Source organism: Felis catus, chromosome F1 (genome assembly GCF_018350175.1).
Source record: "Felis catus isolate Fca126 chromosome F1, F.catus_Fca126_mat1.0, whole genome shotgun sequence".
In the NCBI taxonomy this organism is placed as follows: Eukaryota; Metazoa; Chordata; class Mammalia; order Carnivora; family Felidae; genus Felis; species Felis catus.
This window is the reverse complement of record NC_058384.1, coordinates 11,078,431-11,150,361: the sequence shown is the minus strand read 5'-3', so window position 1 is coordinate 11,150,361 and position 71,931 is coordinate 11,078,431. Positions and strand designations below refer to the sequence as shown.

Below are 71,931 nucleotides of genomic sequence, written 5' to 3'. Positions count from 1 at the left end.
GAGAGACGGAGTGCGAGCAAGGAAGGAACAGGGAGTGAGAGGGAGATACAGAATCTGAAGCAGGCTCACATGCTCTGAGCGGTCAGCGCAGAGCCTGATGTGGGGTTGGAACCCACGGACCGCGAGATCATGACCTGAACCTACACCTGAAACTATGTTAATTAACTATATGTTAATCAACCATATGCTAATCAACCATATGCTAATTAGCTATATGTTAATTAACTATATGCTAATTGCCCTGGAATTTAAAATTAAAGTAGGGGCACCTGGGTGGCTCAGTCGGTTGAGCGTCAGACTTCCACTCAGGTCGTGATCTAACGGTTGGTGGGTTCAAGCCCCGCGTCCGGCTCTGTGCTGACAAGCTCAGATCCTGGAGCTTGCTTCGGATCCTGTGTCTCCCTCTCCCTCTGCCTCTCCCCTGCTCATGCTCTGTCTTTCTCTCTCAAAAATAAACATTAAAAATTTAAAAAAAAAAAGGTGACATTTATACAGTGGAAAAGACACCAAAAAGATAATATTAATAAACTCTTTGAGGGTGCCTGAGTGGCTCAGTCAGTTAAGCGTCCAACTTCGGCGCAGGTCATGCTCTCATGGTTCGTGAGTCCGAGCCCTGTGTCCGGCTCGTGCTGTCAGCACAGAGCCCGCTTCAGATCCTCTGTCCCCCTCTCTTTCTCTCTGCTTCCCCCCCACTCTCGCGTGCTCCCTCTATCTCTCTCTCAAAAATAAATACACATTTAAAAAAATATATTAATAAACTCTTTGGCTCTCAGACCTGCCTGAGAAAGCTCCAGACCACTCACTGTCTCAAAATAATATGCATGAAGAGAGAAAGCAGAGTCCCCCGAGAGGAGAGTCCAAACTCCCGAGACTGCACATTTGAAACGTACATGCTTTTTTTTCATCCACAGATTTCATCTAATTCTCAAAAGCCACTGACTTCGATGTTCCTAAACATCTTCCTTCTGACACCCCTTTGACTCGGGCATATTTTACAAACTTAACCTTTTATTGGTGACACCATAGCTTGAGTTTCAGTCCTAAGCAACGACACTCTTTCCTATCCTCTCCCCAAGCCCCTTAGTGCTCCCTCTTTTCTGCTTCCCTCCTTCCCCATCCATCTCTTTCCTTCTCCTTTTCTGGCTCCCTTTCCAGGTTCCCTGCTTCTCCTACCTTGAGTTTTGCCCACCAATGACTCCCATGTTCCTCATCTCTCAGAGCTAAAGAAGGTACTACTCCCCCATTTAAAATATCCCACCTAAATCTCAGTCCTTCTCCTCCTCTCTCCCTATCCTTGTCAGTTGATGTCCACCCCCAACCCCCTCTGGTAAGTGCCTGGAGAGTCACACAGTGTGAGTCACTGTGATATTAATGTCCTTGGTGTAGGAAGATGACATCACTAATCCTCCATCAGCGGGCCCCTGTGCCCTTGAGCAAGTTTCTCTATGGTAGGAAGGAGTGGGTACCAAGGTCTTCCCATACCCCAGCTCAGTGACCCTAAGAATCATTTCAAGAATTTTCTAAGCTGAGGGGCGCCTGGCTGCCTCGGTTGGAAGAGCATGTGACTCTTGATCTCAGGGTCATGAGTTTGAGCCCCATGTTGGATGGAGAGATTACTTAAATAAAAAACTTAAAAAAAAAAGAATTTTCTAGGGGAGCCTGGGTGGCTCAGTCGGTTGAGCAATCTGACTTCGGCTCAGGTCACGGTCTCACAGTTCACGAGTTCGAGCCCCACGTCGGGCTCTGTGCTGGTGGCTCAGAACCTGGAGCCTGCTTCCAATTCTGTATCTCCTTCTCTCCCTGCTCGTCCCTCACTTGTCCTCTGTCTCTGTCTCTCAAATATAAATAAATTTTAAAAAAAATTTTAAAACAATTTTCTAAGCTGGGATCTGGGGCACAAAAATGGACCCAGGGTGGAAAGAAGCCAATTTACTGTCTCTTGAAGTTTTGATCCAGGGCAAGAAGGGTCTTAGGAGGCCCATGGCCAAAACCAGAAGCGGTCAGAACATCTTAACTGCAATTAAGGTTGTTTATGGTTACTTACTTGATTATTCTTCTCAAACTGGAAAAAAAAATCAGAGCATGGGCATGTCACATCATCTCTAATGCCCCAACCCTCCTTGGGAAACAAAAATTCACTGTGATTAAGTAACCCGCAAAAACCGCAGAGCTAGTCAGAGATCAATCCAGGACTGAATCTCCTTTTCTTTCCATGACTCCGCACTGCCACGTGCCTTCCAGCTTCAGTTCCTCTCCTCCTGGATGTCGATAACTTGAGCCCCAGTCATGGCAGGAGAAGAGCCCAGGGGCAGCTTAGTGACCACGAAGTCCTCCTCTGGCCGACCCTGCCCTTAACAGTCTCTTTTCTGCACCAAATCTGAGACTCTCTCAGTCACTGGGGATCTGACGACTAACCCCTGTCCTCAGGGTTTTAGGTGTACGTCTTTATAACATGTCACCTTATCCCTGGCACGGAAGAGGGACCCATTTCTCGCCTCCTTTATCTGCCCTAATTACTTTGATCAGCTGGCGCAGGAAGCAGCTGGAGCTACCTGCAAATAGTTTTCTTCCTTTCCGTCATGCCTGGAAAGTGATCTTTTCTTGGCTGGAGCCAGCCCTGCCATCCTCGTGCTCCAAGATCCAGTGAAGGCTAGTAAATATCAGTCTGGTACCACGCTCCGGTTTCATGACTCATGTATCCTCTTGCCCTATCGAGATTATCAGGGGGAAAGGTATTGTGTGTTAGTGACGATGATCGTAGCTTCAATGGCAATAACCATGATAGATAGAAAGTGTAATCTTGGGTACTTTGACATGCCAGGCAATATGCTATACAATTGGTGACATGGGATTCCGGAAGACGTCTACGGACTTCGGAGACAATACAGTTAACCACGACCCCATAGTGTGCTCAAAATTCTGATAGGAAACATTGGGGAAGAGAGAGAAAGGAGTCCCTTCTAAATGCAGGTCTGTTTCCGGGCTTTGAAGATTAGAGAGAACTCCCAATTAATTCTATAAGCCTTTGTTGGATGCCTACTACATCCTGGCCTTTAGGCTAAATGGTGAGACAATTCAGAGAGGGATTAAAACAAGTATCTTAAAATCTATCTCAAGAAACAGACAGGAGAGAACGAAGACTTCCATGATGAATTGGTTGGGGGGGGGGGGGGGGGAGAGGAATGATGCGAAGTATAAGAGGATCCCGGAAGAAAAACAGATTAAATCTTCCCTGGAGACTGCAGAGAAGATTCTTGCAGAGGGCGGCATCAAGTTTATCCTGAAAGGTAAACTTCTCCCTACATGGAGAAGAAGAGGAAGGATTTTCCCACTCAGGAAATTACTAGTGATGACAGCTACCATTGTTGGATAGATACTACGTACCCAACACTATTCCCATGACATTGTATGTATTGATTTATTGAACCCTGATAACAATCTCAAGGCTAGGTGTTCTTTTCTTTAGTCCACACATCAGAAAAGTGAGGGTCTTACAGCCAGGTAGTTTGGCTAAGTACCTAAGTAGCTAAGTTTTCAGTCTCTGGCTGAACACCCCATGTCTTCCCACTACCCGACATGACTTCGTGGGAGGGACACATGACTTCGTGTCACATTTGTGATGTGCTTTACAGATGTGACTGCCATCTTTGTAAAAGGCCACATTAATCAGCCTATTAAACTTTGTTGTTTGTTTCAATAATATTTCCTCCACGGTCTGCAAAGAGACACAGAAACAAGAAGCAGTTTAGCCCTGGCCAAGGCGCAATGATAAAATGATAATAACTTATTGGCATTACTATTATGTCTTAGGCAGATACTGTCCTGAGTACTTTATGGATCTGAATGCTGAACTACTTGATGAAATAATTATTCGTAGCCTACAGAGATGAGGGCATCAACACAGATCTACACGTCTAGGTTACAGGCTAACCTCTTATGTCATTTACTTTGTGCAGTTTTTTTTTTTTTGAAGGGAGGGACATTTTCTCTGAAGTCTATTTTATTGAAAGCACACACAAACTTCACTCCTCCCCCAGCTGCCTCCTTTCCTGACCCCTCTCTTTTCTTTAAGAAAAACTCCAAAGTTGTCTATCTCTGAATCCAGTCTGTTAGTGTCCTTTGGGCAAACGGATTCCGTTGCGATGCAGACCAGGCTATGCTGACTGAGGTCCCCAGGGTCAAGGGGTCCCCTTGAGTCCAAGGGTCCCCTAATCCCTTCTAGCGTAAAGGTAAGTGGCATGGTCTGCATAGAAGGGCCGCCAGTCTGGCTGCGAACGCATTTGGATGCTTAAAATACCAGTGCAGTAGAAGGCTGGCCTGCCAGATGAATGTTGACCGGCAGGAAGAACAGACATTCCAAAGAAAGGGCCATTTCTCTTTCACCCCCAGCCGTCATCTCGGATTCACCTGGGAGTTTGAAGCAAATTGCCAAGAACTTCAGAGTCCTGTTTGCTGCAAGAAAAAAATGAGGACAGAAAGAGAGCTGGTGGCCCATCGTTTTCTCCCTAAACCTCAGCCTGGCTGGAGAAAACATCTAACCGTGCTTAACGAGTGTCACTTTCAATGGACAGCTACTAACCTCCCTGAGGTTCTCGGTGGTGGCCTGCCATCTTATTCCATATCTCTGGTTCATTCGGTCTCCTCTCCTGGACCAGAAATTCCCCTCTCCTCCCACCTTAAATCTCCAACGACTCTTCTCACTCTTGGCTGATGGCACTGCTTATTCCCTACAGAAATTAGAAACAATCAAAAAAGAACTTCCACCTGCTTCCACCTACCAATCTACCAGCAAGCTCCACCTATGTGAGCTGCCGTCTTCTGGCTCAGCGTATGAACTACCCATGGTCCCAGCTGAAGCCGACCCTATACTTGCGTCCTCGGTCTCACCCCTTGCGCTTTCTCAAAGATTTTGCTCCCTCCGGCGTCCGATCTCTTTCCTCCATGATGAGTTTTCCTACCTGCACACAAACATACCGTTGTTTGTCTCGTTTTAAACGCATCTCTCCACCCCACTGCTGCCTTCAGCTACTGTCCCATTTCTCTGCTCCCCATTGATAGCAACGGTCATCATTTGTCTTCAGGCAGCACCTTCCCTTTCATTCTTGGACTCAGTCCAGTAAGACTTTCCTTCTCCCGGATGCCTTAAAAACTGCTCTTGTCAAAATCTCCAGTCCCCAACCCCATCCACACCACACACGTAGCCAAATCCAGGGGTTCTCACACTTCATCTTGCCTGACCTAACAATAGCACTTGACCACGAGGATCATGATTTCCTTCCTGAAATATTTATTTTCTGGGACCTCATTCTGGGTTCCTTGTCTACTTCATTGGCTGCTCCTCCTCGATCCCCTTTGTTGGTTCCTACTTGTATCCCTGCCATCCAGGTGCACACAGGTCGAGGGCTTAGCCTTCAGGTATCTTCACCATCTATGCCCATGCTCTTGCTGATCTCGTCCAGTCTCATAGACTTAAATACCATGTCTATGCTGATGATCCCCCAGTCTATGCCTCGAACTTAATCTCTTCTCTAAACACCAGCCTCGTAAATACAACTTCCCCATAATATTCCACTGGATTTTTAAAGTTCTTTTAATGTGTATTTATTTTTGAAAGACCGAGAGACAGAGTATGAGCAGGGGAGGGGTATAGCGAGAGAAGGAGACACAGCATCGGAAGCAGGCTCCAGGCTCTGAGCCATCAGCACAGATCCCAACACAGGGCTTGAAGCCACAAGCCGTGAGATCATGACCTGAGCCGAAGTCGGACACTCAACCAACTGAGCCGTCCAGGTGTCCCTCCACGGGATTTTTAGTAAACATTTCCCATTTATCATGCCTCTTAATTTCCCATTCTATCCCCAGATCTGCTTATCTTGTAGCTTTCCCCATTTCAGTAAACGGTAACTCCATTCTTCCAGTTGCTTGGGCAAAAGCCTGAAGTGATCCTTGATTCCTCTTCATTTATCCTTCATGTCAACAAATCATGGCAACTCTTCTCTCAATTTATAGCCAGAATCTGACCACGCCTCACCACTTCCACTATTCCCGCCTTGGTTCCATCTACCGTCACCTCTCGCCTGCATTACTATAAAACTATCTCACAATTCTCCTTTACCCCATCCTTGTTCACTTATAGTCCCTTCTCCATCAGCAGAGTGATCTTCTAAAATGTAAATCAGATTGTGATTTGCTCTAAATCTGCTCTAAACTCTCCCCGCTTCTCATATCATTCAGAGTAACACCCAGAGTCTTCACCATTTTCATCGGGATGGCAGGATGGTCTGAGTTTTTCCTATGTGATGGCCCAACCTGAAAGAATAGCACTGACCAGTATTCTCCCAGTTGTTCAGGTCAAAACCTTGGACTCACCCTGGACTCCTGCCCTTCTCTCACATTCAATCTCCACTCCATCTGCCAATCCTGTCAATTCTGCCTTTATTTTTTTTTTTAATTTTTTTTTCAACGTTTATTTATTTTTGGGACAGAGAGAGACAGAGCATGAACGGGGGAGGGGCAGAGAGAGAGGGAGACACAGAATCGGAAACAGGCTCCAGGCTCTGAGCCATCAGCCCAGAGCCCGACGCGGGGCTCGAACTCATGGACCGCGAGATTGTGACCTGGCTGAAGTCGGACGCTTAACTGACTGCGCCACCCAGGCGCCCCCTCAATTATGCCTTTAAAACATCCCTAGAATCTGGTCCTTTTTTTACCACCTACATTACTACTGTTGTAGTTCAAGCCAACATTACGTCTCATAAAAACTATTTCCACAGCATTCTCATTGGTCTCCTTGCCTTAACACTTGCACCTTTCAGAGTGACCTTGAAAAGGCACAGGTCACATCGTGTCACTCCTCTGTTCACTGCCCACCTCAGAGAAAAATCCAAGATCAGGTGGCCTGTAGATCTGATGATACAGAGGTAACCACAGTAAGAGTAATTTCAGGGAAATAGTGAGAACAGAAACCTTATGAGCTAACGAGTTAATTAAAGGTGGTGAAATGGTAACACCCAGTATAAACAACTATTTCAAGAAATAGATGAGCATTTCACATTTAGAATAGTTACTCGAAAGGGAGAGACTGAACGTACAGTAGAGAGAGGTTGGGTGTAGCCCCAGACGAAGCAGAAGGCATTGAGAACTTGGAGACTCAGTTGAAAAAGACAGCTTCAGAGAGGAAATAGGACATACATTCTAACGAGGCAGAAAAGGAAGAAAGGACTGGTGTGACGCAGACATGCTTGTAGGTGGTAGGAGTGAAAGTCAAAAATAATAAGGAGGTCCACGTGATTGGAACGTTTTCACCAATATTGATCATGCTCATTGAGTGCGCCAATAGATTTTAAAAGCAATATCAAACTTGTAGCAATATCAAATACTATTACAATAAAACTGAATCTAATTCTGGATGGATTTTCTTTTTCAAAAAAGGGTTTTCAATATCACCCTCGGGAGCACATATACTTATTCGATGTCGGGTCTCTGCTAAACAATGAGGAATATCAATGTTCTTACAATGGTGGTTTGCAAACCCCCACGCGTTCAAAAATGGGTTCCGGTGAGTTAATTTTGTTAAAAACAATAATGTGTTTTGTGTCCACTGCTGATTTAAAAGATCAAGCAATAAAATAATTATCTGAAGTGTGTTTCATCACAAATGGAAGCTTAAGTGATAGTAAAAGAGATTATAAGGCAGTCAGTGGAATTCACGTGAGCACGCTCGTGACTCAGTGAGCTAGTTCATCACTCGGCTGAGCAAGGCTAGCTACTGGAGGTTTTCACTGGTATATAGATTCACATTTGTCTATTCTTAGTCATATACTATTTGATTTACACATATCATTATTGTATACCCATAGTTAACCATCATGAAGACAGGCCACTTACGCCACGTTACAGCTGAAATACATAACAAGTTACTAGGGAACATAAAGGAATTATAAACGTTTGTGAGTTTCTCCAAGGGGCTCTTCCCCAGATATGTGTCGAATGCATTTGGTCCAAATTCTCTTGTATTCCCAATCCGTAAATGGTACACTACCCATTCAGTCTTTAGACACAAAAACCTTTGAATCTTTTTTATTCTTTTCCTTCTCTCAATCCCCATATCCAGTCAATCAATCAATCAATCAATCAATCAATCAATCACATCACCAAGATGGCAGACACTACCCCCTTAACACCTTTGGAACTGAATTTTCAACCCCCTGCCAGTCTCCGCACAGAGCCCCCTCACTTGGGTCACTACCAGCTTTCTGTGTAATCCTCTTTCAGCCTAGAACCACACTTCTTCTGCTGCTCTGATCCCAATCCTTTGAGAGTCCCCTGGAGCTTTTAAGATAAAGCTCCAACTCCCAAGTGAGATCAAACCATAAAGCTCTGAATGGTGTGACCACCGCTGCCTGATTTTGACCTTCTTCCTCCTTATTCTAGCCCACGTCTCATTTTACCCCAAGCCTATCCATGCTTCGGTGACGACAATCATGAATGCCTTAGAGCGTACCAGCACGACCAAATGCTACTCCCTTTACAGGAATTCCTTCCACCTCCTATGTCTAACTACCTCCTCTTTATTCTTCAAAGCAGAGTCCTGAACTTGATACATCCTCGGAGGGGTTTGTTTCTGTTTCCGTTTCTGTAGGAGGAATATGTTTGTCCTGACATAATCTTACTCTTGTCTGACCACTCTTGATTTTAGCAGTGTATAGGTTAAAAAAAAAATTGAGAAACAATTGAAGGCTTCTTATGAGAGAGAACTCTGATCCACACACTTGAAACTACCCCAACACCGTGTGTTAACTATACAGGAATTAAAATTTTTCTAATAACAATAATAGTGAAAGAACCGTGATTCGAAGAGACGGCCAGGGTAAAAGGATGAGAAGGACAATGACTGGACCATACAGCCCCCTTTGAAAGAGAAATGCACGAAAAGTGTTGAATATCTTACTCTGATATGGCATAACATGGCTTTTTCTCCATGCCCGTACTGAATTATGTTGTTGGCTACCGCTGAATGATGCAGGATATCAGCTTACTTACTAAAAAGGAGGTGGATACAATGGTCACACTTCTAAAGAGTAACCATGGGTACCTGGGTGGCTCAGTCGGTTAAGTGTTCAACTTCAGCTCGGGTCATGATTTCAGGCTTCGTGGGTTTGAGCCCCGCACTCAGAGCCTGGAGCCTGCTTTGGATTCTGTGTCTCCCTCTCTCTCTGCCCCTCCCCTGTTTCCTCTCTCTCTCTCAAAAATAAATAAACATTAAAAACACTGTTTAAAGAGTAATCATAATGCCACAAAATATACAATCAAACAATAAAAAACAAAGTGATCTTGCTTTGGACAATTCAGAAGGCACTCTACAGAGATGGCATAATACAATCACTAGATTCTAGATGCTCGGAAGACGCCTGTTGAACAGAACTCTCTGGATGCTGGGAACGGCTCACAAGTACTGTATCTACATGTCACAACTTTCCTTCTGTCCCATCTCAAAATTAAAATTAAAATTCTTGTCCAGACCCTATGTCCTTACTTAAATCAATGCTTAATTCATTTCTATGTCAACTCTGGGCACTTCATCTTGGAGTCGAAGGATCGTAACGTCTCTTTTCTGGCACTACCTTGTGAAGGAGAGAGACAAGATGCTCCTTTTCCCAACTTTGAAGGTCCATTTCGAATTTTGCCTCCTCCACAGGGCCTTCTGGGCAGTGGGCTGCTGATAAATGTGTAAGCTCTGGAGATGAGTGGGCAGAAGAGGAACACTGATTTACAGTGTTTGCCAATTTTCATGGTATAAATACTCCCACCATGGCCAATTTCAACCTACCAGTGGTTTAGCAACCAGCTGTATGTTTAACAATGAGCTCTCAAGGACAGGTTCCAGCCAGTTCCACACCACCACCGCCTCCAGGTGACGCTGGTCCACAGACACCTGTCGCTTATCCGAGCCCGACTCCACACTTCACTGTCCCCACCTTACACTCTGACAGGTTGAAACTCACCTGAGTCCTATGCTCCGGGAGAACAACAAAGGTTAAGAAATGCTCTCACCCCTTTGTTCTCAGGAATCCCCTACCCTTTCGGGTTTCTCAAAAGGCTACCGGCAAAGGACCACCGCACCCTCCGATATTCTGAATGTTCTCAGGGTAAGACCCTCCTCGTGATTCTTCTTTATTTGTCTATAACGCCAGGTCACTGTCCTATTCTTTGCGACACTGCTCCTGAACACATGTGCTCCCTCTTGGAAAAGTCCAAATGGAATCATCTCTTGCCCCAGAGCTCATAAGAAATGCAGGATCTGAGGCCCCGGATACACAGAATGGGAAGTTTCATCGCAACACCCCCGCCCCCCCCCACCCTGGTGATTTATTTGCACATTACAGTGCAGGGGGTAGTTTCTATACAGTGTGCAGCAGGGCGGGGGCTCCTAACCCACTTTGAGTGGTCTCAAGGCAATTCCAATGAAGAAGTGGCATCTAAGCTAGAGCCTTAAGATCCACACCCGGTCGCCTACGATCGCAAAGGGGACAGAACAAGCGCACCCGCACCTGCAGGCCGTTCCCCGAGTCCGGCTTCCCTCCCCCCTCTTCCCGCTGCCCTCTGGCTCTCCAGTGCCACGCTCCACCCCTTGGCTGCGGGCCTGGTGAGCTCAGGCAGTCCTAACACCACTGCGGGAGGAGAAAACCCCTTTGGCCCCGTGGATTCCCCATCGTCAGAATGGCTTCCACCCCAGCGGAGGGCAAGCTGGTCTTTGGAAGGATTTTTCTCTACGTGTCGCTTGGAGAGAGGGATGACGGATGGCTTGATGAATTGTCCGCTGAGCTCTGACTCTCGGGCACTAAATATAGACTGTGCACATGCTGGAAGAGCTAAATTTAGCAGCACTGGCCAGGAGCGAGAGGAGGGGCTTCGGGGCTCTCCCAGGACTGGAGGGAAGGAAACAGCAGCCCTCAGTGATGCTGGACAGCTGCTCAGCCCAGGAGTAGTTTATTATTCCTGGCAGGGAAGGAGGTCCGCTGGGGATTTCATCTGAGGTTGATTTGTCTGTTGAAGGGGCTTGTTGAAAGTCATTTTTCTGTTAAAAGAAAAAAAAGGGGGGGGGGAATGCAGATAGGGAGGCATCTCTCTGCCTCCATCTGATGAGTTTTCTCCCATTTGGGTTATAGCACAGCGCTGTCCTCCTCAGGCGGAGTTCTGATCTCCTGGTGGGTTATTTCTAAATCTGTCCCGTGCTGCCCCAGATCTTCTTTGTTTAGTTAGATAAGAAGGCTCTAATTATTTAGATTGAAGGTCAAAATCAGCGTGGATCTCTAATGCGGCCCAATTGCAATGCTCTCTCGGGTTAGAAAAATCCCAAGGGCCCGGTATACTTTGGGGAAAGCCATTCAGCCGGCAAAGGGAGGAAAAAACAAGATCTTTGCTCAGGTTGAAGCGAAGGAAGGAAGAAACAAGATCCCTTGGCCCCCTGCCCCTCGTCCAGCAGCGTGAAAAGACGGCATTAGCACAGCACTTAGCGGCTCCTGGCAGCGTGCAGGCGGTCGGAACAGGGTGGCATCCGTTCAGGACACAAAGTGTGTCTTCTGGCCCTCCATCCCCCACACCCACGCCAGTGGCCATCTGCGGACAGAGAAGCCACAGCGGACGTCCGCTTGCCATTTGCCGCTCCATTATCAAGAGCCGGCGTCCCTCTCCTATGGTAAGACGGAAAACGCTCATCCGCACTGTGATTGCTGTCTTCGGGCAAGGGCAATGGAAAACAGGCTCTGAGCACCCCCTACAATCACTTCCCATGAGACCCAATCACGTGGTCTGAGTAAGGAACCGAGGAAGCTGTCCCCCTGATCTCTCAGCCCATAGCTGCATTCCAAGGAGCTGGGAAAAAAAAGTCTCCCACTTCATGGAGACGGAACACGGCTCACGGGCTCACGACAGACGGTGCTCGAGGAGCGGACATAAGTCATGGGGTGCTTGTGGCCCAGGGGCTTAGGGCGGATCAGGCCACAGGAGCCTAGATCCTCCCTGCCCGAGCCAACCTCGGGTTTCCGTCTCACTCCCTTGCAGACCTGGGGCATGATTTCTCTCTCAAGGCTTCAGTGCCTCTGGAAGAGGAGTGGGCCGGCCACAGAAGCTCTCTGAGAAGCCTGTGAGCAGCCTCTGCTGGTGTCACCTACCACCTCGAAACTGTTTCACATTTGAAGGATGGTAGTCTTGATCCTAGGGACCCAAGGTGTTGGATAAGGTGACATCACAAATATAGGTTCATCTCATTTTACCCAATCAACGGACAAGTGTGCATACGTCCCACAAATAAATCCCCCCCTCTGTCCAACATGGTAGTTTATCACTTGGTTTATCTTTAACTGTCGGGGACGTGACTGGGTGCTCTTGCGGCAATGACCGAGGCACAGGCTCACCACAGACTCTCTGAGGGTTATTGGATACTATGGACTCGCGCATCTTCCCCTGTCTCCGCTCACTGGACAGCTTTAGAGCTCTGGAGGACTAGAAGTTAAGCTTTGGAAAACTGAGAGTAAAGCAAACGATCCTTGCCTATAGAAATGCAAATGAAGTTTGTCTGGTAGAGATTTGATTGGTTTCCATCTCGTAAAAGAAGTTAACCCACATGTTGTATTTGGCTGCACTACAGATTTCTTTTAATTGTTTCAACGTTTAATTATTTTTGAGAGAGAGAGAGAGAGCGCGTGAGTGGGGCGGGAGGAGGAAGAGGGAGACACAGAATCTGAGGCAAGCTCCAGGCTCTAAGCTGTCGGCACAAAGCCCGACGCGGGGCTCGAACCCACAAACCGCTGGGTCATGACCTGAGCCAAAGTCGGACGCCCAACCTACAAGCCCCCCAGGCACCCCTGCACTACATTTTTAACCAGTGTTGCATCTATTAGCAAATTCATTTCTGCATTCCTGCTGGGGTGTGTGTGTGTGTGTGTGTGTTCTTCACATCGTCCTTTGAACAGATGTTAGCATCTTACTCACTCCCCAATTAATGAATGGGTTAAATAACGTATTTGGAGTTTATTCATTTTTATATTTGTATGTGAATCATAATTTTTTTACTTTTTCGAAAAGCGTGCTTTAGCATAACCTTGTAATGTAATAAGAGTTATGTCATATTGATAATCATCCCCTATATCAACTTCAGTTTCCATTTTCTTTTTAATTTTTTTTAATGTTTTATTTATTTTTGAGACAGAGAGAGAGCATGAACAGGGGAGGGGCAGAGAGAGAGGGAGACACAGAATCCGAAGCAGGCTCCAGGCTCTGAGCCGTCAGCACAGAGCCCCTTGCGGGGCTCGAACTCCCGAACCATGAGATCATGACCTGAGCCGAAGTCAGACGCTTAATCGCTTAATCGCTTAATCGACTGAGCCACCCAGGCGCCCCTAGTTTCCATTTTCTTAAAGGGAAAGTGGCAAAAGAAGGAAAAATTATCTACTCATGCTAGACTCAATTCTGTGGTACAGAATGTTAGTCCAGAAGGGCTCTTCTGCTGTTCCCTAACTCATTGGAAGTAAAGGAGGGTGATGGTCACCTGTATGCATATTTATTTTCCCCATATTTTTATGTGCACTGTCTAATTCAGACGGCATAGCTACCTTGTGATGAAATTGTTATCGTCATTATTACGTGTTCTGTGCTGGACGCTATTTTAAGCTCTATGCATCTATTAACACATTCAATCATTATAGCAACGCAAGGAGGTAGGTAGTATTAGCATGCCCACTTTCCAGGTGAAGAAATTGAGGCACCAGGAGGTTCAGCAACTTACCCAGGTCACACAGTCAGTGAGTGGTGGATTCCTATCGACACATCAGAGCCTGTGCTCTTAACCTCTTTTTATTTCAGCCCAGTTTCACGGTTGAGAAAACTGACCGCGTGAACGGACGCGCCCAAGAACACAGAGCAAGTAAAGGCAGCACCAAGGCCTATACCCAGGTCTGTCTGATTTTAAAAGCAGGCTCACTCCACCCACACCAAAAGAGTGAATTTCCTGATGTTGGATGGAAGCTGAAATGAACCTATAGACAAAAAAAGAAAGAAAGAAAGAGAAAGAAAGAAAGAAAGAAAGAAAGAAAGAAAGAAAGAAAGAAAGAAGAAAAGAAAAGAAAAGAAAAGAAAAGAAAAGAAAAGAACCTATAGCTTTCTGTGGACTACCCAATCAGATTTGCAGAGGTGAGACAAAGTTCCTCACAGTTTGTACCTACAGGGAAAAAAAAAGCTATAGAGAAAATATACAAAAGATACTTTGTAACTCCCTCGAGGTTTTCAGGTTCCACGTTTGGCTATGTGCTTTATTTATCAGGGCCCTTGTCGTTTCTTACCATTACCCTGCAATACCCAGAGGCCAGGAATATGCCCTGAAGGGCCTAACCTGGTTCCTTGTGCAGAATCAAGTCAAATAAATATTGTGGAATTGCAACCACCTGCCCGGTGCAGCATGGGAGCGTCCTCAAACAGGACTCCAGCAGGAAAGCTGGGGGGGGGGGGGGGCAGCCGTGGGCCGTGGTTTAGGAGGATCAAAGACGGGGAGGGATGTGGCTGCAAGTTACAGGGAAGAAGGAGCGGGGCAGCGGCCCCGAAAGAGAAACAGTTGCTGCTGATCAGTTACAGGGGCTTGCCGCCTTGCCTTCCCCCTTAGAAACTGCCGGAAGGCCTCTGACCTTCTCTTCTCTCTTCCGTCTCCTGAGCTCCCTCCCATGCTGCACGCCCCCACCTATTGCCACAAGGCAGTTCTCCCCGCCATCCCCAGACCCACCCCGGAGCATCGCCAGATTTAGAGTTCTGCGCCCGAGCACCGGGGCTGGCTGCTCCGGGGCTCGCTCCTCCAGCCCCGCCGCGGGCTCCGCATTGCGGCGGTGCGGGCGCCGAACCTCCCAGCGCGCTTTCCCGGCTGGGATCTGCAGTGCGGTGCCCGCCCCGCCGCCTCCCTGCCCCCGCACGGCCCCTGGGGCCCTGCGCCTAGCTGCAGCCGGCGGGTTGCATAAGCCCCGCGCGCACGGGCGCTGAATTCAGCTTCCCGGTCATCCAAACTCCTGGCCAGACGGTGAAAGATGCCATGCTGCTGGACCGTCCTCCCCTCTGCAGCTGTCAAAGAGCCGCGCCCCGAGACAACAAATCCAGACGCGGCAAATACCCTGTGACAGGTCAGAAAGGCGGCCTTGCCTCCTGGAGGCAAGTTCCTTCCTCAGGAAACGGGAACACTTGGGAAGGGGCCCCGCGCAAGCCTCCCCGCACCTGCAGGGCAGGTGACGGTCCCGCCCGCTCGCGTGGGCCAGGGAGAGCCAGCCAAGAGAAAGGAAGCACAGACTGGTTTGTGCTGACTCTTGTCGATTACCCCATAGGCTAATTGACGTTGTAGGTAATTGCCCCCAGCCTGACTTTACCAGAATGTTCTACCCTGGGAACAAGAATTTTCCCGGGGCTCCTTGAGACAGGCCTAATTGCCTGCAGGCAAGCATGAGGCACCCAGCCCCTCCTCTCCCATCGGCCGCAGCCACTCTCTTCCACCCCAAGGAGCCTCTCCGTTCACACTGGAAGACCAGGCTTCAAAAAAAACCTGCCCTCACCTTCATGGGGACGCTCCTTGTCCTGCAGAGCAAGAGGCTAGCAGCCCAGTTCACCAATCCTTCTGCCTTTGTTAGATGTAGGTAGCCACACCCACTGTCTTTATCTAGCAAGAACAAAGCATTTTGCAGGGTCTGCTTCAGTGCCCCCACCCCCACCCCAGGCAGCAAGAATGACCTAGAACCCCAGTTTGTCCTGGATTAAAGGGAGCACATGAGATTTTCAACTGTGAAAGTCCCGGGCGGACTGAGACAAGTTGGTCCCCCAAGGCAGGGTAGAGGACAGCAACACATTTTTTTTTCGCGGTGACTTGAACTCTGGACTAAAAGAATTTTTTTTTTTCCTTCCCAAAGTAGATGAGAGAATATTTGCTCCTTGAGGAGAGGCGAGGAAGAGGGACATCTCTTCATGAACAGGTGAGAAATTTGATCAAACTTGGTTGGGGATGTAAAGAGAAGTCTGGGGGGAGGTATCCAGAACCCTAATGGGCTTAATAATGTCCAGGGCATTTAATCTTCAGCTCTGCCTTGTTTATGCCAGCTGGAACCGGGTAAGCCATAAAAAAAAAAAGGCTTCCATATCCAGGATGGCAGGATGGCCTCCCCACAGCCCTCCCCTGGCTCTACCCACCATATACCCCAGCCACCCCCACTCAAACTTAGAATAGTCACAGCAGGCTTCTGCGTGGCATTTTCTGGGCATCGAATGTGGCTCTCTTGGAAGCAGGCGGCTACAGCATAATGGAAAGGGACCTGGCCTAGAAGTCGGGACACCTGAGTTGTCTTTTCATCACAGCGCCCTCCCCTCCCCTCCCCCCCGCCCTGCACTGTATGACCTTGGGCAGGCACTCAACTGTAAAGAGGAAAAAACAGTCCCTGCCCCATCCTCCTCCTGTTGTTATGACTGAGCTTCTAATGATTCCAAAGACTTAGACCCTCACCAGCAATTCCCAGGCTGGCTTAAGTCCTGATGTCCCAGGCTAACCCACTTTCGCCCCCATGTCAAGACTCATCAGATCCACCCCACGGGATTTTTTTTTTTAATGTGTATTTATTTTTGAGACAATGCGAGAGACAGAGTGCAAGCGGCAGAGGGGCAGACAGAGGGAGACACAGAATCCGAAGCGGGCTCCAGGCTCCGAGCTGTCAGCACAGAGCCCGACGCGGGGCTCGAACTCACGAACCGTGAGATCATGACCTGAGCCGAAGTCGGACGCTTAACCGACTGAGCCTCTCAGGCGCCCCTCCACTGGGTTCTTTTGTGCATCCTTTTTTGTACGTTTGCATACTCTCGAATAGATCTCCTTGACTCTGAGGTTTTCAGTTAAATGTCTTTCCAGATACGTTTTGACTGAATTCACACACCGTTCACGAGAATTCAGTCACATGGTCAGACACCCAAAGCTAGGGGCGGCGTGGAAGCCAGCCTTAACCAGAGGCTAAAAGCCTATAGCAACAGCTCAGATTTGGGGGCACCTGAAGATCTGCCGACCTCGGAAGAATTTGGGGGGCTGGACTCCCTAAACGATGAGCGTTTGAACCTTGAGCAGGAAGTTTCCCACTCTCTGCCACTTACTACGCGAATACCCTCAACTTCAAGTTCATCATCACTGTATCAACTATACACACACTGCTTCATTTAGAAAGTATTTCTCGAGTAGAGCGCACTGCATGAATATGTGGTTCAGGAGAGGTTTGCGAAAACTGAACGGAAAGATGGGCAAGTGATCAGAGAACTCTGGCCCAACCAACTGGTCAGCAGAAAGGCTACTCGCCAAGTGGTTCGGATGATAAGCAGACTCAGGGCTTCCTGAGATCCGTTGCTCAAGCTAGTGCCTATTCTTGGCTTACGGTCTCTGATCCCCAAAATTTACATCACTGTCTTCACTTATTTGGCCAATAATTTATGAAATTGGATTATCGTAATTTCAGCCTGTTGTGTGCTTGATGAGACGCACGAGATGTGTACAGAAGCATGATGAGATCCTGCCCCTGTAAATTGCCAAGTCTCCTGATGTGTATCTCTCCATTAAACCTCCCTGGCCCGTCCAAATTGGGTTTTTTAATTTGCGTGACGGAGGCTGTATTCATTCTAAGTTGAGATGCTCAACGCAGAGACCTGCTATCTCTCCTTCTTCTCTCTTAGTTTCTTTCTCTGCCTCCTGATGTTTTCGAAAGCTTTCCTTGTTCTTTTGTCAAGGAAAGGACGGGAAGCAAACCTCACCTGCTACGTCTGAGTGTGTATTCTCAGACCCGTTGATGGCAAGACAGAGAGGCTGGGCGAGGAAAGGGAGCAGAGCATGAGAAATTGCAGCCATGTGAATTCCAAAATGAATCTGAAATATCTCTGAAGCTATAATCTGTGTCAAAGCAGACTATAATTAAAAGAAAGGAAAACAATAGGCTCTTATCCACAGCTTTGTATTTTCTATGTAAAGGCAGGCATTCCAGGAAATAAGTAAACTGTGCCATTTAAGGAAAAAAACCCAACGTATCTTGTACTTCTGTGCCTTTGGGACAGGGACCACTATTTGTTCCTTGGTATGTGTTCCCTGCTGAACTCATCTGATACTTGGACAGAGACTGTATTTCCCACCCTCCTTGAAGCTGAACTTGGCTGGCTGGCTACCTTCTGGGCAATGAGCTCTAAGAGGAAGGGGTATGTGCAGCTTCTGCAAAGTATCTTCTAGCAAGCAGAAGCGTGCCTTCCCCTTCTCCTTCCCTCTGGGTGGCTGCAAACTTGGGGAAGGAAGGTGGATGAACCTGGTTCAGTGGCTCTCATACCGGGGGAGAGCCACTAGGAGACCCGCTATGACAAAGAGAAAAAAAAAAATCTGGTTTAACCCACTGGTATTTGGGATTTTGGCCACCCACGGCTCAACCTACTCCTTAGTGATCTACGCCTTCAACTTGTGGAAGAACACCTTTTATTCCGTCCACAATTAAAATGGCCACAATTACCGTTGACTGAGACAAATATGAGGAGGGTGTTACTTTCCTCACAGTTTTAGAAGGTGTTGGTTTTCGGAGCCTCAAGGATATATGTGAGAGAGAGGGTTGGGGCATGATTCGCTTTAATATGGTGAACAAAGCAGCCTGTGGGAAATAGATCTGTGTTGTAAATGTTATACATTATACAATAGGATATGTATACTTTACATATCCCATATATATAATATGGGGAAATATCTACATAGGTGATAAATAGATACAGATAAAATACCACTCAGCCAAAGGTGCAGTGAGCCAGGGTTCCAGGAGAGGCGCTGTTAACTAGCTGTTGGATGTATAAATTGGTAAGAGGTTTTGGAATCAACTTGTATAAATTGGTAAGAGGTTTTGGTATCAACCCTTCATGTTTATTCTCTTGTATACAGTAATTCCATTGTTTGGGAATCTATGGGAAGAACGTGGGCAAAGAGTGATGTCCAAAAGTTTCCTGGCAGCGCTGGGTGCTACAGGTTCAGACGATAAACCCACGTGCCAAGAAATGTCAGAGTTGGCAGTTAATGGCGTCCTTTTGCACAAGCTGATTTTCTTTTATAAAATGTTTTAACGTCTATTTATTAGTGAGAGAGAGAGAGAGACAGCGTGAGCAGGGGAGGGGCACAGAGAGAGGGGGAGACACAGAATCGGAAGCAGGCTCCAGGCTGGGAGCCCCGCGCGGGGCTCGAACTCACAAACCGGGAGATCATGACCTGAGCCCAAGTCAGACGCCCAACCCGACTGAGCCACCCCGGGACCCAACGTGAGCTGATTTTCACGGGGAAAGGAGCTTCCGGGAGGGAAGCCCGGCTGGAGGTAGTGGCCGATGGAGAGGGCCTCCACCCAGGCCCAGGGGTCAAGTCCACCCTCGGCGGTTTGGCGGGGGGGGGGGGGGGGGGGGGGGGGGCATCCACACAGGCTGGAGATGCTTTGCCATAAAGGAGACGGCGGCCTTGAAAGCGCGGTGCGGTGCTCAGGGAAGAAGCGGCGGCCCTGGCGCGGAGCAGCCGTCCCTCCGGGGAGAAGCCCGCTGGCGGGGGGGGGGGGGGGGGGGGGGGGGGGGGGGGGGACCGGAGCCGCGCCTTGGCAATGGAAGGGGCCGCAGCTGGGGGACCCAGCCCCGGAGCCGCTCCCGCTGCACGGGTGGCGGGCAGGTGCTGCCCTCCAGTGGCGGTGCGGCTGGAGGTACGGCCGGGCCGGGAGTGGACTCGGGGGTGGGGGGAGAACCGCGGGTGGGCTGTCCCGGGCCCCCAGGCGGAACCGATCCGGGGCGCGTACTTAAGACGGATGCGGGTGGGGCCGCGAGCGCTGCGATCCGAGCTACCGCCGTCCCATTCGCAGCCACGGGTCGGAGCAGTAACTGAAATGTACAATTAGGGAGAAAAATGAAGTGAAGTCGGATTTGTCGCATCACCTGTGGCCCTGACATGAACCGACGCGCCGCATTATCTTCCCTGTCCGCCTAAGCTTTCCCAGACGTCACAGGTGCTGCCAGCCCGGATACTGTTATTTCTCAGCAGGTGTCTGGATCTGATCAGTGGGTGGCACTTTTCGTGGTTTGCAAAGCGGAAGGAAAGGAGAGGCCATTATTTCTGGCGGGAGTTCTAGGCTCGAGGGGGGGGGGCGGGGGACGGGGGTGGGGGGCCAGCCTCTGGCAGGTGCTCAGCAGCAGTGGCATCGCAGAAATAATTGGGCTTCCAGACCTTGGGCTTTCCTGTTCTCTTCCAAGTGCTCTCTTCCAAGGCGACGCTGTATACAAGGTTATATAAGCCTCACATTTCCTGCATGAAACCCCTCCGTATTGAAGAATGTGGAGTGGCCTCTCTCAAAAGTAAATAAATGTTTAAAAAAAGTTAAAGAAAAGAAGGAAAAGGTACACATATAGTATAATCTCAACTATCTGAAATACACAAATAGAAATATACTAGTATGTTTTCTCTCTGTGGGTTTATAGGTGATTGTTTTCTTCTGTATATCTGTCTTATTTTTTTTAATTATCTACGATAAGTGTATATGTACTACTTTATAAAAGGAACTAATGTATGTTATTAAAATCGCCTAGGGGCGTCTGGGTGGCTCAGTCGGTTAAGCGTCGACTTCGGCTCAGGTCAAGATCTCGCGGTCCGTGAGTTCAAGCCCCGCGTCCGGCTCTGTGCTGACAGCTCAGAGGCTGGAGCCTGTTTCCGATTCTGTGTCTCCCTCTCTCTCCGACCCTCCCCCCTCATGCTCTGTCTCTTTCTGTCTCAAAAATAAATAAACGTGAAAAAAAAAATTAAAATCGCCTACAGGGAAGTTACTTAAGTATATATTCAATACTCAGCATCCGTCACAAATTCAACGTCCCATGCAAACACACTGAAATAATACTGTCTTCTTGGCATCTAATATTCACCATTTTTTGGTTCTTTTCCCACCAGCCCCAAAACAAGTAAACATTGTTACAATTTCAGATCTGAAAACAGGAAAGCCCCCATGCAGGGACTTCACAAAAGGTAAGCTCTGGAGGTGGCAGAAATTTTGTGAAATTATTCTGGGGAAACTGTTTCCCTCTCACTGCAAAGGAGAGGAGAATCTACCTCTGAGTCAGTGAGGGTTTGATATTGAGAAGGGATTTTAAGGGTCTTCAAGTGTCTTTATGTTTGGGTTTGCCCTTAATTCTTTTCCTTCACTTCGACAGCATTGCGGATGAGGATGGCCGCACTGCAGCTTTATGTCGGCTGTGGTCACAGAGTAATTGTTAAGAACAGTGCTCCCTTTGACTTCCAAAAGTGTCTCAGTTTACACAACAATGGGTATGTGTATTCTGTGCAAGACCTATCCAAATAGCAGTGACTCCGGTTTTAATAAAGATCTGTATACAGCCATATGCATAGAATCGCTCCTTAGTTAACCTACCAAGAATGGCATCTGTTTTGTTTTTGGTTTTTTTCTTTGTTTAAAAAGTGTGTTTTCTTTTTATTGAGGTATAATTGCCATGCAACAGTGTATTATTATACCTGAAGCTAACACAATGTTGCATGTTTTGGGTTTTTTTTTTAATGTTTTATTTATTTTTGAGAGAGAGGGACAGAGCATGAGCAGGGGAGGAGCAGAGAGAGGGGGAGACACAGAATCTGAAGCAGGGTCCAGGCTCAGAGCTGTCAGCACAGAGTCCGACGTGGGACTCGAACCCATGGGCCACAAGACCATGACCTGAGCCAAAGTCGGACGCTTAACCAACTGAGCCACCCAGGCAGGCGCCCCTGCGTGTTTTGGTTTTTGAGGAACTTCCCACTTGAGAGGTTGTAGGTGACTTCTGGTCTACCTGAAACCCCCCGTACCTTATATGTTTCCCTTCTCCAGGAGTTAGCTGGGCCCCTTGGGTTCCTCTTAAAAATAAATGTTTTATTTAAGAAAATACTAGTTTCTTGCATATCTGTGTTCCTATTTATGACTGCATAACACGCCTACCCGCTAGGAAATTCTAAGCAGCCATATCAAATGTAACCCTATAACCATGTCTTATTTTTCTCTCTATCACCAGAGCCTCGTCCAGCAGCACTTTGTAGAAATTAGACAACCCTGATTGAACGGAACTGAATTTGTTGTGTTACTAACAGAGCTGATAGAGTAGTCCATTATTAGGGTTTATCTATCTATCGTTTCTGTGTCTGCGGTTTTCCAGTCAACATCTTAAGAAGAAATATTGTTTTGGTGGGGATTTTTATTTGCTTTTTAATTTCCCTCTTATTTCTTCATCGTACTTAGGGTCAGCATAGAACAGATGCATCCATCATCTGAGTCACTGGGCTGGATGCTGGTGAAGATAAAAAAAAAAATCATTAACACAGAGATGCCGCCTTTGAGTGATAGTGTAGTACAGAAGATCAAACATATACATGGCACGTTTCTGGTTTGTCGGGCATAATCTTGGTAACCTACGTGCGTCTGCATTTTCTACTTGTTACCTGTGTCTCCTTTCTTTGCTTCTCTACGTGAGCTTGAGGGGTGTTTGGCGGCAGGATGGAGTGCTAATTTCATTGAGGAAGACGTATCAGTGAGGATCTGAGCCCATTCCTAGAAAGGCCTACAGACACTCGTGAAAAGGACTCTAGTCCCTCAGGACAAGACAATCCCTGCATGGCAAGTGCTAGGTGAACACCATGGAGTCTTAAAGGGAAAAGAGGTGAGATGGGCTCTGGAGGGACAATGAGAGGTCTTTTGCAGGAAGTGAGGGTGAACCGGGTCTTGCGATGAGCAGGAGGATGGCTCTTCCAGAAAAGACCACGCTATACAGACCGAGCTTGGGCCTTGGAAGAAGTTCTGGGACCCCAGATGGGGCACAAAAGCAGCGGCGTGATTCCATTTCCGCGGATTAGAGGAGACAGTCACGTGGACACAACTGGGGGGATGTCCCAATGCTGGCCGCATGGAACAGCGGATGCCAGTGTGAACCGAGCACTGGATGGACCCTTGCTCCCATGCGATGGCTTTCCCATATCTCCTCAAGCCAGACTAAACCCTAGGATGATAATGGCGGTGGGGAGAGAAGACTCCAAGTTGGCTGAGAAGACACTGCCCCATCCTAGCAAAACAGGGCTTGAAATTAACATTGGAGAGAGATTTGGAAAGCAAAGAAAACTAGGTTTCTCGTACACTTCTGTTTGTAGACTGAAATGTACACTTGCTATTTGTGTCTCCGTGATGATCTCAAAGATGACAAACTCACTAACTGTTCATGCCGCTGGCTTGGGAAGGGGGCAGGGGACACGCTTGTCTCCAGGGCCCATCATCAGTCCTGTGGTACATGTGACGTTAGAGATTGACTTGCAAAGCGGGGGTTGCGCAACAGAACAACGTGGGTCTGGACGCTTTCCTACCATCAAACTTACCATTTGCCTCGGTTCCTCCTGAACCCGATGGACAGTTTTCCCCGCGGTGCTAAATTTGACATTTCCGTCCCCTCATAAGCGTAAAAGTGGAGGTGTCAGAGCAAACAAAAGATTTCTTTTAATGATGGAATTAAATGTGTATTACACCGGTCAGCATACATGTTGCTTTGTTTCACGGAGCCTGTGGGTATCGTGTATATAACTACACATTTCCAAAAATAAATACATATTATAAGAAGAGTTTGCATCACTGTGTTCTTGAGTACCTCAGATTTACGAGCCTTTCTTGCCAAAATCAAGTCAGTTAGCTGATTTCCAACATGAAGTGGTCCTGCCTCGTGGAAGGCAAGGGCTCGTCAGGAGAACGAAACAGCAGCAGAACCAGCCTTCCCCAAAAAACATATTGTGAACATCAGCCTGGAAAATAGGCAGACAGGGTGATCGTAAATCCCCCTTTTCTCAATTCTCTTGAAATCGGCGTTGGCCGAGCCAGTTCAGATTACCCACGGGTCACTTTGCAGACATCTCTCGGGTGGGGACAAAAATCTCGCCAAACTCAGAACCACTGAGTGGCGTTTACGATCTGTCCCCCTTCCCAACATCTTGAGGTCCTAGTGGCACCTACGGATCGTAACAGCTGGCCGCGCACTCCCCGGAAGTGAAGGCACAGGTCTATTACACTGAGGCGGGGAAGAAATGGAAAAGAAGTCAGCCTGCATTTTTTTTTTTTTTTGGCTTAATGTTTTCTTCTTCCTGTGGCTGAGACTGTAGAGTAAGTAGGAGCTCGGCTCCGGAAGAGGCTTCCAGGGTTGCCTCCAAGGAAAATCAGCAGCGGCAGATGCTTCGTATTAGCTGTACTAAAATCTCACTTTATTTCACCTGGTTTGTTTCTTCAATCAAATCCATCAGGAATAAGATCCTAAAGGGACCTCTGCTTATAACATTTGCTATCTTTAGAGGCAGGCACAAAATTAAATATAATCCCCATTCAATTTGTTTTTTAATTTTTTTTAACGTTTTATTCATTTTTGAGACAGAGAGAGACAGAGCATGAATGGGGGAGGGGCAGAGAGAGAGGGAGACACAGAATCAGAAACAGGCTCCAGGCTCTGAGCCATCAGCCCAGAGCCCGACACGGGACTCGAACTCACAGACCGCGAGATCGTGACCTGAGCCGAAGTCGGCCGCCCAACCGACTGAGCCACCCAGGCGCCCCCCCCCATTCAATTTTTAAAGAATCACAGGGGCAGAGGGAAAGCAAAAGAGAATTAGTAACGACGCCGTGCTATCTATGGATCCTAAGATTATAGCTGATTTTTGTTTTCTCCTTTTTACTTTTGTGTGTCCTCCAGATTTAGTATTATAACCACAAATTTTACTTTTTATGTTTTTTTGAGGGGGGGGAGGAGTTTGTAAGAGCCCATGAGGAAAAAAATACTTTAAAGGCATATACTCTAATAACCGTGACATATTGAGGGATACACAGAACCGACAGGGAGTATGGTGAGAGCTGACCCTGAAAAGACTCTGGGGTCTATATCAGAATGAATAAATTGGGTTTAGCCCGGTTGAGTCGATAGGGATGGAAAATGGTTCTACCCATTCTTTGCGGAAGTTCTTATGCCAATATAATAAATTTTTCTTCTCAGCTGCTGGGCGTGTGCTTAGGTCAAATTCTATCTGATCCAGCGGGACAGAGGCACAATGAGATGCATGGCAAGCGGGTCTCCTTTGTGGAGGGGACAGCACCCCACCCCCAAGCATCTACTTGCATCCAGCGATCGACAACAGGGTCATTGAGCCTAGAAGAGGGTGAAAACCCGAGAGAAAGAAGGGAAAACATACAGCAAAACCATCCTTGGCTCTGGGATACATGCAGAAATCGCGGTTGGATCCCTTTGTTGTGGTGGTCACGGGGAGAAAGCTGTCACTGGGGTTGCCGTGAGATTGCAGGAACGTCGGACAGAGTCTGAAACGGACAAAGAACCTTTGCTGTGATGACCAGACTCTCTGAATGGGAGGGAGTCACCGAGCGTTTATGAGAACGGATGCTTTGAACTTGTGTGAACTCAGATACCTGGATGTATGGCGGGGGGGGTGGGGGGCTGTGTGAACCCACTGCATGGCCACCCGCTTTAACACCTCAGGGCTCAGTGGTCCTCTTATGGGACCCTCCCCTCCCCCACCTACACGTCCTTGGAACGCACGTTCTCACTCTTACAGCCAAAGAGCGTCCTGGAGGTAAGCCACTGCACCAGGAGGCGACAGACCAGCTAGAGAGGCAGGACTCAGCTCAGCACACCCGTCAGGTGGCCGGACTAGCAGCTCTGCTGACCATGAGGGCTGCTGAGCTTGCACAGTCGCAGAAGCCACAGCGGCGAGGAGTAGGGCTATTATCATCATTTTAAGAGCCCTCTTAGGGATCCCCAGAAACGCTGGGAGGAATGTGGCTTCGTAAGGGGCCCGGGAGCTGCATCCACAGGTGCGAGTGTAGAGCCTGCATGCCTGTTCCCGGGACCCCGTTAGATCCAAAAAGCTGACGTTGCCTGGGTGCAAACACAACAGCAGAAAAGGAGCCTCGCTCGTGGCTTCGTGTCCCTTAAACAGTTATGTAACTTCACATAGAGAAAACGCAAGCTCACAGCCACAGGAAGAGAACTAAGTTTGACCCACCACCCCACCTTCAGGGTGCGTCACGCTGAGGGAAAATGACATGTCTGTGGCTGCTTTGAGGGTGTTCTGGAGGATCGCTGTGTGTGTGCGTGTGTGTGCGTGTGTGTGCGCGCGCGTCCCAAGAAATATTGCCATCCGCTAGAACAGAACCAAGCATGGATGTGCTTTAAAAATCAGATTTTAAGTAGCGCGAAGGCCATGCTGCCGCAGACTGGAAGCGAAGGCAAATGACAATTTGAAAAGCAAGATGTGCAGGTTTGGAAGCGCCTGCTGCCGACTCAGAAAAGGGAATGAATGTTCTCGGCGCACCTGCCCTGAACCAGGCACACGATGGCCGTTTTGTCTCCTGCCCGTCAAACATGGCTCGTCTGGCGACAGATTAAGCAGCCTCCTTGCATTCATTGCTGCCTGCAAACTGCTGCTTCTCCCTCTCCCCTGCCTTCCCTGCAGACGCCGGAGACGGGATCATGAGACAATACTACCAACCCACCCTCTGGGTTGCAGGCTTCTTGAGAATCAAAGGATCCTGACCTTCATTGCTTGAAAATGCTCACGTCCGGTGCTGGACTCCGTCTCATTACACCTGCTGTGATTCTTGGCGGTGTCAATATCCACGTGGCCTGTGTTTTCAAATACTGGCCCGCTCTCCCCCTTCCCTACCCCTTGTTTTCCACTGTGCCTGAGATCCTCACTCCCGTGGTCATACTCTAAACACTGTCATCACCAGAGGATGACGTCTCCTCTGTCATGTTGACATCTTTTTTTTTCCTTTCCTTTTTTTTACAGTTATTTATTTTTGAGAGGCAGAGCACAAGTGGGGGAGGGGCAGAAAGAGAAGGAGACACAGAATCCCGAAGCGGGCTCCAGGCTCCGAGCTGTCAGCACGGAGCCCGACGCGGGGCCCGAACTCACAAACCGTGAGACCCTGACCTGAGCTGAGGTTGGACGCTCAACCGACCGACCCACCCAGGCTCCCCTGATTTCTTGTTTTAATGTTTACTTTTATTTGAGAGAGAGTGAGAGAATGAGTGGGGGAGGGGCAGAGAGAGAGGGAGGGAGAGAATCTCAAGCGGGCTCCTCACTGTCAGCGTGGAGCCCAACTCAGGGCCCCATCCCACGAACCGTGAGATCGTGACTTGAGCTGAAACCAAGAGTCTGACACTTTACTGACCTAGCCACCCAGGCACCCCGTCATGTTGGTTTCTGACCCACATACCCTATCTTTGGATCTCATTCATTCTAGTGTCCTGATTCCAACAACTCTTTGACCGCATTCCACTATGGCCCCAAATACATTGACCTTCCCACCTTCCCACTGGCTGTCACCTAAGGTCCTCACTCACCTCCCCTCGATTCCAGGATTCATCATTACTATCTCTCCCTTACATCCATGCCCCCTTTTCCCTCCTTCAATCTCATCCACTAACTCCCACTCTCCTAGACATCAACTTTCTGCTCTCTTCTCTCTCCCCAAACTAACAATTCCTTTCTCTCCTCCTTTCCCCTCTCAGCTGATAACCCTGAAACAATAAGACCAAACAGAAGCAAGCTTCCCCGTACTCCCACCACCAAGTTCCAGCATATACACCTCTCTTTATGAACCACCCGCTTTGTTTTTACAATGATCAACCATTCATGCTCCTTTCTATAGGCACGTATTCACCAAGACTCAGCCATCACACCCTCGGGGATCTCACTTCTACAATTATCTCCCCTCTCTCCTGGCATCAGTTTCCCCCTGTCTGTTGTAGTATCACCCATATTTTTAAAAAGGAAGGGAGGGAGGGAGGGGAGCAGAAAGGAGGGAGAGAAGGAGGGTGCGGAAGGAAAAGAAACCTCCCTCCACCCCACATTTCTGTCCAGCTACTATCCCATGTTTCTTCTCTTCAATGTGGTTCATCTCTTCGTTACGGCTAAAAGTCATCCCTAACAACACGCTATACTCTCTCCTTCAATTCTCTTTCCCCCGTTCTAATCAGACGTTAGTCCTCATTACTCCACGAATACTGTGCTTGCCAAGAACACCAATGACCTTCATGTTGCCAAATCCAACAACAAATTCTCGGTCCTACGGCCCCCACGTATCTGTACCTTGAGCCAGTTTCTTTACTGGTCCCCCAGAACACCACTCTCGTGGTTCATTTGACATGCCTGACACCCTTCTCAATCTCCATTTTGATTTCTCTCCTTCTCCCTCACTTCTATTAATGTAAGTGCTCCAGGAGTCAGTGCTTTGAAATCTTTTCTTCTGTGCACATTCATACCCTAAGGAATGACCTACAGGCTGTGGCTTTAAATACTCTCTTTCTGTGATGACTCTTGTATTTCTCTCTCAAACAGCTGGACTCTAACCATCTAAATCTAACTGCCTGGTTCACACCCTCACTTCGACACCTAATGAGGATCTCAAATGTAACTTGGTTAAAACAACTTTGGGTTCCCACTGCCTAACTTTTTCCTTCCCAGTCTTTATTCACTTGATAAATGAAAATTCCTTTTTTTTTCTGATTGCTCGTAACATAATCTTCAGTCATCTTTGACTCCTCTTTTCTTCCCGACCCAACATCAAACCCATCATCAAATTCCGTTAGATTTGCCTTTAAAATGAAAAAAAAGTTCTTAGATATGTCACCAAAAGTAGATACGTTGGACCTTATCAAATTTTAAAAATTTTATGCTTTGGGGCGCCTGGGTGGCGCAGTCGGTTAAGCGTCCGACTTCAGCCAGGTCACGATCTCGCGGTCCGTGAGTTCGAGACCCGCGTCAGGCTCTGGGCTGATGGCTCGGAGCCTGGAGCCTGTTTCCGATTCTGTGTCTCCCTCTCTCTCTGCCCCTCCCCCATTCGTGCTCTGTCTCTCTCTGTCCCAAAAATAAATAAAAAACGTTGAAAAAAAAATTTTATGCTTTAGAATATATGTCAAGAAAATTAAAAGGCAAGCCACAGATTGGGAGAAAATATTTGTAAAGCATAAATACGACAAAGGGTCTTGTGTCCCAAATATAAGAAGCATTCTTGTAACTCAAAGGTAAAGAAACAAACAAGTCAATCAAAAAGTGAGTCGAATACTTAAATACCATCAGAGAAGACGTACACACGGCCAATACATGTTCAACGTCATTAGTGATGAGGGACACGCAAACTAAAATCACAAGATACCTACTAGAATGACTACAATTTAAAAAAGGTAATAACAAGCTCTGGTGAGTGAATAGAGAAACCTGAGTCCTCACACATTGTTGAGTGTTAATACATAATGATACAGTCACTTTGGAAAACAGTTTTTCACTTTCTTAACATAAGAAATGCTTAATGCCAAATATAAGCTTACAGTAACATCCAGTAATTCTGCTAGGTATCTACCCAAGGGAAATGAAAACCTATGTCCACACAAAGACTTGTACATGAATATTCACAGAAGGATTAGTCATAGTAGTCATTAAGGAAGACCATCCAAATGACCATCAATTGGTGAAGAGATAAACAAAACGCGGTGTCTTCATGCAATGGAATACAATTTAGCAAAGAAAAAAGGAATAGACTACTGTTCTATGCCACAACCTAGATTTTCAAAAAGAAAATGCTAAGTGAAAGAACCAAGACTCAAAAGGTTACATGCTGTATGATTCCACTCATATGAAACGTCCAGGAAAGGCAAACCCACAGAGAGAGAAAGCATATTAGTGGTTGCCTGGGACCAGGCGTGAGACCAGGAGTGAAACGTGAACGGGAATTGGGGGATCTTTGGGGGCTGGTGGAAATGTTCTAAAACTGGGTTGGGGTGATGGTTGCATAAATCTAGAAATTTTCAAAAAATACTGATTGTACATTTAAAATGGATGAAGTGTATGGTATGTAAATTATGCCTCAACAGAGTTGTTTAAAAAATAGAAAACAATCTTCCAAATATGACCATTTTTTCACCACCTCTCCTACCCACCACCTCAGCCACTATCTCTTGTTTAGGTTACTTTACTAATCGAACTGAACTTTCTGCTTCCACCTTGACCCTCTAGAATCTATTTTTCATGCACCTGATGGATCCTTTCAAAATATAAAACAAATTGCATCATGACTCTGCCCAGAAATCTCTAATGACTCCTCATTCAGCTCGGAATAAAATCCGGAGTTCTGTGGCCAATAGGGGGCTCCCGCTCTGTTCTGTGAGCCCCCTGACTCCCCCTCCAGTATTCTCCAGTCACTCATCAGTCCTGGCCACACAGGTCTTCCCCTGCTCTTCAACATACCAATCCTGTTCCTGCCTCAGGGTCTTTGTTTTAACTCCTCCCCCTGCCTGGAATATTCTTCATTGAGATGTCTTCATGGCCACTCTCATGTTATTCAGGTCTCCCCAATATTATCAAAGAAGACCTCCCTGACCATGCCCTCTTGAAAGAAGAACACCACTCCTTGCCCCCCTGCCTCCCATCATCCCTATGCTTTTACAATGGTTTCATTTTCTTTACAGTACTCATCACTTCCTGACACATTTTGATTGGGGTGTGTGTGTGTGTGTGTGTGTGTGTGTGTGTGCGCGCGCGCGCGCGCGCGCAGTTTCCCCACGACCCTGCCTAGAAAGGCAGTTCCATGAGGACAGGGATCTTGTCTCTGGTCTGTTTTGTTCATCACTTTATTTCATTTGAGTCTCATAATTATCACGTGAGATAGGTCTTATTCACAGGGGGAGACACTGAAGGTCTGAGAGGTGTCGCAGTTGATTAAGTCACACAGCCAGTGATTATTCAAGCTGGAATTTGAGGCCAGGGCTGTCTGACTCCAGTGCCATGGAGTCATCATCACTACGTCAAGACAGACTCCCAAGAAAAGCAGTTAAACCAGATCCCGCTGAGCAAAGTTTTGTTTCCTCGGTTCCTCGTAGATCAGAGTTAATGGTCTTAATGATTTTGAATTCTCTGAGTCCGTGTACCTCAGCCTGATCTACAAAAAATTAAGAAATGTAGCCGTGCTCTCTTGGCTTTCTCACATTTGCTCCAGCCCGTAAAGAAGTCAACCTTCTTGTCCTAAAAGTTGAAATAAACACACTTCAGAAAAATTAAAAATTCGAAGCGCTCACATAAATCCAATCTAACATCAAGATTAGAAGGGCAGGAATATGTAAGACGGATGACACCGATTCATCATAGTAACCTTCTTCCTCCAGAGTGTAATATATTACACATCTTCGTAGCAACCCGTGTGATTTATTAGTGTGATCAGAGGATAGCTCTCCCTTTTGAAATTGTTTTTCTGCTCAAGAGGTGTGCACACAAGATGTAATCCAGGAAAGAATAAAATATTTATGCCTAAGCTCATCTCAGTGTCGAAGAGACTCCGTTTTTGCAGTTTTCTTCCTTCTATCTCTTCCTTTATAGCTTCGACATATTCCAAATATACAGACATACTTACGGACACGGTGATGAAACCAGAATGCTCTGAGCATATTAGTTAGGGCCAGGGAGAAAAGAAAGAACCGAAAGGGAATACGGCACCTTGGGTAATGGCAGGAGGATCCACCTCTCCTCCAAAAACACAGGAAGCTATTACCAAGCCCCCATGTCCGTCCCTTGGTAACGGACGTCCCTATGTTGTGAACATAGAGGCGGTTCTATATAGAAGATGGTGCTCCCTCCAAAGACCACACCCATTAGCCAGAAAGAAAGCCAATAATATCCTCCTTCGTCCTCTCTCTGGGGTTCCAGAAGGTGAGGTAGAGGAATCGGTCACGTAGCCGAGGCTGAGAGTCATCACCATGGTTACGACCGGAGGCAAAGTAAGCGTCCTGCAGCCAACCAACCCCAATTCCAGTATGGGGCTCAACACAACCTTAATATGATGCTTGGAGAAAAAAAAAATGCATCTTGACACCATCGTGGCCCAAGAGGAAAAAAAAAAAGCCGATTAGTATTCCAGGCTCGTATGCCAACACAGGATAGTAGCAAAACAGAAACAAGTTTTCCATCCGAAATCCGCAGCCAGCTTTACAAAACAGTGTTTTAAGTTCCTTGCCGTAAATTCCTAGGCCGTCTATAAGGTTCCTCCCCCCAGATCTGCTGTGAAGCCTGTCGGCAAACCCTGAAATCACTCATGCATCCATTTTCAACACAGAATAATAAAATACTATATATTTGCGCACAAAGCGATACATCGCGTTCATTCGGTAGGAGCTGGAGTTAGAAATCATTGTACCTTCACGCGATCCTCCCAGATTGCCCCTCCCCAGTCACAGGCCCTTGGTTTGGCTGTGCTAATTAAGGATGGCATGGCTCCCATCGTTATTCTTGAACTTCGGTGCCACGTTCAAGTCCTCAGAGCTTCGAACACAGTTTGCCAGTGTCTTAAGAGAGAGCATTAATGCAAGAGTTACTGCAGTTTGCTCGTAATTTTTAAAACGCACCCCGCCCAACTTGAGAAAGCCAAGGACCTGGCTGGAGGAAGATACACATTTAATTAGAAAGGATTTGTGGATCCTCTCCACTGCCCAAGGCACCCGGCACTCTGCTTTATACGGGATGGACACTCGATAAAGAGTTGTGCGTGTCTGTTGCCGAACGATCCTTATTTACATCGATCCTAATTATTAAAATAGTAAACATTCAATGCAGAATACTTGAAGGACATAGAACACAGAACCGGACCAGAGTCAAAGCCATGGCTGAGTCCTCACCTTGGCTGGGCAGCCTCTTCGTCCTCATTTGTAAACATTACAATTCCCATCTTCCTCCCTGATCTCAGGGAAAATGTTCTCACAAAGGACACTTGCAAACACAGGCATTTGGCGTTGTTTCTTACTTTCAAGGCATCAAGATAATACGCCAGGGGGTACATCAAGGGTGTCCTGGGATCTTTTTATTTGGATGCAGTTTTCCTCTGCTTGTTGATCTTGCTTTTGACCAGGTAAATGGAGAAACACTTCATTGGGCAGGGGGAGCAAGATTTCCACACTGGTGATTATGATTAATATTATATCAACTCCATGAAATTAATTGTTCAAGGTGAACGGAATGGGGAATAGCTATCTTCTTCCCCTTCTAGGGACCTTAAAACTTTCACCTTTAAGGCAATCTCCTACTGGGGCACACCTGGCTGGCTCAGTTGGAGGACTGAGTCGCACCACTCTTGACCTTGGTGTTGTGAGTTCAAGCCCCATGTTGTGTGTAGAGATCACTTAAAAATAAAGTCCTTAAGGGGCAGCCGGGTGGCTCAGTCCGTTAAGCATCTGACTCTTGGTTTCAGCTCAAGTCACGATCTCACAATTCATGAGTCTGAGCCCCGCATCGGGCTCTGCGCTGAAAGCACAGAGCCTGCTTGGGATTCTCTCCCTCCCTCACTGTCTGCCCCTCCCCTGTTCGCATGCACTCTCTCTCCCTCTTTCTCTCATAAATAAATAAACTTAAAAAACATAAAATCCTTAAATAAATACATAAATACAAAATTTTGTCAAATTTAACTCTTGTGGATTCTTAAAGAATTCCAGTATTAAATATGATGAGAACAGGTGAACTTCTTCCCATTTTTATTGAATGATAACACACATAGCGACAAATACACGTAAGTTAACAACTAAGGGAATTTTCACGAACTGAACACCCCAGTACAATCACTATGCAGACCAAGAAACAACCCCAACTACATTAAGCGACTCACTTTAGAATCTAGTGTTCAAAAAAAAAAAAGGGGATCTAATGTCCATCCTCAAAGTATTCTTTACTAAATATCACAAGTCTATTACATGGGATGTAAAATTTAGTATGGTCACATTCAGTCCACGTAAATGTGAGCATTAATCCAAACACAGGCCGAATGGTTTCTTTGACAAATGGGAAGGGGCTGTTGGTAGCAATGAGTAGAACGACCTGTCATCTAATCTAACCATTAGATTCCCCTGCTGTTGTCGATCAAAACACTTAAGTAATTCTGATTCCTTGACACCCGAGACAACTTCTTCCAGACATGCCACAAAATGTCAACACTGTGATGAGGGAGTCAGTCCGAGAATTCCAGCCAAGGCAGAAAAGTAATCACCGGAGTGATTAAAGCCGTCACGACACCACACTAATGACCACTTGCCTTGTCTGTTTACCATGAAAACCAAACACGAAGGCCTATATTTTGTCCAGGTGGAAAGTCCACGGCTTGGATGTGTAAATATTCACTGTTTCTCTCAACCCATTGTGATGGGATGTGCAGGGAGGCCTCACACACAGCTCTTTTCATGCAATTGTCCTGCGGAATGAGATGAATCTTCCTCCCAAACTGAGCTGCCCCTCGTGGAGCCATGAGGCCAGAGGAGAGGATTCAGGCTGCAGGTGTCTCCGTTCATGACTATGTCCCGGCCCTGAAGCCCACTCACAAACGGCCTGCTCTTCTGCGACAGGCAAGAGTGTTCTCTCCCTGGGAACCTGGGGAGCCTCTGTGCATAGCCCCAGAAACGTGTTCTGGGCACCCACACTTTACTGGGACTTACATTTCCTACTGGCGTGGGTACAGGTGTGTAAGGCTGTGATGAGGTCCAATCAGGGGAGACAGATCTAAATGCATCGCCTTAATTCAGCTATGAGATAGAGTACTCAAATACCACCGACGTCTCAGGGGAACTCAGGTTGTCCCCTAAATAATTTCACCTCCCCAGAGGGACTCAAATACACCACCGATGTCTCAGGGGAACTCAAGTTGTCCCCTAAATAATTTCACCTCTCCAGAGGGACTGCAAAATAAAGGTAATTCTTCAGTCTCAAGAAGCCTTCCTAAGCCACATTTGCATTTATCCTACTTGTCGGGTTAACTCTCCTGGCCATGCTCCTGGCTCATTCAGTGCATATTTGCTGAGTGTCTGTACTGTTCTGGGCACACTGCCGGCCATTGGTATACAGTCATGAGGAGAGCAAAAATGAGCTTTGACTTCACAGCACTGATAGTCTAAGAGAAGAGGCAAATTCATTAAATAATCCACAAAAATATCTTGGTCTTTTACCCCCACCATACCTTTTCTCTTACATCACTTCTCCCCATTAGGTTTTTTTTTAATTTTTTTTTTTATGTTTATTTCTGAGACAGAGAGAGACAGAGCATTAGTGGGGGAGGGGCAGAGAGACAGAGGGAGACACAGAATCAGAAGCAGGCTCCAGGCTCTGAGCCATCAGCACAGACCCCGACGCAGGGCTCAAACTCACAAACCATGAGATCATGACCCGAGCCGAAGTTGGTCGCTCCACCGACTGAGCCACCCAGGCGCCCCTCCCCATGAGTTTTTAATTCCTACTCCCTCTCCATGGTCCAGTTGCAATATCTTTATCCATGGCACAAGCTCTCTGTGACCAATCCCAATCGGCCCCTAATAACCTGCTTCTTCTCAGCCCCATGCGTTGTTGACCATAAGCATCACCAAATAATCTAAATTCATGCCACCAGTGAGCTCATATCACCAGGAAGACACCAATAACTGACCACGGCCCTCTTTCCACAGAGCCAAGAAGTACCCTCAAGATCTCACCAAATACAGAAGATCGCTACCAATCAACTGGAACTGATTCTTTGAAAGAAATATAAGATCATCCTCAGTCCATCCCATTAACTAGCCAGTTACTACTCACCTCTACCTTCTGTTGTCTCTGTGCCCTCCTTTGTACCCTTTGTACTCTTTGGTACCTTTGTACCCTTTGTACCCTTTGGTACCTTTGTACTCTTTGTGCGTACTGTCTCCACAACCGCAACATAAATGACTTCAGTGACAGGGACCACACCTTATGTTACTTTTAACAACTCTAACTCAGCAACTGTATGTTGAGCACGGACTCTGGGGATGCCCTGTTGTTGGCACTACAGGAAATACAGAGATGAATGGGACACAGTCCCTCCCTCCTGCCAACAACCCCCCGTTTTTTGGTGGTTTTTTTTTTTGACGGATAAAAATTCACAAATAGCTACAACTTGAGACAGAGTACAACGAGTAGCTAAGAAAAGGCTGGAAGTTGAGAGAAGCCACCGATGAAATCCAGCTGGAAGCACAGGGAACGTTTCTTAGAGGAGGTGGCATCTGAGATGGACAGTGACGATTGGAGAAGGAGGAAAGAGGAAGCAGGATGTCGCTCTCCGGGCATAAAGAAAGGCATACGCAAATCCAGAGGAAGAGGAAAGTTTAGGATCCTTCAAGTATTCTCCTTTGGCCCCAAAGTACTTGGCATGACATCTCATTCATAGTAGGTATCCAACAGGGGCTGGTAAGTAGACACTTTAGGCAGTACCTGGTCAATGACAACACAAAGGAACCAAAGGGTCCGGGAGCGCCTCACATGCACGCACACCCACACACACGCCCCACGATAACAGACATTTTCCAAAGTGGGTCTCTACGCTCCACCAGAGACAAGAAATGAGCAGACCTGGAGTAGATGCCTCGTTCTGGTTGTGTTGGTGCCGTTACCGGACTGTAGCTCCGTTCTTGCAAGGTTATGGATCTGAGTAGATTTTCGGTCTCCAGTGTTTTCAAAAACGTAGGTGTTCCTCGGATGTTGGCAAATGGTATAGGGAAAGGAGCTTTGTACTCAGGTTAACCTGAGGACGCAGTGAGATAAGTGAGCTTGAACACTGTCTTTTTCACAGTACTTCTCTGAGACTGGGAGAAGCTACGTCACCGTGATCCTCCAAGAGGAGGGGGGATAGTGTGATCATTTCCTAAATGCATATGGCCATAGTAGCTTGTATTAAAAAAAATGGCGACTCTCGTGGTACAAGTGTTCCACAGAACGCTCTAGGATTTGGTGGGTTAGATGCAATTATAAAGAAAATGGAGGAAACTCAATCCAGTTTCGCCTAAATGATGGAGACCGAGGCTGCAGCCAGTAAGTGTCAGCTTCCAGGAAATCTGGTGGATGTGCCACATATCTATTCCTTTTTCCACCCACCCTCCATTTTACCACATCCTTTCCCATCCTACCCACTTAGGGATAATAAAAGCTAACATTCGTTGAGCCTTCCCTTTGTGCGAGGCCTTTGTGTTTTAGCTGCTTTAACCCTCACGATAATCTTCAGCACTATCATTATTCCAATTTCATAAATGAGGTGGCCGAAGGCACCGAGAAATTGAGGCATTTTCCCGTGGTCACCTGTATAGTAAGTGGTAAAGCCAGTACAGGAGTCCAGGAGGAGCTAAGGCTCCTAAGGGCCACACTAGTATCTACCCCGGGGTGGTGAGAAAGGGGGAGGGAGATCGCACGAGGACCCCTGGCTTCTCTCTTTCCCCCACTGCTTATGTTGGGTTAGTCTGCCAGTGCTCCCCTCCCCCATCTACCCCTTCCCCCCCCCAACCCCCATCCAGTCTTCAGAGAAACAGAATCCAATGGCCCCTCACACAGCATCTGCTGGTTCCGATTAAGACCATCTCAGTCTGGCCTCGCTCATCACCCCTGCTCATTCCTGTGCCCTCCCCCCCTCATCCCTCCCTCCCAATGTTTACTAGTTCCTCCCAAGGAAAGAAAAAAGGCAAGTCCCTTTGGCCTCTGCCCCCCGCCCCCCGTCCTCAAACACCGCCTCACAGTCACCCCCGATTCCCACTCCCAACCTTTTTTTGTATCTCTTTTCTCTCTTCTCTCATTACAGATTCATCTCTCCTCTCCTCTTTGCCTCCCACTGCCGTGTGACAAATCCCTCTTAAAATAACACTGGTGACTCACCCAGCGGATACTGTATTCCATTTATGGGTACCTTTGTTTCCCCAAGGGGCACAGAGCATCTCACAGACACTCAGTCTTATTTTTACCTCGCCCTTGGCAAAAGAGGGTCTGTCAAAAGGGAATAATAGTGTAGCTCGGGTTTTTGTCTGAATGACTGGAGCGCTGGGGCCGATACAGTCTTTTTACGCTCCCAGGCCTCCTCCTTCTCGTCCCCTTCTCCTTGGTGCTGTTTGACTTCCGGATCCATTAGTAACCTCACCAGAAATTCGACGAAAATCTTATTAATCACCTGTGCTCTTTCTTGACCAGCCACCCAAGCTGGAAGCCTCGAACAGCCCCACTTCCTTCCTCCCACTGGTTCTGCCCGCACATCCGGTTGACAACCAAAGCCATGCCGGTCCCGCCTTGGGGCTCTGGCTCCTATTCCCACCGCCGCCACCTCATTCGGGCCACCACCTCCTCCAGCCCGGCCTGATGCAGCGGTCACCTCGCTGTTCCCCCCCACCCCCAACCATTTTCTGCACACACACGCGCACACACACACATACACACACACACCCCAAGGTAGTATTTCCAACCTCAATCTGATCACGCTGCCCCGCCGAGGGGTGCTCCGGTGAAACCCCTCCCCTTTTCCAGGGCATTCGGGGCTTCTCAGTCTAGCCTCAGCGACCTTGCCTTTATGACCCCCTGCGTCTTCACCCCAGCAGTCCCAGAAAGAAGCAGTGTCCCTTTGACATTGCTGGATTCTCCTGCCTCCGGGCTTTCGTGCCCGGGACCCCGCCCCGGGGAAGGAGCACCTGCCTGTAGCAGCTCTTCCCAGAAAGCTCCTTCTCGGGCGTAAAGGTGCAATTTTTACATCACCTCTTCTGCAGGGCTTTTCCTAGCCTCCCTGGGGCACTTTGAACTCTTCTCTCTTCTCCATGCCTATTGCTTTTTCCGATAACTGCTAGAGTAGAGACACGTATAATGTAGTCTATATTCCACCAATGGGAAGCCTGCGATGTCCCTGGGCACTATGCCAGGCACTAGGAAACAGAGAGATCAAATTCACAGTCCCTACCCCCACGACGAAGATGGGAAATAAGGAAAAGTAATTAGTATTTCAGAGTGAGATGAGCCATAACAGAGCTAAACCCAGGGGCTGAGTGGGCACATGCGAGGCCATCACCTAGGCTGGGGACATCCCAAAGCTCTGAGAAGAGACCAGCCCTGAGCTGAGCTTCTGGGAATGTCCAAGTGGGAACGGCTTTGGGGACTGCACTTTCTCCCCCACGAGACCGCGGGCTCCAAAACAGCAGACCAGATCCTGTGCCCCCTGTACTTTGCAAGGGCTCAGCAAATTCGCAGGAAACCGAAAAATCAGAAAAGGTTTGGGCTGTGGATCTCTAAAACCGCCACCGATACCAGGTTTATGGCTTCTCAACCCAGCCTCCTCCTTCCTCTTGGTGGTTGACTCATCTTGGTCCCACAGATCCAATCTTAGCCAGTAAATAATGCAAACAATAAGGTGATTCCACAAATGCGGTTTTTCCGCATCCCGGCCCTGGCCGCCCGCAGCCCAGGAATCGGGGACCCAACTGGCTGGCCTGAGGCATTTGGCGTGACAGCTGAGCCACCCGGTCAGAGTCAGGCAGTCACGCGTCCCTGACGGGCACCCGGGCTAAGCAGAAAAGGCCCGAGAGGAAAAGGGAAAACGTGTCACCCCAGACCAGGCCAAGTTCAAAAGTCACCAGGTCCAGAACCACCTCCCAACTGGCTCCCCAGCCCCCCCGCCTCATTCTCTGCCTTTCAATTTCTACTTCGAAACCAGGGTCATTTCCCACAGCCTTGCACGTGTGGGCACGCTCCTTGTTTTGGCTGACAAAGCCCCGGCGACATCTCTCTCTCTCTCCCTCACTTTTGCCCCCACCCAGATTATTCTCTAACCTTCTCTTTGTCCCTCAGTCCTACGAAACCCTGTGCATTTCCTCAACCCATCTCTCTCGCCTGCAGGCATCTTGACGGGCTGCTCCTTCTTTTTGCCTGGAACGCCTCTGGACAACTGGCTCAGCCTTCCGTCTCAGGTTAAAGGCTACTTTCCAGGGGAAGCCCGTCCTGTCCCCAGGCTGAAGCCAGGGCAGCTTTACGCCTGCCAGTGACTGCCCCCACTCTCCGCTCTCCCTCTCGTCACCCCTGTGGCCCTCTGGTGAACTTGTCCCCTGAGCTGGGTAAGCTCCCCGCAGGGAAGGACTGTGTCTGGTTCCCCCCTCTCCCACCCTGCATCCCAGGGCCCAGAAAAGCATCCAGACTGCGTGCATCAGGCACACGTAAGCGTCTGCCGGATGAGTGCGAGAAAGAACACGAACGAATTAATTAGTTGGTTCGATGAAGGTATTCTGTAGGCCTGCTCGTCTCTTTGTGGGTTCTGTGTACGTGGTCTGGCCTTCAGGGGACTGGCCTCTGAGGAGAGGAAGGCAGCACGACCTAGTGGTCACGAGCTTGAACTCGGACCACACCTCCAGGGGCTTGGATCTGAGCTGTAGGCCTCACAATTTGCACGCGTTCGTTGTTTTGTCTCCAATCGAGGTCGGTTATGAGATTCACTGTCTTAACAGTTGCAAAGCAATCCACTAGCGCTGGTGACGTAGTCAACCGTATTTAAGTCTTTGCTGTAGAAAACAGAACGGTACTAACACATGCAAAGTCAGGAGGACATGCTGCCCGTAGGTGACAGGACAAGAAATAAATGATAGGTTTATGACTTAAAGCTATAAACAGAACGAACTGAAAATAGCCGCGTAATCATACAGAGACAATGGCAGAAACTTGGGGCTAAGTGAGCTAAGTTCTCGTGGTTCGTAGAGGCAGTCACAGATAATGTCCAAATCGACAACCCGGAAGACAGTGGTGTGAAACTCTTGGTGATTTGAAGGTAACTATGCGAAGGATCCTCCGCCAAAAGAGTTGTTTGTAAGCAGTTGTTTGTAAGGAGGAAGATTAGAAAAGAGAACTCATAGGGCTGGGGACTGTGGGTTTCCTTGGCAGCCCTTTTGTGCTATTTAAATTTTGACCATATACATGGGGCACCTGGGTGGCTCAGTCGGCTGAGCGTCCGGCCTCGGCTCGGGTCACGGTCTCACAGTCCGTGAGTTCGAGCCCCGCGTCGGGCTCTGGGCTGACAGCTCGGAGCCTGGAGCCTGCTTTGGATTCTGTGTCTCCTTCTCTCTCTGCCCTTCCCCTATGTGTGCTCTGTCTCTCTCTCTGTCTCTCAAAAATAAATAAAAATGTAAAAAAAAAATTAAATTTTGACTGTATATATATATATATATAGAGAGAGAGAGAGAGAGAGAAGGAGGGAGGTGCTGTACAACGTTTGGCTGAAACCCCTCGGCATCACACAGCACCTCTTTAGATAATGTGATAAGTTAACAAGACGCACATAGTTTCCTCAAAAGCTGGGCTTGATGGTACACAAGAGACATTGGGGAAAGGCACATACACAGCTCATTCAAGAATCCGTGCCTTCCCCATCCGTGACTTTGCCGTGAGTCGCCCCTCACAAAGCGAGTATTTTATCCTTGGTGCTCGTTTCTTCAAGACCGGCTTTCCAACTTAGGGTGGGCAAATTGAAGCGGGAGGGATAGATGGGTCCACAGTGTCCTGGGAAGCAGCTTTCTGGTGGTTTCTGCTCTGGCTCGCTAGCTGAATGACTAGAAGTGAGCTGATTCCAACCAGCTGCCCTCGGTTACTCTCTGAAAGCATTTGATAGCGTGGAGTGCCCCCTGAGGACTAGAGAGTAGTAAGTCCTCTCTCTTCGCTTCAAACGATCAAGGCACAGTAAGTTCCTGCTGTTTAGAGTCAGACCTAGATGTCCGCATCACCAGCTACTGGGGTAGTATAGCCATAAACGTGAATCAAATCGGCAATTTAATGAAAACGTGAGAGAGCGTGAGTCTGGGATACTGAGCGCCTGGATGCGCGTTTCATTAACACTTTACCGCAAGTTGTGATCACATTCAAGGAATGTTCCAGGTTGACAGTGTTTGAGGTGTTTAAAAGCTTCCTGGCAGGCAAGTGTGCCTAGAACGCTCCCTGAAGTGGTGACAATTACAGATGTCACAGAAAGGCAGCGTTGCCCATTCAAAGAGCATTGACGGTCATTTAAATAAAGTATCTTCTCACCAAACGTCTGACCTTTGCTACCTTGACAAAGAACCGACACGTCCTGTGTCTGCGTTCTTTCGCGGGAGGCCCAAAGAAACACAGAGGGATAAGAGAATTTGCTAGAGATCAAACATGAGTGAAGCCACTTTTTGAGTAGGTGGACGCTCAGGATAGAAACGCAACGACAGTATTTTCTCCCTTATTCCACAAACAGAACTCTATTAGGAAAACAGGTTGAGGTAGATCTTAAATCGTTTCCATGGCCACCAGTGTCACTTGTGACTCGCGTGTGGAGAACCACTCCAAGCTGGAACCTGAGAATGGTGAATACAGCTCGCGTCTCTGACAGACACTGGCCAACATCGCTCCCGTCACGAGTACCGTCGAAGGGAGGCACGGTTAGGACGGAGCCAGAACTTACGCAATGTATTCCGCTTTCCCAACACGCAATGCATAGGCTTTGAGACTCTTCTGAGTAATAAATATTTATTAATTAAAGCACCTACATGAATATGAGAGACACGAAAAATAAAAATACAAGAAAATAAGTGGACTCGTGCAGCACTTTTATAAAAAGTGAATACAATCGAATTGGTCCAGGAGTTTGTAAAGGGAGATGAGCTGGCGGGCGAGCGAGGGAACAAGGTGCCAGAAGGCCCCTATGTGGTCAGGGTCACAGCTGAATTGGTGAGATGTTGGGCTCCTGTTGGCTTGGTCTGTTTCATGTTTCTTCTGGTGGACTTGTCCACGTTTTCTACTGCCTTTTTCACCCACTCGGCTTGTGGATCCGCACAGACCTTGAGGCCACGTCTGGTAATGAATCTGCAAAGCAAGGCAAAGACAGAGTCAGTCACATCCGTCTCGTTTTGGGGACAAAGGTGATTTCCTTACTTAATTTCTTTGGGTGAAGTTGCACTTATGTATTGGGGGAGCTGCTATTCTGAAAATGAGATCCTGGAAAGACGATGGTTCCCTGTAGGCTAGTTCGTCACACATTTCCTCAAGATACAGTAACTGCTAAAACATGGCGCCCGACTTTAGCACACCCTAAGGAAAGGGAAGGGAGGTGAAGGGAAGGGAAGGGAGGGTGAGGGAAGGGAAGGGAAGGGAGGGGTGAGGGAAGGGAGGGGAAGGGAAGCACCTCACACCAGTGTGGCCCTATGGTCAGATCGTGACCCAAACCAGCCATCTCCCAACCTAGCCTTCAGAACGAAGCACAATATTCATCCGATTCCCAGTCAGACTCTTCTGCTAAGCTAAATCAGACAGAAGGATGATATTCTTTATCTGACTGCCAAATTGCTTTCAAAAATTGCCACTCGGTGCTCCATAAAGACGTGGCTAATACAGAAAAACAAAGGGGCTGTGGCTTCGCCTGAAGTCTTCCTCTGGGCCAACTTCCTGAGGAGGGCAGTATTTCTATACGCTGTGTCCCATCAAGCCCAGCTTTTGGGGAAACAAACTCACATTACTGCTTTCATGGAGCCCTCCTTGATGGTGTAGGTCTTGATGTTTTTAACTGGCAGTTTCTTGGTTGTCAGGCTCACGCAGATGCTCCTTTCTAGAACTTCACTCCCCACGCCTGGTGAAGAAAACCAAGCAAACAAAAATAAAATATCGTTTCAAAGAGCATGACTGTTGCAATGCTACGAATAAACTGACAAAGGGTGATGTGATAAAGAGTAATTTGGGGAAGGCAACAGAAAATGTGGGGGAGCCACACGTATTATTTTAAATGTTAAAGTGTGAGATATATAAAGGATGTCGTTCATCAACTGTTCGTCCTCAGTAGAAACCCCTCCAAGGGGGATTACGCTTCAGCTTAGACAGCCATCTTACATTGAAGAAGGGGAAATAACTGGGGAGGGGTAATAATAATTAAGAGTTTGGTAGAATCTCTTTTTTTTAACGTTTATTTATTTTTGAGATAGGGAAAGAGGCAGGGCATGAGCAGAGAGAGAGGGGGAGGCACAGAATCCGAAACAGGTTCCAGGCTCTGAGCAGTCAGCACTGAGCCTGATGTGGGGCACTGCTTGGGAAACAGCATTTTTCTCTGAGAAGCACCTAACATGGATTCTCCAAGACCCCAAGAATCCTCTAGACTCTAAACCCCCACATCTTCTTATTCCCAGCAGTGTCTGTGCGCGTGTGTTACGGCTGAAGGCATCGCCCTCACTCATATTGCTGAGCTGAGTCAGAGCACAGATTGCTAGAGGCTAAACCCCAGTGGGACGCGTAGCGGTCGTTCAGGGAAGAAACTTGGGAAGTGACTCGGGGAGGAAACTTGGCTACAAATTAAGAGACTGAAAGGAGAGTTAGCTGAAACCTTAATTATACTCGAAGGATAGTCCCTCTTACTGCCAGAGCCATGAGAAGTAAACTCCAATCAACTGTGGGGGGAAATGATCCTTTAAGAAATAAAGATGCGTAAGGGTGCATGGGTAGCTCAGTCGGTTAAGCGTCTGGCTCTTGATTTTGGCTCAGGTCGTGATCTCAGGTTTGTAAGTTCGAGCCCCACATCGGGTTCCACACTGATAGTGCGGAGCCTGCTCGGGATTCTCTCTCTTTCCCTCCCTCTCTGCCTCTCCCCTGCTCTCTCTCTCTCTCTCTCTTTCTCAAAAATAAATCAGTAAACTTAAAAAAAGAAAGAAACATGTAGAACAGTCAGATGAGGCTTAGTATAGCTAGGTCTCATCTTGGTCTGTCTTACAGGATTCTCTGAATGGGTATAAGGCATTGATCTGTCAGCCCTTATCACATGGTCTCTTATAAACTAAAGAAGTTTATCATTAATGGGAACAACATTCATAGCAGTAATCATAGACTCTCCTTCCTACTTGAAGGTGATACTGATTTCCTGGGTATGAAGGCATGAGCTCCCATTCATTTTTTCAAACAGAAATTTATGATTTGCCTCAAGACATCCACCCTCCAATTCATCCTCGCATTGTGGCGAAAATTTCCAAAATTCTGAGAATGGATCAAGGGAGCTATTAAACAGGCAAAAGCTACAAAGGCGTAGACAATCATCACCACCAGGCCACGGCTAACGTTAATCAAGAAATTATTACTCGTGAGGAAATCTGCTAAGTCGCCCTAATTGTTTTCGTTTACATGTTAAGCCCAGGTGAGAGTGTCTGTCATTATATTCAACTTACAAGTAAGTGTAGGTCCAGAGAGGCTACGAAACGTACCCCCAAGTCACCCAGTTACGAAAAGTTGGAGCCCAGACTCTAAGCGAGTTCTGTCTGTCTTCTGCATCCATCAAGTCCCCCAAAAGCAAAATTACCCTTCCCATTCTGCGCAAGGGAAGTCTGAGGCTGACCCCGGGGAAAGCAGTTTTCTCGAGTCAGAACCTGACTCAGACCCCAGACGTGTGCCCACCTGCCCGCATTATCTGTTGCCTGTCTCATGCAGAACCTATCGGCTTACCTTCTGCCATGAATTCGGTGAGAAAGCAGATGGCGAGCAGGGCCAGGACGAGAGGTCTCATGGCTGAAGTCCTTCTGAGCTGTGCAGGCAGAGTGAAGATGCGACCGCTCTCAAGAGCCTCTTTATTCCTCCAGTGGTGAGCGCACTTCCTGTGGTAAGAGGGGGCTTTCGGGGTGGGTGTGGAATCGTGGAAAGTCTTTGCAGTACAGATGCCTTTGTCTCCGAAGAAAAAGTTCCTTTGCCCCCGCCCCGCCCCCCCACTCGCGCTAACCCCACACCTTGTGGCCTTGGCCCCTTGTGGTGAATGTGTCAGTGAAACCAAATGCAAGCGGACGAGGAACGTGGTTTTGTCTCATCTCCTGCCACCGACCTGAGTTCAAATCTTCCGCTGCAGGCATGGCCCAAGGCCACATCGGTACTGTGGCCCAGTGCGGGGACAGTGTAAGGAAATGAGGTACGGTGGTCACAGCGGTCCTGCTTCCCCACCTGTCTCATGTCACATCCGCTGTGACGTGAGGCTTCCCCCACCGTGGCCCCCCGGGTCCCTGATGCCATCCAGAGAAACCGCCTCGGGGGACAAAGGGCTGCTGCTGGGGCCCTGAGTTTCTCAACCCCTTTTTCTTCTCATTTCTCTCCCGGACCCTCATTCGAATGACTCCCATTTCTTTACACGCCCCCCCCCATACCCAAGAAGCAGTTAAATAAGAGTGTTTGGAGCATGTCTGCATGCACATGTTTGCTTTATTACAAATTAATATCTACCTTCTAAAAAGCTCTTGATAAGTTGTTGGCCTGACATGAACTTTCTTTTGAGAGAAAGAAAGAGACAATTGTCTCTGATCATGCCATCCTGCCAGCGTTCATCTTTAACATTTTTTCCAGTAAGTCTCTATGGGTAGACACATGTTTGCGCACTTGTGACCAAATACTATTTTAGCATCAGTGTAAAATATCCTCACACGGTCCTTCACAGTCTTTGTGATACACACACACACACACACACACACACACACACACACACACACACACACATTAAACCCCTCCCTTCTAACATTGTCACATAGATCCCGTCTATAAGGTAAGTTTTCATTAACAGATATGGAGTCATTTCCCCTTAGTAACCAGAAGTAGAATCACTCGGCAAAATCGTAAGACCATCTTCTAGTTCTTGCTACCTGTCGCCATGGAGTCTTCCCCAAATGTAGTGTCCACTCGCAGACCTCTAGCAGGACTCAAGTATATCCGTGGCACCTTCCCGGTACTCCACTCAAAATGCTTTTCCTCCTATTCCTCCCTGACCTGGAAAACGATGCTATTGTCCATCCATTATCGAAACACAGAACCTGGGGCCATCGTAGACTCATTGCTATCCACTCACATGTCGCCCTCAACCAAGGTGCACTAAGTATACCTTCTAGGTAGCTGTTCAGTACACCTGCTCCTCTTTCCACGTGGCTCTAGGCAAGCCCTCGTCAATCTCGGTAGGACCACTGCAGTAGACCAACTGGTTTCCCAGTGTCAGGTCTCCTCCCCTTTCCAATCTATTGTCGCAACACTGCCGGACTAATCATTCTAATGTCTCAATCGAATCGTGTCATTTCCCTCCTGAGAAGCTCTTTGCCAATATCCATTGCCTACAGAATCTATTTCCGGTCTCTTCTTGTCATACACAAGGTCGTTCAAGATCAATAGAACGTTTCCCTTTCAGGTTCCCTTTCTGCCCCTCACGCACAGTTCCCGAACCTCCTAGTCTCAACAAATGTGTATGTGCTCAACCAAATATACCATCCGCACTTACACCCCCCCACATATCACTTTCCAATGCCCATCCCAGCTCCATACTTGGAAACTGCATGTTTTCCTGAATTCTCTAGATAAAATTGAGTTGCGCCATCGTCTGTGCTCCCTTGGAGCTTTGTCTCCACCACTGTTTTTATCGTTTATTGCCCTGCTCAATTATATTTCTGCGTCTCCCACTAGATGGCAGGCTCCTGTGCCTGTGATTTTCCTCTTAGGCTTTCAATCAAACAGACAATTTGACCCACGGCTGAATTTTTCTTTAGCATATTGAAACGAAATTGGTTAAACTCTCAGAGTGAATTATTCACTTCCAGTTTTTCAAAGCAGGACTGCGGTCTCTGGTGGGGAAGAATTAGGCGACAAGAAAATAGAAACCTGGGACAAAACAGGTTGATGTGCCAGCATGCGAATGCGCGGATGCTAATTGCCAACAACCTTCACATTACCACTGGCCACCTGTACGTCTTTGGAAAAGCGTCTATTCAGCTTATTTTTCATTGGATAATTTCGTTTTTTGCTAATGAGTGAGTCGTAGGAGTTGCTGATATATTTTTGATAGTAGCCCCTTATCGGATAGATGGCTTGCAAATATTCTCTCCCACTCTGCCTTTTCATTTTGTTGATTGTTGTTGTTGTTGTTTTATATTGTGCGGAAGCTTTTGGGTTTGACAGAGTCCCACTTATGTATTTTTTATTTCGTTGCTTGTGCTGTTGGTGTTGTATCTGAAAAATCACTGCTAAGACCAATGTAAAGAAACTTTCCTCCTATGTTCTGTTCTAGGAGTTTTATGGTTCTAGGGACGACATTTAGATGTTTAATCCATTTGGAGTGAAATTTTGTGAGTGGTTTGGGATAGAGGTCCAATTCTACGATTTTACGTGTGAATATCCAGTTTTCTCGGCGCCATTGATTGAAGAGACAGTCCCTTCCCCACTGAGTAGTCTTGGCTCACTTGTCAAATATTAATTGATTATGTAAGTATGGGTGTGTTTCTGGGCTTTTGACCCTGATCCCTTGGACTATATGTCTACTTTTTTGCGAACACCATACTCTTTTGATTACAATAGAATTGAAATATAGGTTAAAATCAAGAAGTGTGATGCCTCCCATTTTCGTCTTCTTTCTCAGGGTTGCTCTGGCTATTAAGGATCTTTTCTGATCCCACATGAATTTTAGGATTGTTTTTCCTATTTCTGTGAAAAAAGCCATTGGAATTTTGATAGGGATTATATAAACTATCAATGGCTTTGGATACTCTGGACATTTTAACAATAATAATTCTTCCAACCCATGAGCACAGGATTTCTTTATTTTTTTAATTTAAATCCAAGTTAGTTAACATATAGTGTAATAATGGTTTCAGAGTAGAACTTAGTGAGTCATCACTTACAAATAACACCCAGTGCTCATCCCAACAAGTGCCCTCCTTCATGCCCCTCACCCATTTAGCCCATCCCCCCTCCCACAACCCCTCCAGCAACCCTCAGTTTGTTCTCCATATGTATGAGTCTCTTCTGTTTTGTCCCCCTCCCTGTTTCTATATTATTTTTGTTTACCTTCCCTTATGTTCATCTGTTTTGTCTCTTAAAGTCCTCATATGAGTGAAGTCATATGATTTTTGTCTTTCTCTGACTGGCTAAATTTCACTTAGCATAATGCCCTCCAGTTCCATCCACGTAGTTGCAAATGTAAAGATTTCATTCTTTAAAATAATTTTTTAATAAAAATTTAAAAAACTACCTAGTAGTGCAATTGCTGGGCCATAGGGTAGTTCTATTTTTAATTTTTTGAGGAACCTCCATACTATTTTCCAGAGTGGCTACACCAGTTTGCATTCCCAACAGCAGTACAAGTGTTCCCTTTTCTCTGCCTCCTCACCAATATCTGTTGTTTCCTGAGTTGTTCATTTTAGCCATTCTGAAATGTGTGAGGTGGTATCTCATTCTATCTTCCTGATGATGAGTGATGTTGAGCATCTTTTCATGTGTATGTTAGCCATCTGGTTGTCTTCTTTGGAAAACTGTCTGTTCATGTCTTCTGCCCATTTCTTCACTGTTCATGTCTTCTGTCTGTTCATGTCTTCTGCCCATTTTTTGGGTGTTGAGGTTGATAAGTTCTTTATAGATTTTGGATACTAACCCTTTATCTGGTATGTCATTTGCAAAAATCTCCCATTCTGTCTGTTGCCTTTTAGTTTTGTTGATTGTTTCCTTCTCTGTGCAGAAACTTTTTATCTTGATGAGGTCCCAATAGTTCATTTTTGCTTTTGTTTCCCTTGCCTCCAGTGATATGTTATAAGAAGTTTCTGTGGCCGAGGTCAAAGAGATTGTTGCCTGTTTTCTCCTCTAGGATTTTGATGGTTTCCTGTCTTACATTCAGGTCTTTCATCCATTTTGAGTTTATTTTTGTGTATGGTGTGATAAAATGGTCCAGGTTCATTCTTCTGCATGTCACACTGTCCAGTATTCCTAAGACCATTTGCTGAAGAGACTGTCTTTTTTCCATTGGGGACTGTTTCCTGCTTTGTCGAAGATTAGTTGGCCATATGTTTGTGAGTCCATTTCTGGGTTCTCTATTCTGTTCCATTGATCTGAGTGTCTGTTTCTGTGCCAGTACCATACTGTCTTGATGATCACAGCTTTGCTATACAGCTTAAAGTCCAGAATTGTGATGCCTCCAGCTTTGGTTTTCTTTTCAACATTATGGTTCCATTTTCTGGCTCCATACAAATTTTAGAACTGTTTGTTCTAGCTTTGTGAAGAATTCTGTTATTCTGATAGAGATTGCATTGAATGTGTAGATTGTTCTGGATAGTATCAACATTTTAGCAATGTTTGTTCTTCTGATCCATGAGCATGAAATGTTTCTCCATTTCTTTGTGTCTTCTTCAATTTCTTTCATAAACTTTCTATAGTTTTCAGCATACAGATCTTTCACCTCTTTGGTTAGGTTTATCCCTAGGTATTTTATGGTTTTCGGTGCAATTGTAAATGGGATCAATTCCTTGATTTCTCTTTCTGCTGCTTCATTATTGGTATATAGAAATGCAGCCAATTTCTGTACATTGGTTTTATATCCTGTGATTTCACTGAATTCACGTATCAGTTCTAGCAGTTTTTTGGTGGAGTCTTTTGGGTTTTCCACATAGAGTATCATGTTGTCCGTGAAGGGTGAAAGTTTGACTGCTTCCTTGCTAATCTGTATGCCTTTTATTTCTTTGTCTTGTCTGATTGCTGAGGCTAGGATTTCCAACACTATGTTGAGCAACAGTGGTGAGAGTGGACATCCCTGTTGTGACCTTAGGGGGAAAGCTCTCAGGTTTTCCCCCATTGAAGATGATATTAGCTGTGGGTCTTTCCTATATGGCCTTTATGATCTTGAGGTATGTTCCTTCTATCCCTATTTCCTTCAGGGTTTTTATCAAGAAAGGATGCTGTATTTTGTCAAATGCTCTTTCTGCATCTATCGAGAGGATCATGTGGTTCTTTTCCTTTCTTTTATTAATGTGATGTATCATGTTGATTGATTTGTGGATATGGAACCATCCCTGCATCCCAGGAATAAATCCTATGTGATTGTGGTGAATAACTTTTTAATGTATTGTTGGATTTGGTGTGCTAGTATATTGTTGAGAATTTTTGCATCCATGTTCATCAGGAAAATTGGTCTGTAATTCTCCTTTCTAATGGGGTTTTTGTCTGGTTTTGGAATCAAGGTAATGCTGTCCTCATAGAATGAGTTTGGAAGTTTTCTTTCCATTTATATTTTTTGGAACAGCTTCAAAAGAATAGGAATTTACTCTTCTTTAAATGTTTGGTAGAATTCCCCTGGAAAGCCATCTGGCCCTGGACCCTTTTTGGGAGTTTTTTGACTACTGATTCAATTTCTTTACTCATTATGGGTCTGTTCAAATTTTCTATTGTTTCCTGTTTCAGTTTTGGTATTTATATGTTTCTAGGAATTTGTCCACTTTTTCCAAGTTGCCTGGATTGTGACATATAAATGCTCATAATATTCTCTTATTGTTGCTTATATTTCTGCGGTGTTGGTTGCGATCTCTCCTCTTTCATTCATGATTTTAGTCATTTGGGTCCTTTCCTTTTTACTTTTGAGAAATCTTGCTTGGAGGTTATCAATTTTGTTAATTCTTTCAAAGACCAGCTCCTGGTTTCATTGATCTGTTCTGGTTTGTTTTTTGTTTTTTGTTTTTTTGTTGTTGTTTTTTTTTTTGGAATCATTGATTTATACTCTAACCTCATCATTTCCCTTCTTCTGCTGGTTTTGGACTTTATTTGCTGTTCTTTTTCCAGACAAGTATTAGGCTGTGTATTTGAGACATTTCTTCCTTCTTTAGGAAGGCCTGGATTGCTATATACTTCCCTCTTATGACCGCCTTTACTGCATCTCAGAGATTTTGGACTGTCATGTTTTCATTTTCACTGACTCCATGTACTCTTTAATTTCCTCTTTGGTTTCTTGGTTAAGTGACCCATTCTTTAGTAGGATGTTCTTTAATCTACAAGTATTCGTGGTCTTTCCAAATTTTTTCTTGTGGTTGATTTCAAGTTTCATAACATGTGGTCTGAAAATATGCATGGTATGATATCGATCTTTTTATATTTGTTGAGGGCTGATTTGTGACCCAGTACGTGATCTATTCTGGAGAATGTTCCATGTACACTCAAGAAGAATGTGTCTTCTGCTGCTTTAGGATGAAATTTTCTGAATTTATCTGTTAAGTCCATCCAGTCCAGTGTGTCATTCAAAACCATTGTTTCCTTGTTGGTTTTCTGATTAGATGATCTATCCATTGTTGTAAGTGGGATAATAAAGTCCTCTACTTTGTGGTATTATTATCAATGAGTTTCTTTATGTTTGTGATTAATTGATTTATATATTTGGGTGTTCTAAGTTGGGGCATAAATATTTATAATTGTTAGATCTTCATGGTGGATAGATCCCTTAATTATAATATAATGCTCTTCTTCATCTCTTGTTACAGTCTTTGTTTAAAAATCTAGTTTGTCTGGGGGCACCTGGGTGGCTCAGTCGGTTGAGTGTCCGACTTCAGCTGAGATCAAGATCTCGTGGTTTGTGAGTTCGAGCCCCATGTCAGGCTCTGTGCTAACAGCTCAGAGCCTGGAGCCTGCTTCAGATTCTGTCTGTCTGTCTCTCTCTCTCTCTGCCCCTCCCCCACTCACACCCTGTCTCTCTCTTGTTCAAAAATAAAATAAACATTAAAAAAAATTTTTAAAAATATCTAGTTTGTCTGATATGAGTATGGCTACTCTGGCTTTCTTTTTGATGTCCATTAGCATGATAGAGGGTTCTCCTCCCCTTACTTTCAATCTTCAGGTGTCTTTAGGTCTAAAGTAAGTCCCTGTAGGCAGAATATAGGTCGGTCTTGTTTTTTATCCATTTTGATAGCCTATGTCTTTTGATTGAAAATTTTAGTAAATTTACATTTAAAGTGATTATTGAAAGAAAAGAGAAGGGAAAAAAGTTTTAAAAAATTTAAAACTGAAAAATATTAAATAATAAAATAGAATAAAAGAAAATAAAGAAAATAAAATCAAATTTAAAAAGAAAAAAGAATTTGCTCTTGTAACTCTGGCCCTTATTATTTCTTTCATTCTGCTAACTTTAAGCTTAGTTTGCTTTTGTTTTTCCAGTTTCCTGAAGTGTGTAAAATTAGGTTGTTTGAGATCTTTTGTTCTCCTGATGTAAGTGTTTATCACTATAAACTTCCCTCTTAGAACCACCTTTCCTGAATCTCTTAAGTTTTATGATTCCATTTTCAGTTGTTTCAAGATATTTTTTAGTTTGCCTTTTGATTTCTTCTTTGACCCATTGTTTCTTCAGAAGTTCGTTGTTTAATTTCCACATATTTGTAAATTTTCCAGTTTTCTTCCTGTTACTAAGTTCTAATTCATACTCTTCTGCTCAGAAGACATACTTGGTATGATTTCAATCTTCCTAAATGTGCTAAGACTTGTTTTGTGACCTACAGTATGATCTATCCTGAAGAATGGTCTGTGTGTGCTTGAGAGGAATGTGTATTCTGCTACCGTTGGATGGAATGATCTGTATATGTCTCTTAGGTCCATTTGGTCTAAATAGTAGTCCAAGTCCAATGTTTCCTTATTGATTTTCTGTTTCAATAATCTACCCATTGTTGAAAGTGGAGTATTGAAATCTCCTGCTATTCTTGTATTATTGGTTCTTTCTCCTGCAGATTTCTTACCATTATTTGATATATTTAGGTGCTCCAATGTGTGTTAGTCACTTAACTCTAGTGTAAATGTTAAAGAACAAAAGTATTAACAATAAATATAGCTACTATAATTTGCTAACGGATACACAATATTAAAAAGAGGCAAAATATAACATAAAAACATAAAATGTGGGGGGTTGGGTAATAAAAAGATAGAGTTTTAATATGCAATTGAAGTTAAGTTGTTATCAGCTTACAATAGACTGTTATATCTGTAATATGTTTTATGCAAGCCACATGGTAACCACAAAGCAGAAACCTATAGTAGACACACAAAAGATAAAGAGATAGGAATCAAAGAATGCCACTACTAAAAGTCTAACTCACAAATAAATACAGAGAGGAAGAAAGAAACAAGAGAACTGCAAAACAACCAGAAAAAAAAAAATATGGCATCAGTAAGTCCTTACCCATCAATAATTTCTTAAATATAAATGGGTTAAATTCTCCAATCAAAAGGCATAGAATGACTGGATTAAAAAAAAATAACCAACTATGTGTTGCCTCACTTCAGCTTTAAGGACACATATCAGTTCACAGTAAGGTGATGAAAGAAGATATTCCATGCAACTGGAAACCAAAAGAGGGCAGAGGTAACTATACTAAGACAAAATAGACTTTATATCAAAAATGTAAGAAGAGGCAAAGGACATCGTATTATGACAAAGGGGTTAATTCATCAAGAAGATATAAAAATTATAAAATTACTATGTATATAATTATATGCACCCAAAATCCTCACAAGAATTTACAAATGCTTCTATGACCTATGCCTTCCTTTCTCACTCTCTAACATCATCTCCTGCCCCTCTTTCTCCCTTATCCCTCCTCTGCAGTCACTATGACCTCTTAGCTATTTCTCGGACATGCCAGCCATGCTTCTGCCTCTAAGTCCTTTCACTTGCTGTTTGCTCTGCCTGATATTCTCTTCCCACAGACATAAGCATGTCTCGCTCCCATTGCTTTCTCACTGTGGCTTTTCCTGACCACCCAATTGAAAACTGTACCCACACGCCAATTCTGGTATCATTTGCTCTCCCCTTGCTTCTCTACTTCCATTCATAGTACTCAGCACCATGTAATATAACAATAATTTACTTGCTGACTTTTAAAATTTGCCATCTCTTTCCAGAAATTGTTCATCTTTTTCATTCCTCAGAGTCTAGGACAATGCCTGACACAGAGAAGGTGCTGGATTATATATTTGGAATAAATGTAAATGTTTAAGAGTACATAAGCCTATGAGTGAGTAAGCATGCATAAGTACAAGCAAACATAAACATTTATACTCTGAAACATCAGTGCCATATGTGTGTGTGTGTGTGTGTGTGTGTGTGTGTGTGTGTGTGATCTCACAATGGAATGGTAGAATCCATTTTTGAAGGAATCCATTCACTTTTGAGGGAAGAAGATACAAATTATGAAGGATATAAGTAAGGAAACACAATATATCTTCTCTTTCCTTTTTAGTTTTTGATCTGAATATTTTTATTCATCTGAAAAAAAATTAATTTGTATTTCCTCATACATAATAGATGATCCACATAAAAATGTCTTCTTCTGGGGGCGCCTGGGTGGCTCAGTCGGTTGGGTGTCCGACTCCGGCTCAGGTCATGATCTGATGGTCCGTGAGTTCGAGCCCTGCGTTGGGCCCTGTGCTGACAGCTCAGAGCCTGGAGCCTGCTTTGGATTCTGTGTCTCCCTCTCTCTCTCTGCCCCTCCCCTGCTCAAGCTCTGTCTCTGCCTCTCTCAAAAATAAACATTACAAAAAAATTTTTTAATGTCTTCTTCTGTAGAATGCATTCCATTTTTCTACTAGATCATTTGTTATTTTGTTAGCAATATGTGAAAATTGTGTGTTCACCATGCTAATTCTTTGTCTGCTACATCTGTTGCAAATATTTTGTCTCAGTTTGTAGCTTCTCTTTTCACTTTCTTTGCCATGTCTTTGATAAACAAAAAATACTAACTTTCATGTAACCAAATTTCTCCATGTTTTATTCTGTGGTTATTGTTTTTTTGTGCCCTAATAAGTTTTTCCCTTCCCCAAAGCCAGAAAGACCAACCCCTGCTAACGGTTTTAACGTCTTGCATTGGACACTTAAATGGTTAACCTTTCTGGTGGTTACTTCTGTATGCGATGTGAGATAGACATCCAAATGCATTTCTTTTCTCTTTGGATAACTGAATTTTCTAGCTGTGGTTCTGAAGTAGTTTCTCCTTTTCCCACACTACTGTCATATATCAAAGGTCCACATCTATGTGCATCTGTTCTAAATTCTCTAGTCTGTTCCACTGGTAATTTGTCTATGCTTGGCTCACACTACTCTAGGTTATTTACTGTGGCCTTATAAGTTAACTTTAATTTCTAGCAAGGCAAGCCCTCTTATCTTTTTCTTCAGAAGGATTTTGGCGTAAGCTCACTAGTGATCGTGAAAATGTAAATCAAGACCACAGCATGACCCCATCTTATTCCTACTCAAATGGCCAGAATTGAGAAGTCTAATAATACTTCTGTGATGGCAAAGATATGGAACAACGTGTATTACTTATGGCATTAGAAACTGGTACAACCTTTAGGAAAGCAGTTGGCATTATCATTTAAGCTGAACATTTAAATACTGTGCAGCTCCAAAAACTCTACTCCTAGATCTAGAGATAGACATAGATATAGATTAGATATAGGTATAGATCAAAGGGAAGGAGCACATAGATGTAAGTTATTCGGAATGTTCTTCTCATTGGGGGTAGGTTTGTGGTGGTACATTATACGATGTAATGAATTGAATCCAAGAGGGTCATACACGGACCAAAGAGGATGATGTATAATGGTAGAACTCAGGTAAGACCAAATGCTGTAACAAATCAGCTCAAACTCTCAAGGGCATAACACTAATAAAAGCTTACTACTCGCTCACACAAAGATCAATGCAGAAGTTCCTGGTCAGCTGTCTCTCTTGGAGGCCTCCCTCCAGTAGGAGGTTTGCTACCTTTGGGCAAAACCAGCCCTCGGGGCTTGGGAGTCCTTTCTTCCTGCTGCTGGACAGGGAACAGAAGACCATGGAAAAGGCATGCCTATTCTTTACTACTTTGATCTGGAAGTGACATTTATTCTTTGGTCATGTTTCACCGGGAGGAACGAGGTATCTGGTCCCACCTAGAAACAAGGAGAGAGTGGGAGAAGGGGGTTGCATCTGGGAAATGTAATTGAGATCCGTGCCTGGAAAGAACAGTTAAGGCCTCGCATGCCTGGACGCAGCCAATCCGCTATGATTAATCCAGCCGTGCACAAGGTTCCATTTTTTTAAAGATAAAAATAAAAGAAAGAGGGGCGCCTGGGTGGCTCGGTTGGTTGGGCGTCCGACTTCGGCTCAGGTCATTATCTCGTGGTTGGTGAGTTCAAGCCCCGCGTCAGGCTCTGTGCTGACGGCTCGGAGCCTAGAGTCTGCTTCCGATTCTGTGTCTCCCTCTCCCTCTGCCCCTCCCCTGCTCATACTCTGTCCTCTCTGTCTCAAAAATAAATAAAAAACATTTTTAAAAAATTTTTTTAAATAAAAGAAAGATTACTGTGACTATTATTTTCTTTAAAACATGCTCCCAGTATAACATCTCTTAAATTGTACTTAGCTTCTTTCCCTAAATTCAAATCGTTTTGTTATATTTTTTCTGATTAAAAAAAAAAAGTATAATTGTTGTAAAAAAAAATCAGACACTACAGAAAAGTAAAAAAAAAAAGAAAAGAAAAGAAAAGAAAAGAAAAAGAAAAAGAAAAAGAAAGAAAGAAAAAAAAGAAAAATTCACCCAAATCCCACTGCCCAGAGATGGCAATTTAGCCACTATCCATGGACCTTCCTCCAGACAGCTCTCTAGGTAAATACCTGTGTATATTATATCCTTTCACTACCTTTCTACAGCATTCGATGGCTGGAGATGCATTGCACACTTGCAGTGCATAAGGCTCTGTGCTAAGCTCTTGAGGGCATTAGCCCATTTAATCCCTATCACAATATAATACATTGAGTAGAGTCATTATTTACATATTATAGATGAAAAATTAAGGCTAGGAGAGGTTAAGGAATTCACTCACAATTACAAAGCTGGGTGATAATAGAGTGAAGATTCGAACTCAGGCCTTCCAGATTCCAAAGCCAGCTCTTTTTTTTTGTAATATTTTTTAATGTTTATTTATTTTTGAGAGCGAGAGACAGAGCAAGAGCAGGGGAGGGGCAGAGAGAGAGGAAGACCCAGAATCCAAAGCTGGCTCCAGGCTCCAAGCTGTCAGCACAGAGCCCGATGCGGGGCTCGAACCCACAAAACCAGTGCCCTGTTAGATATCTTCTGATGCACTACGACTCCCCTGCTGGTAGCCCCTGGCTTCTTTCTTTCTTTTTTTTTTTTAACCCTAGACCACCCAGCAAGGAGAATATACATGTTTTTGAACTTTTCATACTTTTTCTGTGTATCTCTTCGTCGTAAGTTCCCCCCAGGAAATTTGCACAAGATGGTGTCTTACTTTCACACACACTGCTTTCTCAAGAAGATGCGCAAAAGTTGAATAGGTAAACATGAAGTTGGCTGGCAAATTAGTGCCACATAAGATAACTCTCAGTGGTCATTCGTTGTCCACTGGTCTACAAAGCCAAATTCATTACCTGGACAGCCAGTTCATGGGTATGGATGTATGATGTATGAAACTGCAGCTTAAAGTCAAAAATGGGAGCTGAGTTACACCCCCACCAACAAGGCATGAAGGTACCTGTTGTCCCAGATCTACCAACGGTGGGTTTCGTCAATCACTTCAGCCATGGCAAACTTATAGGTGAAAGGTTGAAGATTCTATCTTATTGTTGTTCAGTCGCTTTGACTACTAGCGAGGTTGAGAATCTTTTACGAGTTGCCTCTTCAAATGTTTGTCCATTTCCACGGGGATGTTTGCATCTTTCTTTTTCATTGGTGAAAGTGCTTTGTCATATTGATTACAACTATTTTTCTACTAAATCGCATGACTGTTGCAATGCTAGTAACACACACAAAGTGAGGATCCGAGCTACGTACATATTTATGCCATTCTAATTTCCAACAGGAGCCACAGATACTCCCCGCAAACCTCAAGAATATGTTTTCTGACAGAAAAGCTCAGCTTAAAAATACAGATAAAACATTTTAGTTCTCTTATCTTGTCTAAGATCTAGACCAGGAGTTTCTATGATGGGAAAGTATCTTGTAGTTCTGATATTTCTCTGGGGACGCTCACCAAATCAATCGTGAACACAACTCTACTTATCACTTCAGCTACATGTTTCTGACTTATTAAATAAGTGACATGTCACAAAGAAACACCACTGAAGAGGGAATAAAAGAAACCCTATGATATGAATATCAGGAAAGGTTCTACCACAAACTAGCTTTGAAGTATCAGCCAACCATTTGGGCCTTTCAGTGACTCAGTGCTCCGACATTTACATCCATCAACCTCACGGAAATACGGTGGAAACTGGTAATATTATGTCAACAAAATACTCAGATAACATACAAATGACAAGTCTACTTTGTAACCATGCTCTTTCATTTTCGCCATGTAAATTAGACCACAGTCTATCAGACAAGAATGCAATTAGAAAAATGACATTAAGAAAGTTAGGTAGTTTGTGGATACATTTTTATCTTTAAGTTCAAGGTAAGTAAAGAGAGAGAGAGAGAGAAGCATCTAATACGAATTGAGGAAGTAACCTATGTGCGCTCCCAGGAGTTTCTAAGCAGTTTGACAGGTGCTGCCAGTGAGTAATATGAAAATAAGTCAATAATATACTCTGATTTTTGAGTTTCCACCAAAAGCTGACCTGACCCAAAGAAACTCTCCCATCGTTCTGGCATAATAGCTAAAATCTCTCCATTAAAATCACTCACTCATAAAATTATTTATTGAAGACAGTTCTTACTACGTGTAAGATACTGTCTTAGAAACAGGAGAAAAGAAAAAAATAAGTCATGACTCATCTTCTGGTGAACGATCTACATCTGTATCTATCTATCTATCTATCTATCTACCTATCTATCTATCTATCATCTATTGATCATAATGCATTGCAACGTGACAAGTGCTATAGTAGCCTGATCAATTACTTGAAATGTAACATTGGATGTCCGGGAGCCTCAAATACTCCTGGGATGAATAAGGCATATAGTCCCCCTCTCAGGTATTAACTTTGGACTATGGTTAATACATTACATGATAGACTATCACCCTGTGAAGCAGAGAAGTTCCCTAAGGGAGTACACAAAGAAGCTAAGTTCCGAAGAACAACAAGACAGGTAGATCCATAAGGATTTCTCAAAATAATTCATACCAAACACTAGTTCTGTAAATTATTCTGTGAAAAAAACAAGAAGGGAGTTCGTTTCTAATAACCTTGGGAAATTTTGTACATCATGAAATCACGTGCATATCACCATATTAAAAGCTCTGAGAAGTGCCGTGGTAAAACTTGGCTATCCCAGCATTTCCTAAACACTTTTAAGTTACAGAACCCTTTTTCACGGAAGCCTTAAACCTACTGCAGATGCATTTCAGGAACACCAATCTAGAGGTGCCTGGCTGGCTCAGTCGGTGGAGTGTGCAACTCTTGATCTGAGGGCCATGAGTTTGAGCCCCATATTGGGTGTAGAGATTACTTAAAAAAATAAAATCTTTAAAAGAAAGAAAGAAAGAAAGAAAGAAAGAAAGAAAGAAAGAAAGAAAGAAAGAAAGAAAGAAAGAAAGAAAGAAAGAAAGAAACCAATCTAGAGCATGGATTCTGTCTAGGGAGGTATGGTGTAGGCATGGTGTAGGATGATAGGGGTAGGTGCCAACCATGGCAGGGTCCAAGCTAGAGCCTGTCTTAGAGCAAGAAGGGTTGGAGATAGTTTGGTGGTGAATTCAACACCGATGGAGACAGAGAAGCTGGTGCTGGGTAGAAATCCAGTTGGATGATACATTTTTCCGTTGAATTCTCCAACCTGTGGACAAATCCTGTGTCTGGTCATTTCCTCCCTGATTACTACTCTGCTTCTGTTGATTTACCAATAAGATTGTACATCTTTTTTTCACAGTTTAGAAAAAAAATGTCTTATTCAGTAACCACTTAATACGATAACTGAGGCCGGGTAGTTCCAGAAATCCCTAATAAGGAATGGCTTAACTTTTCCTTGATAGGTTATTATTTTTTTTTTACATAAGATATTGTGCAAGGATAATTTTTTACCCTCCAAAATACAAGAATTACATGGAAAAAAATAGCTATTTCCTGCCATGGACTTTGAGTCACGATAGTCAAACCCATAAAATTATGGAGGATGGTCAAACCCCCATGCTGGGGGGGTGTTTTCATTAGTGAATTCTAATGAACTGTGCTAGACAGGTATTATCTATAACTGATAGATATTATTAATAATAAGTTTGTTTCAACAGCATACGTCAGGGGTCAGCACAACACGCTTAGCTCATGTTTTGTAAATGAAGTTTTACTGGAACACATCGATGCCCGTTTGCTTGTGTATCGTTGATGTCTGTTTGCACACTACGACAACAGAGTCGCTGAGTCACATGGTCTTCAAAGCCTAAGATATTTGTTGCCTGACTCTTTATAGAAAACGCTTGAATCCCCGACTTGTATGCATTATTGAAGCCAATTATGTTCAATAGAATTCAACTACATAAAACATGGGGGGCGGTTGAGGCGTAAAGAAATACACCAAAACATTTATGAGAATTCCCCCCAGGAAGTTACCGATCTCATGGTCAGGCTGACAGGGTGAGGAAGAAACCCAGTAAGACCTAGCTTCTGACATTTGAAGCTCCTGTGTCATTTATAGGTATTTTATTTATTCTTTGTTAGTGAAAGTATGTGCAATGGACAGGCAGGCATATTCTCATTCAGTGGGTTCATATTCGCCCTTGTGTCTCGATAAAAGGGACACCAAAAATCTCAAAGAAATTTCTAAATGGCTTGTGGTTATCAACAGGTTAAAAACCACTGCTCTGCACTGCATAGGCAGGTATCACTTAGGGTCAGGAGTCCACAGGCTCAAGGTGACAGAGGCAATGTGGCACATTGACCACCACACAGAAGTTGCTGATACATAGTCTCCATTACACTGTTCATTGTTCCCAGGTCAGTGGGGAGTCTCACCAGAACACGCCATAGAGTCAAAATAACCAACCATCCAGGGAAGGTTAGGCTGGGAAGAAGAAAGGCGCCTAGTCTCTATGATGTCACGTTAGTCACTTTGCCAGGAAATTAAAATCCGTAAGCAAAGGCGTAGGGCTTTTTGGTTTGGGTTTATCAGAAGGCTGTCATTTTGGTCACGAAATCTGCCATCAATGTAAAATCCTCTGTGGTGCAGAATTGAAAGCATTTATGGATCTCCTCAATCGGATGTTAAGCAGACTCAGTTGGCCTGGAAAGAAACACGCACTGGCCAGGACCTAAGGCCCAACGTCCATGGCCAGCAGCCCTCAGAAGGAGACTCTCCCTGAGAAACCACTGCCCTGGGAACCATGAGCTCTAAAACCAGGTCAGTGGGTCTTTTCCGTATCCCAGCTCAGCCACTACGAGGGGTTTCTCACAAAGGAGAATCAAAATTCTCCCCGCTTCACAGGCATCGGGATTAGAACCAGAACATGCAACATGTCTGGATCATAAAAGGGACTCCACAAATGGCAGCGATTATGATCAAGAGGCAAACACTGAAATCATCACAAAGACTCTGAGACCGGAGCCAAGTCTTCCAGAGAAGCTGGTGACAAGGAAGAGACGTATGGTTTTCATCAGAGGTTGTGACTTTATTTCGATGAATAATAATGACTGATTTTTTTGGCGTCTGCCAACCCTATGATTCTCTGCCGCCCTGTACCTGGTCTCCTCCCCATATCTGACATATCAAAACGAAGATATGGGCATGCCACCAGATACCTTTGACCTCCAGCTGGAAGACATTTTCATCTGATCCCAAAGGATCAGTCACAAATGCAAGACCTCCTTATGGTCGAATAATGAGTGCCATGGATTCCCTAATTGTCTGACTAACCAAAAGGACCTTTTCTTTTCATCTCTATTGAAAATTTCTTCAATTTTGTTTTTGATAGAACAGAGTGAAAAAACAAAATTGACTCCCTGATGACAGAGGCTCAATCACTTTATAGAGTGTTAACGCCATGACCAGTAAACAACTGTCATTCAGAACCCAGGCGGATTCTGAGAGTTGTGCGTGTTACCTTAGGAGGTACAATACTGGATTGAATCTGAAGGGGTCCCCAGAGTTGGCTGGAGAATCAAATTGATCAAATACTGTCTCATCAGAGGCCTACCCTTGGGTGTCTCGGTCAGTTAAGCATCTGACTCTTGACCTCAGTGCAAGTCTTGATCTCAGGTTTGTGAGTTCAAGCCCTGCATTGGGCTCCACACTGGGTGCGAAGGCTACCGGAAAAATCATCATCATCAACATCATCATCATCATCATCATCATCATCATCATCATCTTGCTGGACCAGCATCTTTTTTACAAATGTGAAAACAAATTGCAGTGATGAAACCAAGGCCTACTCTGTCACATCCTTAGCAGGGCTGAGTGGAAGTTAGAGCAAAGGTCTAAAACTACAATACAACGGGGGAAACCCACGTTGATTAGAGCACATCTACTCCTTGATGGACACTCTGTAAATGTCATGCCTTGAGTGGAGAGAGATCGAGTGCAAGCGGGGGAGGGACAGAGAGAGAGGGAGGGAGGCACAGAATCCCAAGCAGGCTCCAGGCTCTGAGCTGTCAGCACAGACCCCGACGCGGGTCTTGAACCCAAGAACTGTGAGATCATGACCTGAGCTGAAGTCAGATGTTTATCCTACTGAGCCACCAGGCGCCCCTGGGAGATTTTTTTAATCCTTATATTTTTATTTCCTGTTGGAATAGCCACATTCATGAATTTCTGGGTTTACTGTCAAAGCCAAAGATGGAATCATTATCCCACTGATAGCATCAGTTGATAATCCTAACATTAAAAAAAAAAAATACCTTTTGGGGCGCCTGGGTGGCGCAGTCGGTTGGGCGTCCGACTTCAGCCAGGTCACGATCTCGCGGTCCGTGAGTTCGAGCCCCACGTCAGGCTCTGGGCTGATGGCTCGGAGCCTGGAGCCTGTTTCCGATTCTGTGTCTCCCTCTCTCTCTGCCCCTCCCCCGTTCATGCTCTGTCTCTCTCTGTCCCAAAAAAAAAAAAAAAAAAAAAAATACCTTTAGATGTTTTTCCAGCATCTGGAGTTTTCTCAGCCAAAACAAATTTGCTAGTGGTAATTACATTTGCATAACCGGCATGCAAGGCATTGCACAAATATGTAAACTTTGCTTATTTTGTGCTTAAAATGCTAGTGTGAGGAAATGCTAATCCTATTAATAAACAGTTCCTAGAAGTGAATGCATTGAGAGCAGTTTAAAAGTGACAGGTGTACTTTAGGCATTTCTGGCAGGAGCCTCCCCATCCCAAAAAGTGCACATACAGAAATTCAAGGAAGAAAATGTCAAAATGGAGAAAACACTTTTTTCCCTTTCAGTGGGGAGAAGAGAATGAATTCGTTATTCAGCTGTTATGCCTATAATGGAGTTAGTTGTTAAAAATATTAAGGTGGATCCCCCCCCCCCCTTTGCACATTGGTGTCTGTCACGGGCATTTGTCGTAATAGTGGCAATATGGCTTCCTATGTCTGTGGAAGTTCTCATATCTCAGTCCTGTTTCCTCAAGGGAGAACGCAGATTTCCACTTCTAACCCATCATTGGCATAAAGTGAACCAATCAACCTAGGTCTACGAGTTCAGATTTGGACGAGATCAGTAGGGAGGGAGAAGGTCCATCACTGTAAATTCGTTTTCCCATCTGTAAAAAGATGGTGGGTTGGCCAGATTATATTTTAAGGCCTATTCCAGTCTCCATATCCATCGGCTTTTTCCCCCTTATATTATTGGTCACACTGGGCCACTACCAGCGTCAAGTAGCTAGGTCTGAGTTAAACGGAACAGGGCTTCTGTTTCTAGTTCTGAGAGGAAAGAATCAAATTACAAGAGTGTTAGTTTCTGTTTATGTATGCAGCTAATAAATATTTATTGAGGGGCTGAGGATTCAATAGTGAAACAGAGCCTCAGCTCTTACCGGCATTAGATTCTAGCAGGAGCGAGAAGAACAACACACAGAATGTGCAAAAATGTGTCAGGTGGTGATGATACAGAGCCATGAGTTAAAATAAAGCAGGTGGCAAGAGATTTTGGAAATAGGGTGGAGGTGCTGTTTTACATGGAGCAAGCGTTTCTAGAAATTCTACTTCTACAGCGAACCCATGCCTCACTAACGAGAACAGGTACAGAGACTTCTAACGATATTTTAGTGTAAACATGTAACTTCTATGGGTCCACCTTGGTTCGAAGACTCACTGATTCTTTTGTTTGGATGTTGTACTAACGTTTAATTATTCTTCTCAAATCATAGAGCTTCTACTACTAAAAAATAAAACTTGGCTTTCTCTCTACAGAGATCATTCTTCGTTGCAAACAACAGAACATGTTTTAGTCAGGAATAATTCCCAAATTACACTGTGGGACTGCCTACAGGTGGGTCCTCACGGCACTGGTCAGAGGCACGAGTTTGAATCTTGGATAATGCATGGGTCACACTCTCTAGGACACCTGCCGTAGCAACTTCTGAAAAGTCAATGACTGCGCTAATCAAGACAATGTGGTATTAGTAAAAGAATACATCATTATATCAGTGGGACGAACTAAAGTGCCCAGCAATAGATCCACACAAATAGAGCCAACTGATCTTTGACAAGGGAGCGTAAAATTCACCAGAGCAAGTATAACCTTTCCCATTAAGATGGGTCCATTGAAGTTACATTAGACCAGATATCGTTGGAAAAATTCTCTATATCTGACTCTAGAAAATTGTTTGGAAAACAGAAAAGAGAAGTTAAAATCATCTAAAATTCTACTATCCAGAGATAACCATTCCCAGTAGTTCTGTGCCAGTCTTTCCAGAATAGTTGCTAGGCACATAGGTACAGATAGATGACAAAAATGAAAATATACTCTATATACGGGCCTTTAGCCTCTTTTTCTTTTCTCCTAAAATATTCATGACATATTCCAAGTCCACAAATATAGAAGTCGTATCAATTTTAATGACTGTCGAGGATCTCTGATGCAGGTAACAAAACTCATTTCACTAATCTCATCGTGATGGGCATTCAGAACACTTGAATGGGAGAGGGCGATTTTTTTTTAATTTTTTTTTTAATGTCTACTTATTTCTGAGACAGAGAGCCAGAGTGTGAGTGGGGGAGGGGCAGAGAGAGAGGGAGACACAGAATCCCAAGCAGGCTGCAGGCTCCGAGCTGTCAGCCCAGAGCCCGATGCGGGGCTCGAACTCACAAACCGTGAGATCATGACCTGAGCCACCCAGGCGCCCCAGGGAGAGGGCGATTTTTACCAAGATTGCAGGAAACATCTTTTCCCATAGATCCCAGTGCAGTTGTCCAATCATTTCTCTAGACAGAGCCCAAGAAGTGCAGCTCCTGGGTTAAATCAGTGATGCCCATGTGTTTCTTGTTTTCACCCACATCTGGGGAGGAGAACCATTATACCCCCCAGAATCCACCTCAACCGAAAAGGAGTGAAACAACATCTGGGATTGTTTTTTATAAAGTAGCACAAAAAACCACAGGCGGAAAGGTCTACTGACAGCGAGAGGACCACTGCTGAAGCCTGCTTCCTCACCTAAGAGAGCAGCAGCGAAGAGGCAAATCACACCACAGCTATTACCAGTTTCCTCCCCCTCACTCCACCCCCCCCCCCCGCCCCCAGGCGCACACACGCATGCGTGCTGCCCCCAGTCTAATCCACAGCGGGTCTATGTGGTTTATTGAAAGTAACCAAAAGTGCAGTGAAATTTCGTCACCAGCGGCGATGAATACTTTCAAAACCATTCCTTCCTAGACTCAGACCACCACGAGACATTCCCCAGAGGCTAAACTTAGTCACATGAAGCAAACTTTCTCCAGTCACTCTTTGCTGTCTCTAATGTCGGGTAACCCAGAACTGCTTTCCTTGGTTTATCATCTCCCTCCACATTTCCATAAATGCTGATGTTAGGCCACCCAGGCAGAAGTTAAAACAACTTGGTTTGGTGAAATGTTTTGCTTTACAGAAGGACAAAGGCCAGGGGTGGGGGTGGGGCGCCTGGGTAGCTCCGTCGATTAAGCATCCGACTTCCGCTCAGGTCATGATCCCGCAGTTCCTGAGTTCGAGCCCCACGTTGGGCTCCATGCTGACAACTCAGAGCCTGGAGCCTGCTTTGGATTCTCTCTCTCTCTCTCTCTCTCTCTCTCTCTCTCTCTCTCTCTCTCCCTCTCTCCCTCCCTCCCTCCCTCCCTCCCTCCCTCCCTCCCTCAAAAATAAAAGAAACATTAGAAGGACAAAGGGTGAAAGAACAGGAAGATGCAATCTCATTTGCCTTTCACTATAAACACTTTCGCTCTTTACATTTAAATCCTCAGATGAAAGTAGCAGGCTGAAAACAAAAGAAAATATTTCTGGGGCGCCTGGGTGGCTCAGTCGGTTAAGCGTCTGACTTCGGCTCGGGTCACGATCTCACTGTTCATGAGTTCGAGCCCCATGTCGGGCTCTGTGCTGACAGCTCGGAGTCTAGGCTTTGGCTTCTCTCCCTCTCTCTCTCTCTCTCTCTCTCTCTCTGTCACTCTCACTCTCAGAAATAATAAATGAATAAACTTTATAAAAAAAAAACAAACAAACAAAGAAAGAAAATATTTCCTGGGGCCCCTCGGTGGCTCAGGCAGTTAAGCATCCGATTCCTGATTTCGGCTCAGGTTATAATCTCTCCATTGGTGAGTTCTAGCCCCCTGTGCTGGAAACACGCAGCTCTGTGCTCACAGCACAGAGCCTGTTTGGGATTCTTTCTCTCTCTGTGTCCCTTCCCTGCTCATATGCATTCTCTCTAAATAAATAAATAAATAAATAAATAAATAAATAAATAAATAAATAAAACTTCCCTAATTTTTACTCTTCAACGACAAAAATTGGTACAGCAAGGGCAGCGCACATAGAATCACGATGGAACGTTAAAGGACAGAATTTCCACTCCGAAGTTCCCTGAAAACTAAAACCAAAAATTTTCATTTGAACATATGCTAGAGTCTTGTGACAAGAAAATTTCTACGCACAGGTTTATGCTCGAGAAGATATTTAGTGCTGTGATTGTACATGGTTACAGATGCACAATCACGGAGCTGGAGCGTGAACTTCAGCCAGTTGCTTAATGCACTTAACCTCTCGGTGCTTCCGTTTTTCTATGTAGAAAAAAAAGAAGCGATAATACTAATTACCGTACAGACCTGACGCAAGAATTAAGTGAGTTAGCACGTGCCAACTATGTAGAACTGTTTCCGGCATGTATCAAGCACTCAACATACATTAGTGTTATTAATATAGTGTTAATATCATGCCAAATCTTATGTACTTGACAGTGAAAATTCCCAACAGAACATTTTAGAGTCAGGTTCTGTGAAGATGGTTACCTATTTAATTCAGTAACGAGAGAAGAAAATACTTGCTTTTGCTTTTGCTGAACAAATACCTGAATGGGATTTTTTCCTGATTTACCTGGATACTTAGCCTTCCTTCCCCCCCACCCCCCCCCAGATTTTTCATGTGAACGCAAAACGCTCAGCAGGCACACTCTGTTCCTACATGATTTGTTGCTCTTTGAAGATGGGGAGTTGAGTGAATTGTGGGGCAGGAACCTGATCTGCTTCTCTGCAGAGCATGCTTTTGTATCAAGATCGGACCGAATTCTTCTGAAGTCTCCTGAAACCAGGGTGCCGCATGAAATTCAGGATTCCCAGTCACGCTTGAATTTTAAATACACAACACATATTTTTAGTATAAGTATATACTAACTATTGCCTGGAACATACTTGTACTAAAAGTCTTCTGTTGTTCATCTGAAATTCAAATTTAACTGGACCGTCCGTAATTTTATTTGCTTTGTCGGGCAGACCTACGTGCAACTCTGAGACCATGAGGCTTTTTTTTTCTTTTCTTTTTAAAGGTGTCTTATTTATTTTTGTTTATCTATCGATTCATTTATTTATTATTATTTTTATTTAAATCCAAGTTAGTTCACATATAGTGTAATAATGATTTCAGGAAGAGAATTTAGTGATTCATCACTTACGTATAACACCCAGTGCTCATCCCAACAAGTGCCCTCCTTCATGCCCATCACCCAGTTAGCCCATCCCCCCATCCAACACCCTACCAGCAACCCTCAGTTTGTTCTCTGTATTTAAGAGTCTCTTATGGTTTGCCTCCCTCTCTGTTTTTATCTTATTTTTCCTTCCTTTCCCCTATGGCCATCTGTTGTGTTTCTCAAATTCCACATATGAGTAAAATCATATGATATCTGTCTTTCTCTGACTGACTTACTTTACTTAGCATAATACCCTCTAGCTCCATCCACATTGTTGCAAATGGCAACATTTCATTCTTTTTGATCGTCAAGGAGTATTCCATTGTGTGTGTGTGTGTGTGTGTGTGTGTGTGTGTATATATATATATATATATATATATATACACCACATCTTTTTTATACATTCATCAGTCAATGGACACTTGGGCTCTTTCCATACTTTGGCTATTGTTGATAGCACTGCTATAAACATTGGGGTGCATGTGCCCCTTGAAATCAACATTTTGGTATCCTTTGGATAAATAGTTAGGAGTGCAACTGCTAGGTTGTAGGGTAGCTCTATTTTTAATTTTTCGAGGAACCTCCATACTGTTTTCCATAGTGGCTTCACCAGTTTGCATTGCCACCAGCACTGCAAAAGCGTTCCCCTTTCTCCACATCCTCGCCAACATATGTTGTTTCCTGAGTTGTTCATTTTAGCCATTCTGACGGGTGTGAGGTGGTATCTCATTGTGGTTTTGATTTGTGTTTCCCTGATGATGAGTGATGTTAAGCATCTTTGCATGTGTCTGTTATCCATCTGGATGCTTTGGAAAAGTGTCTATTCATGTTTTTTGCCCATTTCTTTTTTTGGGTTTTGAATTTCAGAAGTTCTTTATAGATTTTGGATTCTGACTCTTTATCCAATATGTCATTTGCAAAAATCTTCTCCCATTCCCTCAGTTGCCTTTTAGTTTTCTTGATTGTTTCCTTCATTAAGCAGAAGTTTTCTATCTCAAAGAGGTCCCAATAGTTCATTTTGGCTTTTATTTCCCTCGCCTCCAGAGACATGTCAAGTAAGAAGTTGCTGTGGCCGAGGTCAAAGAGGTTGCTGTTTTCTCCTACAGGATTTTGACGGCTTCCTGTCTCACATTTAGGTCTTTCATTCATTTTGAATTTATTTTTGTGTGCTTATTATGCTGTAAGAAAGTGGTCCAGGTTCATCCTTCTGCATGTCACTGTCCAGTTTTCCCAGAACCATTTGCTGAAGCCTGGCTTCCATTTTCTGTTTGTAGTCCCATCCAGACTAAACCTGGAATCACTTACACCCAGTCCCAAGTTTCTGCCCAGAGTCTGAGTCAAATGCTCACTCCTGGACCAATCAGCCATTGCCAGGGGGATGAAGACTCTATTATAAGAACATGGTTTGTCTCACATATGGGATGGCGACGGGGGCAGTTTTCAGGACACGGGAAGGGAAACCAAGCAGACAGATGAATGGTGTCCAAAATAACTAGGGTATCAAAGACCAAATCAAAAGAAGTAATTATGTAATTAATTATTTTTTAATTATTTCTTTAATTTTAGTTTTTTTAATTATTTTTTAATAAAAAAAAAATAGGAAGGCCAACAAGCAACATTCTGAAACTCAAACTGAAATACGGAGATTCAGTAACAGAGCCATAAAACAAACTCCTCCTTTCCTTCTCGCTCTACAACTGAGGCAACCTGAAGATTTGTTTATTCCAGGAAGAATCAAAGAATGCAATACCTTTTTGGCATTTTATTTAAGGTAGGAGGAGGGAAACGGTCCAGAGGCGGCTTCTAGGTAAGGGTGGCTTCAAAAGCTATATACTTAAACTCAAGCTCTGATTTTCAGGCACCTCTTCTTGAAAGTTGGTCCATGATTCCATAGTTGCTGGTTCGTAAGAATAGAATTAATTATTGCATTTCTCCTTTTGCTTAGAACTTCTAGGATCGTTGTCTAAATCCTACTGATCCTTCCTCATTTATTAAGTTACTTGTTAGACATTGCTCTCTCATACCTCAGTGCCTTCTTGCACACTGTTCCCTCTGTGTGGAATACCACTTCCTTCAGTCAAATTGCGTTTAGGATGGTCTATTCCAACTATCTGTGCAGTTTCCCCACCCATGATAACAACTGAGAGTATTATTCAATACCTAGACCCTGACCCTTAAAGAAGCCGCCCCCATCCCAATTAAGTCTTAATCACGACTTAAAATATCTCCTCTGTGTGGTGGGAAATGGTGTCTTCAAAGCAATTATGTGATTTCCATGGTGCAAACTCTCCATTGTTATTCAAGGGAAATAGCTGAGCCCTCCTGGGTGTTTCGGGTTTGTTGGTTTTTTGGGTTTTTGCTTTGGTCTTGGTTTAGTTTGGTTTTTTGACCCCTCCCCCCATAGAAAACAAGACAAAATTTGATTTCTACTCCGTTTTCCCCTACGTGGAAAGCACCCAGTTATCCTCTGGAGAATAATCCCGTCTTTCCTCTTTCCTTTATTCAATCGTTTATTGACTATTTTCGAGTCCCTACCAGGACTAGGTGTTACGCTGGTTCTAGGTCCAGAAAAAACTTCCCACACTCAGGGATCTCCCAAGCAGAGTCTCCAGATCACCAGTACCCCTTCCCCTGTGTACATTCAGACTTCAAGAGGTGATGTGTTTTTTTCCAAGAGCTTCCTGCCACCTCCGTTCCCTCTTTGTGTTGACCAGCCGAACATCAAAGGCGATTTTTTTTCTTTGGTCTGGCCCGGGCTGAATCTTCCCCTGCTCGGTGTCGTGCCTGGCAGGAAGGTTGGCAGTTTCTCCACCGTCGGTATAGAATGTTTGTGGTAGACCACCTTGAAGCTGACGCTGGGGGCAGGTGGTAGAACAGAGAGGAAATGGCTTCTATTTCGAAAGCGTTATGTAGAGGAGACGTAAAGGCTGAGGGGGAAAACGCTGGCCTGCTCCTCACCGCCAAGCTTCTCAGCCTCTGCTATTCACCCACCTGAAATCTTACTCATTAGACTTTCCAAATCCTAACCACTAGACCACCAGGGAACTGGTTCTCATTAGACTTTCCAGGGGAGAGAGACTCTAAGGTTCTCGGGCTCCTCTTTTCAGCTAGACATTTCCCCCGCCCCCCGGGTGCGGGACCACCCGTGCAGCCGCCTAACCAGCAGGCTGGGAAAAGAGCCAACCGAGTCAGGTGGGCCGTTCTAGAAACGCGTGGCTC

The 71,931-nt window shown here is 45.2% G+C and overlaps 1 protein-coding gene and 1 long non-coding RNA gene across 2 annotated transcripts; one reads left to right on the top strand and one right to left on the bottom strand.

The window, feature by feature from the left end:
- Positions 1–14,508: 14,508 nt before the first annotated feature.
- Positions 14,509–23,677, top strand: LOC109495548. The gene is made up of 4 exons (XR_002150997.3): positions 14,509–15,161; positions 15,939–15,998; positions 20,984–21,058; positions 22,314–23,677. It is a non-coding gene; the product is annotated as an uncharacterized LOC109495548 (long non-coding RNA).
- Positions 23,678–42,395: 18,718 nt separating this feature from the next.
- LOC101081599 (cytokine SCM-1 beta) lies at positions 42,396–45,567 on the bottom strand. Its single transcript, XM_023247600.2, has 3 exons — positions 45,356–45,567; positions 43,391–43,505; positions 42,396–42,745 (listed from the first exon to the last, which is right to left on the bottom strand). Exons 1-3 carry the CDS (start codon positions 45,414–45,416, stop codon positions 42,583–42,585), a joined length of 339 nt encoding a protein of 112 aa, XP_023103368.1. The 5' UTR covers positions 45,417–45,567; the 3' UTR covers positions 42,396–42,582.
- Between the last annotated feature and the right edge of the window lie 26,364 nt (positions 45,568–71,931).

Bases quoted from the DNA above. Each gene is read 5' to 3' on its own strand.
- LOC101081599 (XM_023247600.2), bottom strand. From the start codon at position 45,416: ATGAGACCTCTCGTCCTGGCCCTGCTCGCCATCTGCTTTCTCACCGAA. The intron at 43,506-45,355 runs GTAAGCCGATAG...TTTCTTCACCAG, and splicing joins CACCGAATTCATGGCAGAAG to GCGTGGGGAGTGAAGTTCTA. The intron at 42,746-43,390 runs GTGAGTTTGTTT...CTTGCTTTGCAG, and splicing joins GGCTCCATGAAAGCAGTAAT to ATTCATTACCAGACGTGGCC.